The sequence below is a fragment of the Mesoplodon mirus genome, assembly GCF_964341445.2.
Source record: "Mesoplodon mirus genome assembly, chromosome: 2".
NCBI classification, from domain to species: Eukaryota; Metazoa; Chordata; class Mammalia; order Artiodactyla; family Ziphiidae; genus Mesoplodon; species Mesoplodon mirus.
The window spans coordinates 48,574,816-48,646,904 of NC_138977.1; the positions used below are offsets into that span (position 1 = coordinate 48,574,816).

The 72,089-nt window shown below is 37.3% G+C and overlaps 2 protein-coding genes across 4 annotated transcripts in view; both read right to left on the minus strand.

Annotated features, from left to right (window-relative positions):
* Positions 1 to 2,663: 2,663 nt before the first annotated feature.
* On the minus strand, positions 2,664 to 42,268 carry LOC309814086 (alpha-fetoprotein-like). 2 transcript variants are annotated; one of them, XM_082639454.1, is made up of 14 exons: positions 41,805 to 42,268; positions 40,645 to 40,696; positions 40,357 to 40,498; positions 38,821 to 39,032; positions 35,754 to 35,886; positions 32,645 to 32,742; positions 31,481 to 31,610; positions 25,796 to 26,007; positions 24,194 to 24,326; positions 22,450 to 22,547; positions 20,050 to 20,188; positions 17,407 to 17,633; positions 10,405 to 10,537; positions 2,664 to 3,613 (listed from the first exon to the last, which is right to left on the minus strand). In XM_082639454.1, the coding sequence occupies exons 1-14, from the start codon at positions 41,887 to 41,889 to the stop codon at positions 3,569 to 3,571; spliced, it is 1,839 nt and encodes a 612-aa protein (XP_082495580.1). In that variant the 5' UTR covers positions 41,890 to 42,268; the 3' UTR covers positions 2,664 to 3,568. The 2 variants fall into 2 exon arrangements, with proteins under 2 accessions (XP_082495580.1, XP_082495581.1); XM_082639455.1 differs by lacking the exon at positions 41,805 to 42,268 and adding an exon at positions 40,939 to 41,755.
* Positions 42,269 to 52,946: 10,678 nt separating this feature from the next.
* AFM (afamin) overlaps positions 52,947 to 72,089 on the minus strand; it is a gene marked incomplete at its 5' end in the record, with an annotated part of 20,849 nt that continues 1,706 nt past the window's right edge. Inside the window, 14 exons of one of the 2 annotated variants that reach the window (XM_082608237.1) lie at positions 52,947 to 53,355; positions 54,050 to 54,111; positions 55,544 to 55,676; positions 56,494 to 56,717; positions 57,463 to 57,595; positions 58,530 to 58,627; positions 60,731 to 60,842; positions 63,935 to 64,149; positions 66,483 to 66,612; positions 67,397 to 67,494; positions 68,097 to 68,229; positions 69,031 to 69,242; positions 71,084 to 71,216; positions 71,516 to 71,564. In XM_082608237.1, coding sequence (XP_082464363.1) covers positions 54,076 to 54,111; positions 55,544 to 55,676; positions 56,494 to 56,717; positions 57,463 to 57,595; positions 58,530 to 58,627; positions 60,731 to 60,842; positions 63,935 to 64,149; positions 66,483 to 66,612; positions 67,397 to 67,494; positions 68,097 to 68,229; positions 69,031 to 69,242; positions 71,084 to 71,216; positions 71,516 to 71,564 — 1,706 coding nt within the window. In that variant the 3' untranslated portion in view covers positions 52,947 to 53,355; positions 54,050 to 54,075. Of the gene's footprint in view, positions 53,356 to 54,049; positions 54,112 to 55,543; positions 55,677 to 56,493; positions 56,718 to 57,462; positions 57,596 to 58,529; positions 58,628 to 60,730; positions 60,864 to 63,934; positions 64,150 to 66,482; positions 66,613 to 67,396; positions 67,495 to 68,096; positions 68,230 to 69,030; positions 69,243 to 71,083; positions 71,217 to 71,515; positions 71,565 to 72,089 lie in introns of both variants that reach the window. The other variant, XM_082608236.1, reaches the window with a different exon arrangement.

Consider the following 72,089-nt stretch of genomic DNA (forward strand, 5'->3'; position numbering starts at 1 on the left):
ACAATGAGATGGGCACTTAAACTACTGGTAGAATTACAAATGAATATAACTTTCCTTGAAAGCAATTTAGTAATAAGTTCATCCTATAATTCTACTTGTAGGATCTTATATGAAAATAATCAGATATACAAAGACACTATGTAAAGATGATTATTATTTATTGTGATAAAAGGAAGTAAATAGCCTAATGTTCAAAAATAGGAAAAAAAGATTAAGGAAGGAAAGAAACATTTACCTATAGAATGTTATGCAGCTCTTAAACTGTTTTCTAATAAATTTTAATTATAAGAGTAAATTCTCCTTATGTATCTGGATAAGAATATAGATACAATATCCAAAAGTTTATTATCCATAAGATATATAGATATATGTTTATATATGTAAGTATATTATTATTTGTACATAAACACTACAAACCAAAAACATGTTAAATGTGGTTATGTCTGGTTTGTAGAATTATGTATGGGTGATTCTGTTTTTCATATTTTTCTACACTTATTAAATAATCTGTAATGAACATGTATTGCTTTTTCTATTTAGGAAATAGAAAATGTATGATTAAAAAGTTGCCAACAAAAAAGTAGCAAGTACATGCAAGCACAGAGTTCTACTAGATGCAAAAAAATTCAAATAAATTATTCAAGTGAGATGTTAACATCACTACCGTGGTAGTTTTAAAATATATGTATGAAGTCTTTGATACTCCTCCTCTCAAGATATGGAGCCTAATCTTCCTCACCTTGCCAATGGGCTGGACTTAGTAACTCACTTCTAAGGAACAGAGGAAAACAGAAGTGCCAGGGTGTGGCTTTGGAGACTAGGTCATAAAAGTCACTGTGATGTCCTCCTTGTTTGTTCTCTTGGATTGCTGGCTCTGGGGGGAGCCAACTGCCACATCCAGAGTAGCCCTAGGGAAAGGCCTATATAACAGGAACTGAGACCTTCTTCCAAAAGCCCAGAAGCCAGCAAGGAACTGAGGTACCCTATCCACAGCCCACAGCCGTGGGAGTGCATCATCGGCCAGCCGGAGTCAAGCCTTCAATGACTGCAGTCCTGGCAAAGAGCTTGACTACAACCTCATGAGAGACCTGAGCCAGAAATCCCAGCTAAACCACTCCTGGATTCCTGATCCTCAGAAAATGTGTGAGGTACGAAATGTTTGTTGTAGTATGCTGCTACGTTTTAGGATAATTTGTTACATCACAAGAGATAACTGATATAATTTCTGAGACAAAAATCTGTTCACTTCAGAGTCGTCTTTACATAATACAAGAATATAAGCTTTTGTCACAAAACCGTTCATCTTTGTTTTAGGTGGTCCAAATATTTCACTACCAGTTACATATTAGTTCAAATTCAGTTCTAGATAATGTTATATTTATTAATGGTAGAGGACCTGTCACATTCATCTTTGTATACTTTGTTATACTTAATATGGTGTCCTGTGTATTGGATGTGCTCAATAAAAATCAATTGAATAAAGGACTGAATGAATTAATGAATGAATAAAAGAATGAGTGAATAAATTGTCTAAAATATTTTTTACATCCCCTGTATATATATGCCTCCTTTTTCACAAATCTGATCTAGTAGCTAAAAACATATCAAAACTTTTCTATATGGTTTTCCCTAATATGGTGGTGTATTTTATCTCTTGGCAGTATGAAATATACAGTTAGACAGTGTTACTATGGAATTTTGTTTAGGGTTGTTCAGCTTGGCTTCAAGAACTGAAGAAATCCATTTGCAAGGCAGTTGATCAGGTGGAAATGATGGCAGATGTATCTATTATATTGAGATATCTACATGTGAAAGGAAAGGAATAGGATGCAATTCAAGAGGGCAAAACCCTCAACGGCATCCATTTTTCTCCTAAATAACAGCTAAACTATTAGACTGAGACATTTGAAATTGTCCATATTTGGCCTACAAAAGCAGCAATTTTATATTGTTGAAACTAACCACACTTAGCATTTGCCTTACATAGATCAACTCATTTAACATCCATTACACTCCTGTGAGGAAATTAATCTTTTAACCTGATTTTAAAGATGAAGAAAGTAAGCCATGGAGAGGTTAGGAGATTTGCTAAGCTCTTTAGTAGAAGACTGAGGTAGGATTTGAACTTATGGCTCCAGAACCCACACTCTTAACCACTGGAATATATGGCCTCACCCTAATTACACACCCTCAAATGGCATCTCTCTGTCTTCATTTGTGATATAGAAATAATAGTACCTACTTTATTATACGGTTGTAGGAGTTATAGGAATAATATATTTAAAGGCTGACACTTTGCACATAAGAAGTGTGTGATAAATATTAGCTGTTGTTATAACTAAACTATAATATGTCCTCACCCAACACTGTAGCCTAGGCTTTCACTAAGTCTTACTGCCCACAACTACTTTATTCTTGTCTCAAAACCCACCCATCTGAATCACTCACAATTCAGGCTCACACTCTCCACATCTATCTGTTAAAACATGCCTAAGTTTCTAGTCATTGGTCAGGGTCACTCCTTCCATGAACTTTCCTGGTCTCTGTGGCTATGTGTGATCTCAAACTCCTGGGTTCCACAATAGTTAGCTCTGCTCTTGTGACACTGGAAACATGAAATCTGCCCATTAATATAATTCCTTATGTGTTTATATCTTGTTTAAATTCATTAGTGATCTGGTCATATCATATTCATATTATTCCCTGCAACACCTAGCACAGTGTATTGAATACAATAGATACTTAAATGTTTATTGGATTTACTTTGCTAGTATATATGAACATGCTGAAATTACTGGAGTAAGGAAAAACTGAAATCAAGTAAAGAGCACTATAATGAGAATTAAACATTTTCTCTAACCAAAATCATTTATTTAGTAAGCACTAAAATATCACTGCTTATTTTTACTTCATTACACACACACACACACAATCTGCAAAACTAAGTCAAAATGATGAGTTCTTTATGTCATTTATGCCGGGATTTCCAGGGAAAAGACTACTATTACAAATCATCACTGAAAGCTCAAGTGAATATAAATATGTTAGGACCCCTTGGTGACAATGTCAACATCACATATCTCAGGTAAAGATGAAAGGGAATACAGTCATGTAAGTACCTTTATTGTAAAACACACTTCATTCAGTTCATCAATAATCATTTTCAGTAGTGGTACAGATAGAAACCACAAATGGCACTTGGGGTCTTTTTCACTCCAGAAACCCAGCAGCCAGGTCCCAATTCAATGTGGCAGCTCATTACATCCACCTGAGGTTTTGAAAGGCCCCTTGGTTTCATATTTCTGTTGCTGCTTTTGAGAAGTAGAAAGCTTATGGGGAGAGAGAAGGGATGGAAGTGGCTTGTAGGAGAGTTACAGTAAGTAGATTTCTCTGCTGAGTAGGAAAGGAGAGATTTAGTGTAGACTAGTTAATGTTCCTGAGTAACATTGCTAGTAGCTGAAAAATGATGTTGATTCTTCTTTTGAATATTAGACATGCATTTCATTATTCATGAAAAACAAAAAGCAGTTCTCAGCGAAGATTGTACATTGACATATGCTGGAATCATTTAGCCTCCCAAAAGAGACTGGCACTTTTTGATCAGTTTGGACCCCTAAAAAAAAGCAAATAAGCACATCTGTGAGAAAGAGAAAACAGCTAAGCAGCTCTGATCCCCAAACAGAAAACCTTTAAGACTTCCCTTTTGCATGCCTGAGATGGATTCTAATAAGCCTGCCTCTAAGGGTCTCAGAATTTCTAACAGGCCTAGTCCCTTAGCTTAAGGACTTAATTAACTGCAATGCCTCATCCACTTTCAGGATCCCAGATTTAGAATAAATAAAAATTTGCTTCCTCCTCATAAAAATACAGCACTCATTTGCTGCAGGGTAAGAATGAACAATCAACATTAGCTTCTCGCTGCATTTTAAAACAGCTCTAGGGTAATCCCATGCTAAATCACTACATATTCAGGTATAGAAATTCAAGAGGAACAAAACCACTAAAATTGATCAGATTATCTCTACTCCCTTCATATGTACTGGTGTAGGCCTTGAATATTAAGTCCGAAAGTTTTCCCCAATTTGTACCTGTATAGTCCTTATTCAAATAAAAATCATTTGTGGAAGCCCAAGTAGATAAAAGTGAAATTTTTAGCTTAGTGGAAATGGGACCCCTAGAACTCCACTGCTAAGGAATGAACACACACACATCTGAGGGATAGATGACTCACACTCCTAAAAGCCTCTAGGATCCTGTAGAAAATGGTTAGAAGTCTAATAATTTAGTTCTTCTTCCCACCTTCAAACAGTACCACACCTAAATTGTCTAGAAAGATTGAAATCTATTTAGGCTTGTTTTTAAAAATACCTCTGGAACTTACGTATCCTTACTTCCACGGTGACCCATGACTTTTTTTGTTTTGTTTTGTTTGAATGTTAATTTATTTCCTTTTTTTAATTCATGTTTTAAAATTAGTTAATTTACAATGTTGTATTAGATTCAGGTGTACAGCAAAATGATTCAAGTATATACATCTATTCTTTTTCAGATTCTTTTCCATTATAGGTTATTACAAGGCATTGAATATAGTTCCCTGTGCTATATGGTAGATCCTTGTTGTTTATCTATTTTATACACAATAGTGTGTATATGTTAATCTCATATGTTAATCTCAAATTCCTAATTTATCGCCCCCACCCCCTGCCATCCCCTCTGGTAACCATTAAGTTTGTTTTCTATGTCTGTGAGTCTATTTCTGTTTTGGAAATAAGTTCATTTATATCATATTTTAGATTCCACATAGAAGTTGTATCATATGGTATTTGTCTTTCTCTGTCTGACTTACTTCACTTAGTATGATTATCTCTAGGTCCATCCATGTTGCTGCAAATGGCATTACTTCACTCTTTTTTATGGCTGAGCAATATTCCATGGTGTATATATATCACATCTTCTTTGTCCATTCATCTGTCGATGGACATTTAGGTGGCTTCCATGTCTTGACTATTGTAAATAGTGCTGCTATGAATATTGGAGTGCATGTATCTTTTTGAATTAGAGTTTTTGTCTTTTCTGGATATATGCTCAGAAGCAGGATTGCTGGATCACATTAGTAGCTCTATTTTTAGTTTTTTAAGGAACCTCCATACAGTTCTCCATAGTGGCTGCACCAATTTACATTCCCACCAACAGTGTAGGAGGGTTCCCTTTTCTCCACACCCTCTCCAGCATTTATTATTTGTAGACCTTTTAATGACGGCCATTCTGACTGGTATGAGGTGATACCTCATTGTAGTTTTGATTTGAATTTCTCTAATGATTAGTGATATTGAGCATCTTTTCATGTGCCTGTTGGCCATCTGTATGTCCTCTTTGGAGAAATGTCTATTTAGGTCTTCTGCCCATTTTTTGATTGGGTTGTTTGGTTTTTTGGTATTAAGCTGTATGAGCTGTTTGTATGTTTTGGAAATTAATCCCTTGTCAGTAGCATTGTTTGCTAATATTTTCTTCCAGCCTGTACGTTGTCTGTATGGGAGACTGCTAACTTGTCATCCATCTGAAGACTTTGGAATAAACATTACTAGTCTATATCTCCAAATCCTGTGACATGCTTTTCAAACCATTTTACATTCTAGATACTGCTGGACATAACAACTTGCCAAGATCCTTTTAAAATGGGTCACCTCTTATCTCTTTTGAAATCCCAATTCAATAAGAGTAACAATATACTGGAAAGAATAAGGCCTACTGATGCTAAAAAGAAAAAAAAAAAACACCATCAATGTAAGAGCTATAATGAACTTCTGAAAAATAGTCATTGGTGTGATATTAATCAACATATCAAAATGAAATGCAGAGATAGAAGCTCAGAATAGTAACATTAGAGAAGTACTAGCAGTAAAAGACCAGAAAGTCATTGATTTCTGAGCTGCTTTGGTTCTTATCTCCTGCTCAGGAGATAAGATAAACTTCCTAAAGGTTCCTGAAGTAACTACTATCCTTTCAATATACTAATTTTACTTAGGTTAGCCAGAATTTGATTCTATTATTTACAACTAAAGAACCCCAACTAACATACCAGCTTAAAATATAACTGTATAAATATATGGGTGAAATAATATTTAAATATGCAAGGGCCCCTACAGTATATCACCCGGGTGCCCATTCTGAAAAAATACATAAATACATACACACCTAACTTAAGAATGTAGCCAAAAAAACCTTAAAAGAATCCAAGAAAAAAAAACACAAAGTGGGATGTTAGAAATAGTCAATTTTACCCAGAGTTACACTTAAAAAGAGACTCTTAGTGGACAGCCATAAATCAGTCCCAGAAATAACTAAATCCAAACTGAAAGATTAAGTCAGAGGACTTTTCAAATGTTGTCAAACTTTAAGTTTCAAATCTTATCAAACTTTAAGATGGTAGAATATTCTATTACAAAAACTATCACTGCTAAACCTGATATAATTTAGCAGTGTGATATATTTTAGTGGTGTGATGAAAGTAGATGCTTTATTTGTCAACATGGAAAAAGAATGGTAATTAGAAACTCTCAAAAAAGAAGGATGTACTAGGAAATCATAGTCCAAATATGTAAAACTAAATAAATGTGGCATATTTTCTGCAGTTGATAGTAAGAAAAAAGACTTCATTTAATCTTGACACTTTTTAAATGATCCAAGATAAGTCATTGAACTATTGGTCAATCCATTCATTGTACGGCTGTAAGTAATATTACAGTTAAACACACTATTGAACACTATTTAATGGCTTCCAGTTTTTGGATCAACCTATTGACAAAGCATATAAGCCTCACATTTACAAAGCAGGATGAATAAACCTAGACAGTGTGGAAGTAATGGTATAGCTTTAAAAAGGGAAGCTGGCAAGGAAATCAAAAGAAGTTTAGACATGTTAATTATGTTTTGGAAAATCACTAGATGCTGATTGAAGTCGAAGGACCAAGAAATAGAGCATAACCAATAAAAGAGCTAAAACTACAAAAATACTTTACCTAAAAAAAAAAAAATTGAGAGTCTACTGGTAGTATTGTCGAAGTTAGTGTAAGTATACTACTATATTCTTTAAGTGACAGTGGTATTTTAAAAAACTATTAAAGTAATAATGGTAATCACTAGGCATACTAAAAGTGAAAACTTAAATTGCTTACCTTTTGGGAATGGGAAATGTACCCTGCTCTTCTGTCTGAACTCTTTTCATGTTCATGTATTACTTATGTAATTTTCAAAACTTGTGTGATGTATCATAAGAAACTAAATTCAGTATCCCAGAGTGACCTGATCCATGTGGTTGCGATATCACATTGCTTAATCTGACCCTTGTTTTTTCTCCAGAAATGCATCTCAGGATTGCAGTAGCTTTGACAGTAGACCCATCAAGTTGTAAGCATAGGCCACTTAAACCAGCAAGTCTTTCCACATGAACTTGTGTTAAGTCACAACTAAAAGCAGAACTTGGCTTTTTTTATTGTTAAATTTCATGTATTATTTTCAAACCATCATTTCAACCTGCCCAAATTCCTGAGATTTCTTGTTAACTTTCTTCTATGTTATATTCTGTTGGGTGACAGATAAGTATCTCAGGCTACAATTATCATTCCCCACTGACCTGGAAGAGAGAATTTCTGAGTAGTTTTCTCCTTAAAACTGCTGAAGTCTACAATTCACATCATTATTTCATGAAATATGAAATTCCTTTCCTTTGGAAGATCCGAATTCACCTTGTATAGCTGAGTTTGTTATTTTATTCCTTCTTTTTGTTTCATTCTTATTCTTACCAACATTCCAACATTAATTTTGGTTCACTTTTTTCTCCTTAGAATTTTCCTGCATTCTGGTTTACTTCTCAAAATATGTCTTCCATCTTGCCTAAAAATGTTTTACCCTCCCACTAGCCACAGCTAGAAAGGCAGTCTTCAAAGCTGCCCACTTTCTCTTTTAACAGGCATAACAGATTCATATAATTGACTATTCTAATCTCAGAAAAGAAAACAAAGAAAATGCATGTAGGTCCCTGGAGCAGTTAGTCTAACTTGGAACATCTACAGACTGCTAATTGGCTAAGCCTCTTCACTTCTGGGATTTTGGTTCCATGGAGACTCCCAAAGCCACTAGGTATTATTCCTTTGCATTACAGTCAAACCTAGACCTCTTCCACAAACATAGAGGCACAAAGACTCACCGAAATTCTTGATGATAAGATTCCAAAATATTTCGATCATATATTCCTATATTTTTTTGCTCAGCCTATTCATATAAGGTTATTGCTTTTATATTCCAGTCTTACTTTGTATTTAATGTCCCCAAAATCTTTCACTTCCTTTCATAAATAGGTTATTTTTCTATTGTTTTATTATTTTTGTGACTGTCCTTGGTTCCAACTTCTCACTAAGTTAGATATATAAAAGTATTGGGAAGGGAGGGAGGAAACAATTTATGATTATCTATTTTCACCTTAGGAAAGTTGTTCTTAAAGTCGTCACCAAACCAGCAGCATGAGTAGCACCTGGGAATTTGTTAGAAATGCAAATAATCAGACCCCACCCTAGCTCTATTAAATCAGGAATGCTGGGAATGGAAAATATTGATTTTGTTTTAACAAGCCCTCTAAGTAACTCTGATGCACACGAATATTTCAGAATCACCTCCTTAAAATAATCATACGGAGATATACTTGGTCGAACTTTATAGCTGGTGCAGAATTACATATAATAAGCATTTCTATCTGAAGAAGTTCATCTAGCAAATTTTAATTAACATGATATATTTCTCAGATAGCCCCTATTTTCTCCTAAAAGAAAGTAGAGAGGGAAGGGGAGGGAAGGGGAAAAGTTTGGGCTTTTCAACGATTAAGTTGAAGAGCACTGTCAGACAAAAAGTGTGGGAAAAAAAGCACACAGATGTCTTCCTATCATGTTATTGATGAAATAGTTCAAGCAAGAAGCATTCACACTCAAGAGCAAGAACACTTCAAGAAAATTCCTTTGGGAATTTTTAGACACAGGCCCTTCTGCAAAAGTGTTTATCTGTGTGGATATGGGGTTGTTACTCAGGTAGAGATCTGTTTTCTGAACGTTTTACAAAAAAGTGAAAGGGCTTTAAAGTAAATAAATGGGCACTTGTGACTATTTTCATTTTGTGTATCAGCTGGTCTGGGAGTCAGCAAACATTTTTTGTGAACAGCCAGATAATATTTGGAGCTTTGCAGTTCATTCAGTCTGTCACAACTACTCAGTCTTACAACTACTCAACTCTGCTGTTGTAAAAAGCGGCCATAGACAACACATAAATAAATGGGCAAGGCTGTGTGCCAACACAATCTTGTTTACATAAACAGGGAGTGGAGCTGAGTTAGCCAGAGGGCTGTAGTTTGCCTACCTTTGACTAGACCATAGATATATGACTTTTAACATAATCACATGTACAGTTTAGGTAAAAAAGTAGAAAAGAGCCACTGAAGGTAATTGAGGCATTCATGAAAATTGTTACCTGTGAAAACGTTTCCCTGGGCCACTGCTAAACCTAGTCCTAACTAGGACTAACTAGCCGCAGCCTGTTTTGACTGTAAAGCCTGCTATATTATATTTTATTTTTTGAACCACACGCTTGCATTCTTCTACTCAGATACTATTACCTACTATATCCTAGTTTCTGCTTCTCAAGTCATGTCCCCAGGAGAACGGTCCATCCCAGGTCCCCTCCATGAATTTACATGAATTTTCTGTGCCACACAGGGATGGTAGGATTAGCATGATATTCTTAGAAATTTAAGTCATACAACGTTACCGTCTTATGAAAAGTCATTTGCTTGTTAACTGTATGCAATTAGATTAGTTACACAAAACAGTCTACTGGTACTCAGTTTGGTGTGTATGCACAAAGAGACACTTTTTTCTGGTCACTGTTCTTTTCTCTTTCTATTCTTCAGCCCCCTGTTCTAATGATCTGCCACTGAGAAAATGTAATCCTTTTCACCTAAACCGGTTTCCTAGTTAAGCCCCAAACTACATTTGGTGACTCTTCCTGATTATGCTCCCAGAAATTTCTAGAACGAAGCTACAGTTTGCTCTATATTTCCAAGGACACCATCTCTATAATGAGAAAGTCTTCAACTCATCCTTCTTCTTCCCACCCTCAGTCCTAAACATCTCAGTTCATTTGCTGTCATGACTTTGTATTTATCTTTATTCGTGTCTAACATGACTAGTTCCCTCAAATGAACATAAATATTAATATATCTTAAACCCAAATATAGTCAATTACACCCATCCACTTAAACTGTGATTTTCTGCTAATCCATTCATGATTGGCATGGAGAAAGGATTTTTTTTTAACTGTACCCTAAGAGTACTAAGACAATAGACAAGGAAACAGAGATACCTCTTCTTGGAGACACATTTCACTTTTCTCTGCTTGACAGCACATCTCCACCAGGTGAGCAAAATCCACAATAACTGATTGGAACTGCATCTCTGATGCATATGGTTCCTGCTTCACAAGGTTGCTGAGGAGTCTGAATAAGAAATGAGTGGCAAAAATACAATCACTCCCTGAGTTCTAGAAGGCCAGCTTGCAAATCTGCCTTACTTATTTAAAGCTGCACACCACCCATGCCTTTGCATAGCTCTCACTCTTAAGTTTACAGGCCCTGAAAATGCCCTGATGTCCTCATAGTTTTCACAGTATCCATCTCCATCTTTTATTCAACATATTTTTCTTCAAGCACATCTCATCAATATAACTATTATATTAAATTAAATTAAATTACCTTTATGTAATTATTACTAGGGTAAATATTATTTTCTATTTTTATTACATTGGGTGGTAAATAGGTTATACAATAAATTAGCTTTTCCTATAATATTTTGTTATGAGCAACATTTATTCTAAACAACTAACTTCCCAATAAATATTACAAGTATAACACACCTGGAAGTTGAGGCCCCCTTATATGTTATTAATAATAAAACCAATATACTAATTCGAAACTTCAGTAGTTTGACAATCATCTCAGATTTCCCTCACAGAATGAGCTTCCCCACAACTATATAAACATCGGTGTTTCAACCACTTCGAATATTTAAAATTATAACCTGTTTTCTGTCTCTCTATTTAATAAAGTAGTATCGGGCTTCCCTGGTGGCACAGTGGTTGAGAGTCCGCCTGCCGATGCAGGGGACACGGGTTCGTGCCCCGGTCCAGGAAGATCCCACATGCCGCAGAGCGGCTGGGCCCGTGAGCCATGGACGCTGAGCCTGCGCGTCTGGAGCCTGTGCTCTGCAACGGGAGAGGCCACAACAGTGAGAGGCCCGCGTACCGCAAAAAAAATATATAAATAAAAAAATAAAGTAGTATCCCAAATCTTCCAATGTTGTCTTTTTTTTTTTTTTCTTTACTGATCAAGAGAGATTTAATTACAAAGAAAACAAGCATGAAGGGTAGGGGAAATGTACATTAATCCATACTTTATTGCTTACACCAAAACCTTCATTTACTCTTCATTTTCAAATTCGCATTGATAATACCTAGTGGCCTTATTTGTACTTGAATAGGTATAAAAGAAAACATCTCAAAGCTTTAAGTAGCTACTTCTATGACACTCTAACCCAAGGGTCCGGCAAATATTTTAGCCTTTTTCAGCCAAGAGGCAAAATTGAGGATACTATATAAGTACTTATATCACAAGACAGAGAACTCCAGGCCCGCCCCAACCCTGGGGTGGGCTGCCCCAAGTGGCTGGCGGGCATAGTTTGTGCCAGTTGCCATCAGCTGGAAATGATGGTGAAGAGGGACCAGACGTGGGGAAGGGGGCGCGCGCCGCTTGTCTCACTCTGTACCCCAGTGACACGCCCTTTTCTTCTCCCCGCACCCCGCTCTCAGTGCGGGCAGCTGGCCCAAAGCAAGGTGACTCTCTGAGTCACTTGACTCCTGGACTGAGATGCCACCTACCCCTCTGCTGCCCGGTAGTCGTCAACAGTGAAGTCCCCACCATGCACGTGACACCAGCGCAGTCACTGGGCAGAGCGAGCTCGGTCTCAGGCGGGGAAGGCAGGAGCGAAGCCGGGAACGGAGGCGAAGCAGACGCGGCACTCTGCAGCTCCCAGGCTTAGCTTGTTCAGGCGGTGCCCGCAGGACCTACAGAAACAGCCCTGGCCAGATGGCCGTAGCGTGCTGACCCCATCTAAGCAATCAGATATTTAGCTTAACCTGGTAGCGCCCTGGACATGCCTCTGAACTTCCCATTTCAGCTCCACCCTCTCCCACTCTCCCCCAACCCCCAGTCTTGAGGATAGACAGAGCTGAAACAGCAGCATGACTGAAGATAAGGAAGCACAAGCCAATTTTCTTGTCGGAAACTACTACAGTGATGAGGTGGGTTTGAGAAGCATGTAATCACTGCATCCTCTGAGCACCAGCAAGACACAGTCAATAGAAGCTAGGAGATTTTAATTAACTCCATGTTTGCCCCTAGTCCTAAGACCTGGGAACTTAGAAAAAAATCAGAGAGGGGACAAAGACATATGTACGAAAATATTCATTGTCACAATTTATGATACTTAGAAACTGAAAACAATTTTCATGCCCAGAAACAGGGACTGGTTAAGTTCATTATTGTACCCACAAACTGGAATATTAAAAAGCCATTAAAATGCTGTTTTGAAGAATAATCAGTGACAAAACTGCATACATTATCATTATTAAAGCTACATTAAAAATGATGACAACAGCCAACATCTTTTGAGTATCTTGATATTTGTTCTGTTTCAGACAACACGCTGAAAATTTATAAATGTTACCTCGTGTAACGTTCTCTGTCACCTCCTTAATAAAGCTCTATGTCATCTCCACTTTGCATTTGTAACACTAGTTTCAACTCCTTGGGAATAATATAGATCTGGGCATATATAACAAGCCAGTGAGGTGAGCCTCCCTCCCAGAAGGCATGAGGATTGAGAACTACTTTCGAGAACTCGTCCTGAGACAAAAAGTCAGGCTCACAGACTTCCGCCCATTAAGAAAGGTCTGGTCAGTGGAAGACGGGAGTAATTCAGTGGTTCCCCAGCTGGGCCTCCATTACACTCATTTCTGAGTTATATGGAATCAGGATAACTCTTTGAAAGGGGGCTGTAGGAGTGCTTTCATTAAAGTCCTGCACACTGCCACAGCACCTGCTAAACGTGTACAATCCTGAGCTTTGGGGGAGGTATTATTTTTTCCTTACAACAAAACATAAAGCAACTTTGTCATCAACTGAAAGGGATCCAGTCTGCTGCTGAGCAGGAGACAGAAGTACCTGGAGGACATGACTGTTCCCAGTGGCACAGGAGTGGTGCCAAGGATCCAGGAACGCCTGGAGAATTCCTGCGGAGTGGGAGAAGCAAGGGGAGTTTCATAAGCTCTCCCCTGAGGATTCTGAGGATAATTGCTGGAACTGAAATTCTGTATAAGCAGGTAGTAGCAAGAATGTGCCAAACTTGCATTATTATGTATTCAAACCATAGACTGATGGATAGAGGGCAATTGTGGGAGTGTGCACTTGTGTACAGATATGGAATTATGTATCCCTACACTATACATATATTTATAATGGGTATCTCTGCAGTGTTGGAATAAAAGTATTATGTTTTTCTTCTCTTTTCTGTATTTTCTAAATTTCCTGCAAAGACTAGGTATTACTTTAATAATAAAGTAAATCAACATTTTACAAAGAAATAGAATAGTATAAGCATTCTTTCTTCTATCCAACCGTTCTGTACATATTTGATCTTTTTTTAAATTATGTTTTATTATAGTTGAGATATGTACATATTCAATTTTCCAATTAGACCTAAACTTGATCTCACTTGAAAGAAAACACTGTGCTTATTTTTGTCTCTGTATCATTCAAGTCTGTATGGTTATGTATGATGTATGGTCAAAACAGTTGATACTATCTTTGAATAATAATTATCAGTTTTTAACAAATTAATTATTCAAAGTGAGAAATACAGGCTACTTCCCATTGGAATTTTGGTGGTTTTTGTCTCAGAATATATTCCGCCACAGATAACAGTATTGTTCATGATGCTGACATTCACTACCCAACCCATAAAAGCATAGGACAGCTTCAGTCCCATGTTACAGAAACGAACCATCATGAGTACCTACACAGTGAGATTACCCCATTTCCCAGCCCCCATTGGGGCTTCTATGGTCTGGCCTAATAGATTCAGCATCCCAAGTGGCCAAAGCTGGTATAGGAGGGGCACTGGTTTTACTGTGAGTTCATGCAAAATCTGGACTTCTTTTTCCTTCCAATGTCATAAAAAGTGCGCAAACTTTGCAGTCAAACTTACTTTGGCTCAAGTTAGGTCCTCCACTCACTAGTCTGTGTGACGATGGGTAAGATACCTAACCTCTCCGACCCTGCTCTATAAAATGAGAATTTGAACACCTACATTGCAAGGTTTTTGTGAGGACCAAAAATAATACTATATTAAAGGGCTGAGTACAGTAACTGGCATACTGAGGCACTTAATAAATAGTGGCAAAGATAATATGAATAGTTATATTAATTATTTCATCAAATTATGGCAATGATAATGAATAATTGTAGTAATAGCACGACTTGCAACTTTCATTTCAAATTATTGGTTGCTTCCAACCACAGTCTCCCCTCTCCCTGACTCCCACAATAAATGGTACATTGTCACAGCTTCTCATCTACTTATTCATTTATTCACTCAGCAAATAATTGATGAGCAGTTTTATAATTTTCCTGAGGGTCTGAGCTGTAGATTTAACAATAATAGAGAAACCTAGCGGAGGAGGTAGGAAGGCTCTTTCATATGTACCCTTCTTCTCTTTCCTCACAAGCTCTGGGATTCCAGTTGTCTTCATGGTTTGGCCCCTCCCAACCCCTCTAGTCTCAACCCCAAAAGTTTCTCTCCCCTCTCTCACCTATGCCTCAGACACACCCAACTATTCTGCTCTCTCCTCTGTCCTGCTGGGTCATCTGGTTTCTGGATGCACGTCCCCAGAGGCACCAGTAGAGGGAACACTTGCATGACCGCTGAGCTTCCAGATCAGGTGGCAGCTGCTTACCTAAAGCACAGGGAGCTCAGCTCTGTGCTCAGTGATGACCTAGATGGGTGGGATGGGGGTGTGGAGGTGGGAGGGAGGTCCAAGAGGGAGGGGATATAGGTATACATACAGCTGATTCACTTCATTGTACAGCAGAAACTAACACAACACTGTAAAGCAATTATACTCCAATAAATAAACAAACAAGGAGAAACACTTTCGCTGTACTGGGATAGGTAAGGGGAAAAAAGGGTCCCATTATGAGAATGCAGGTCTGGGAATGAGATTTGGAGCAGAGGTATCAGCATGTCATGGTACCTTTCCCTGACACTCCAGATATGAAGGCTGCCTTTTCTACAACTGGGGACTCTGTGCCATTTGGAAGCTAGGCCCCCCTCCCTTACAACGACTTGCCACATACCTGTGATCTGCTTGCAGCGGGTTTATCTCTCCTGTCCACTTCCTCGCACCCACCCAGCCCATCCCCCGGATCTCTCTACCTATCAACCTAACTGCTGTTTTAAAACATTTCCCCTAATTCTATTCATTCCTTTAGTTTTAAATTTTTTAATTTACCTTTTAAAATATTAGATCCTACTTTTAATCCTCAACACCATCAAGTTGTTTCCAGCTTTTCATTTCAATGATATTAATCTTTTATTTTCATTACATTTATTCACCCTTTCTTTAAAGCACATTCTAGTCTTTATATACTATCTTAAGTCTTAACATTCCAACTCTGTATTTTTCTTAATTGGATTTTAAAATCTTTTCCTTTGAACTTCTATTCTCTTTATTTCCTCTGTCTTATTCCATGACCTCATTTCTGCCTTCTCTTTATAATCCTGCTGCATTTTGTCTTTCCCCTCCAGGAGCCCCTTCACTTTTTTTTTCTTTTTTGTGTGTATGTGGACTTATGCTATGATGATCAGTCAGAACTATATAAGGGTGAAAACCATGGGGAGAACCCCTACCACTTCCCAGGAAAGTGGAGAGCTTTGTCCAGCCCAGCCCTTGACTCCCAATATGTATCCTCTCAAAATATTCTAGAAATCTCTACATTAGCTGTCTCTGTGTTATTGCTTTCTCCATACAGAAAACACAGTGAATTCACTAGAACACGGATGCTTCCTAATATTTCACACTTTTCATCATCTAGCCCTTACATGAAGAGTTTCAAGTATTAAAAATTATCACCAGCATTATAACCCCTTGATTAGGGCACACTAACAGCTACATGTTGGTAGTTAAGTATATGTGCTTTGAGCCAGGTAGCTTGGGTACAAATTCCAGTTCAACAACTTATTTACCTGTTGCATGATCTCATACCATTTCTTCTTGCCTTCTTAGCCTCAGTTTCCTCACAATTAAAATGGGGTAATAATATTATCTACCTCCTAAATCTGCGGTAAGGATTTGGTGAGATGACATACATAAAGGGTGCCTATCTATGCCAGAGAATTTCCTCAAGAGAAAGCAAAGCCCGAACTCTAAAAATAAAGTATTATCTTCTCACATCAGCCTAGGCTAAAGAAAGAATGGCTAAGTGTTACAATGGTTTTTGGATGCTTACTGCAAAGTTTTACAGTCTAGTTTGTGATCAGCTCACCTTTTGTTCTAATGAGCTGGAGTTTCTTATGCTCCATCAAATTAAAATCAAGTCTCAGGTCAACATGACTGCTAATTTGACCCAGATGCAAGACTGATGATTGCACTTCTAAAAAAGCTCAAATCCAGTGTGTTTCTGTGTTTTATAACCGGGCATCTGTAACTACTACAGAACTTGGAATATGATAAATCACCTATAATCACTTGTTGAATTAATGAAAAAGTGAATAAATGAATGGTGAAAGGAATCCCTGGGAACTGAATCACCTTGGGAACTGAAGAAAAGACCTCAAGGGACAGTTGGCTTATGAATTTTAAGTACTGTGATAAAACAGAATAAGTGACAACCTTGCTCTTGCTCACCACGGGAATGTGTTTATTCCCAAGGCAACAAAAACTTTGCCTCACTTGGCAAGATGATATTGTTGGACAAATAATATTTAGACTCTCCAAGAGCAAGGCTTAGAGTAAATAAATTAATTAGAAGTAAGCTATCAACCATTTCTAATGATCGTGGGGGAGAAGGAACTATGAGGACCAGGACCTGCTTTCTCCTGAGGACAGGATCAGGGGCACTTGAGGAGGGTGGGAAGAGTGGGTGGGCACTAAAGGGGAACTGCCCCACTGCCAGGAGGTGGAGGGCTTTTGATGCACTGTGTTGATTCAGGGTAACCAGAATATATATATATACATATAAACAAAGATCCTTACTTTTGCTTTTCAGTTTGTAATTCCTCCTCCTGAGCTCTGCACAAGTCCACATTAAGGTTGACGACTTGGTCACAGGATAAATGTGGAGAAATGTAAGTTCCATCTATTTGCAGATCATCAAAGCAAGGCTTCCTGAAGGCATACGAATCATCACAACAGTGACCCACGCCAGCATTGATAGGCTCTGCTTCGTGTCTTCTGCATAAAGCTCCAAGAGTTAGCTTTGCCTTCCCCAGAAAAGAATTAAAATAAGAGCCATAAGGTTTGTGGTCATTAATATTATTTTTTTATCCATAGAAAAGTATTCTCAAATTCTAGTTTCTGCTAATTTGGCCTGGATTTCACGGTCTGGGAAAGAGCAAGAGTGTCAGGTGAAGCCTGGTTCTCATCCTTGTCCTCCCTCTTCCTGTCATCCTCAAAGGTCAGTTCCCTTGGACCCGACCTCCCAATTCCTCCCCAGTGTGCAGTTTATAGACCAGTGTTGACTTGAGGCAGGAGTTTCTTATGCTTCATCAAATTAAAATCGTCTCAGGTCAACATGACTGCTAATTTGACCCAGATGCAAGACTGATGATTGCACTTCTAGAAAAGCTCAAATACAATGTGTTTCTGTGTTTTATAACTGGACATCTGTAACTACCACAGAACTTGGTATATGATAAATCACCTATAAACACTTGTTGAATTAATGAAAAAGTGAATAAATGAATGGTGAAAGGAATCCCTGGATTTTATTTCAGTTGTCTCCTTCCATTTTCTTGTCTCCTTCTAGAACAGTCACCTTGCCTTGCTCCCAGGGTGTGTCTGATACTTATCCTGATGTGTCTGCAAGGCTGCCTGTATTCCACTCTGAGTATAATGACCACACAAATTCCCTGTCACTTATGTATGTGGGGATGAAGTGAGTGAAACCAGTGAGCATCAACATTTATGAATTTATTGAAGTAACCAAAGAGATCACTTAAAAACAAGGTTTTAGGAATAGAAATCAAGAGTTCCCCAAGGAAGGCATGATTAGATAATAAAAATTTATAATAAAATAATCGGAAAACAGAGCTGGATAATAAAAAATTTTAAATCTGTAACCAAAAAAACTATATTTTATCAGAAAAAAAGACTAACTTAGTATAGAGGAGATGCTCTACCAAGAATATAGGACAAAGAAAGCTGTAAACAAACAAGAATTCAGTAGCGTTAAAATATACCACTTGAGAGAGACCTAGAGATGAGCATCCAGGTCCTGGAGTAATGTTCTCCATTGCTAGGAGGGAATAATTCATATTCCTGGAAGAACTATCCCTCAAGACCATCCCTGCCCTTCCTCTGATTCCATTTGCATGAATACCCATATCCTGATTCAATTTCCCAAGTAATGTGATTCAGGGAAAAGTGTAGCCTAGTTATTAGACCCAATTATTCTTGACATTGGGAAGACATTTCTCACTGTAAATGAATACCTGGTATTCTGTCTAATGAAGGTAACACTTGTAAATTTGATGTAAGATAACAGAAAATATAAATATTTGGTCGTTGACCCTGGTTCCTGACACAAAGCTCCTGGTATGCTTATAAATTGCTAAGTGATAAGGGCATTGGGAGAAGCTTTTGTTCTAATGAGATGACTCTGAGTGAGCTCCTGGATGGCTCCTGGATGGGGGTTGGTCTCCAGAAAGACCAAGACATGATTAGAAGCTTGGAATTTTTAGCCCCACCCCCATGCTCTAGAGAGGGGAAAGAGGCTGGAAATACAGTTAATAATTGGTCACGTCTATGTGAGGAAGCCTCCATAAAATCCCAATAGTATGGGGTTCAGTGAGCTTTCAGGTGAGTGAACACATCCATGTACTGAGAGGGTGAGACACCCCAACTCCACAGGAAGCTCCTGCACTTGGGACCCTCCCAGGCCTCACCCTATGTACCTCCTATCTGGCTGTTCTTCTGCATCTTTTACATATCCTTCAATAAACTGGTAACTGTGTTTTCCTGAGTTCTGTGAACTGCTCTAGAAAATTAATTGAACCCAACGAGGGGGTCGTGGAAACCTCCGATTTATAGCTAATCAGTCAGAAGCACAGATGACAACTTGGACTTGTGATTGGCATCTGAAGTGAGGTGGGAGGAGTCTTGTGGAACTGAGCCCTCACCCGTAAGATCTGATGTTATCTCCAAGCAGATAGTATTAGAATTGAGTTAAAATTGTAGGATTCCCAGTGCTTGCTTTGGGGAAAAAAAAAACCCACGCATCTGGTGTCAGAAGTGTTGTATGGTAATCGTGTGAGAGTAAAGGAGAAACACAAGAGGAAACTGGGTGGTTTTTTCCTACACTCTTGATTAGTATGAGTTAGTCTAAAATCAGCAAAATCACTGTTGTTGACTTGAAAATCCAGGGAATAGACCTTGGGATATGATCCAGGCAAAGGTCTGGTGAATCTGACATCCCCAGTTTTTGCAAAGTGATAGTCTTATCCCTGCTGCTAATCAGACAATTGGCATGAACTGACCAGAAATAAATTATCTTAAGGACAGAATTATTAGGTTCCATTGACAATTCATAGACGTGTCCACCAACATGAGACTGGTTGCTGGGGCTTGGAGTTCAGAACTTTTAACAACAGACAAACATGCAGTCAAGGATGTGCTTACCGAGTTCTCCATGCAGAAAAACTGTTGCTCATCATTCAGTGGGCAACATTTGGTGGCAGCAGCTGCCATGTTCTTCGTGAATATAACCAACTCCTGAGCAGACAGTTGTGGGGCTTTCTTAGTATAAAGGACTATGAGCCTGAAAGAATAATTTCCTTTTATTCCTGGCGATGACTATGTGCCCAAAATGAAGAATTCTACAAAGTTTTCCTCAATATCTGACATTGTCTCTGATGGGGGATGAGCAAGTCATTAGATTGGGTTTAAGTCTGTCCCTTTAGTTCTTGACCCAGTGGCTCAATGGCTTACTCAGTATACCTGGAATTCCCTTTCCACTTCACACATTGCTCCACTCTGATCCATCTTCTTTCTACTTATGAAGGATACTGTGATAGCTAATTTGGATGGCTGCAAAATCAGACTCATAGTAAACAGCTTCTGAAATAAATATATGCACAGGCCATTAAAGCATGTATTGGTTGTCTACAATGTGTACGAATAGAAGCTACAGCAACCAACGATCAGTAAACATGTCCTACTCTCATGGTCTCACACCCCTAGTGGGGGAGATAGAGGAGTACACTCAGTGTCATGAGAGGAATAGAGAGTGCTATAGGTGCACACAGAACAACATCTAATCCCATCCCAGGGAGGTCAGGTAGGCTTCCTAGAGGAAATGACATGTGAGCTGAGATCTGACAATAACTAAAAATGAGCCAGGTGAAGGGGAGTGAAAGTAAGAAGGGAGCACTTAGAAAGTCACTGATTGTGATTTTTTTCTTAATTAGGGGGGATTGGGAATTGGAGAGAGGAGAAGGAAGAAAGCTTAACTATAGAATCAGATTTACATTGTTTTTAAGATAATTATGGTTGCTATATAAAGAATGGATTGGAGGTGGGCAAGAGGCGAAGTGAGGGAAGAAAAGTCCATGCCAGTAATTCAAGTGATGGCCTGAACTAGGAGAGTGGTAGTGGGAACTGAGGGATATGGAGAGAGATTTTAATGAGAAAGACTCTGCAGAACTGAATTTGAGGACAACAAAATGTCAGAATCATTTATTGCATTTATATTATAATGGAGTTAGGGGAAGAATTTAGCTATAGCATCCAATGAAATAGTCAACCTAATCCAGTGCTTCTTAAAGTGTGACCCCTGGATTGGCAGCATCCCCTGGGTACTTGTTAGAAGTTCTCATGCCCCACCCCAGATTTACTGAATCAGAAACTCTAGGGGTGGACTGTGTTTAACAAGTCCTCCAAGTAATTTTGATGCACTCTAAAGTTTGAGAGCCACCAGTCTAATCCTTAAGCTAGACGTTAGCAATTAAACACAACAGTAAAAAATAATAATAAGCCGAATATTCTAAAACAAGAATAATTTTTTTTGATCCATTATTCTGGACATTTAATTTAAGCTCAATATTATGGGACACTGTATCAAACTGAACTTTTCCCCAATACTCTCCTTCTTCTTTTTTTTTTTTTTTTTTTTTTTTTGAGTAGAGTTCCCTGTGCTATACAGCAGGTTCTTATTAGTTACCTATTTTATATCTGTTTCAATTTTAAGATCATTTTATCAAAACACAAACACACACACACACACTAAACTGTTTGGATTTTTATTGAAATAACATCCACAAACATGTAGTGCCCTCCACCTGGTTTTCTGCATTCAGTTGTATTTTTTTTTTTGAATTTTTGAATTGTATTTTACTTACTTTTTTATACAGCAGGTTCTTATTAGTTATCCATTTTATACATATTAGTGTATATATGTGTGATGAATTGGGAGATTGGGATTGACATATATACTCTGTTTCTTAATAAACTATTACAGTAAGATCTTAAAGATAACTGAAAATTGGCTTTTCTTTTTTTGGTTATCTTAATCTTTGAAATACAATGGAATTTACCAGGCTCTCTGCACACAAAGAGTTACGTGTGCTCCCTCTGACTAAGGTACCTATTTATCTCTCTCTTGATGGTGAAAATACTGTATTTGCTATATTGACCTGACTTGAAACTGACAAAGCAAACCTAGATTAGATCTCTGTTGCAGCCTTGACTCCAGATTGCATGCAAAGCCCCAAACTAAATGTCCAGGTGAAGGGTAGAGGGCTCCTATGGGATTGCGGAAGGGCAGTCAGGGTCAGCTGGCTCCCTGACCTCTGGGCATTGATTGGAATCTGGAAACTGGCCTAAAAAGCAATGTAAAAGCACCCAAGGTTATGTGGACAACTGTCTTATCAAGACAAAGATAGCTAGGTTAATTCTGAACTGAGTTTTTCCTTGGCCTCTGAGATTTTAAGGTTGAAGATAGACTCTTAGCAACTCTCAGCAGCAGGAGTCAACAAAAACTCATGAATAACCATAAATCTGGACAATATCTTGGAAGCATACCTGTCATGGAAGTTACTATCTCCTAATTTCTCATGTAAATCACACTGATTTTTCACATGCTCATGGCTTTCATGAACCACTCTTTGAAACATCTCTTCCTGAAAAATAAAGATAATCAGTGTTTATCTATCGTTGCAACAATATATCTTGAGGTAAGATTGCAAAACCATCTTCTGTAATAGTTTAATGTGACTGTTTTACTAAACCCAGGGTTTTATTTACTTAGTGAGTTTGGAAATGTTGAAAAAAACGCATTTTGCTGAAACAGGAATGGCCATGTACTTTGTGGAGAAAAAAGTGGGACAGCAAGATTGATATTTAGTTTCCTGTGGTATGAACTCATTTATGGGCTTAAATGGCATATTTTATAAGCATAAAGCTAATCATTCATCAAGCCAAAAAGAGGTCCTTAAAAGTAATTTATAGATCTAAGTTTAATTGATCAGAATGTGGGTGTGTATGCGTGCATATTGGTTATTTTTAATAATCCAGTATTTTTATGTAAACAGTACAGATATAGAGATATGGATGTAGGTATAGAAATATAGATACATATTAAGAAGTCATGGTTTAATAAAAACAAGTACCAAACTTGAACATAGTAAAGCACTCCACAAATACACGTTGAAGGGAATCACATGGAATTCACAGAGCTAAATGAAAGTTCAAAGAATTCTTGAACAGTGCAAATAAAATTCCAGTGGGAAGATATGAGTGACCTTGCAGACTTAGCTCTTTGGTAGGAGCACTGGTTATCTTCTTAAGTAATCAGACCCGGTCCACCTGATCCTAATAAACAGTATTTGTTATAGTAAAAATTTTACCTGATTGGTAAACTGTTTGCCTGGATTTAACACTTAGCCTTGTCCTTACTGCCTGTGTGACATTGGACAAGTCACCTGAACCTTCTGAAACTCAAAACTCTCATCTACAAAATGTAGCTAGTACTTATGCCATTACCTATCTTACCAAGCTGTTGTGAGGATAAAATAGGACACTTGTTGTAAAGCTACTTTGTAAACTCCAAACATCCATGCTCCTATAAGGGGCTATTATCATAATGATGATTGTGGAGTCTACAGGTGATGTTATGAAAGGGTGCTAACCTACAAAAGACTAAGTCGCCTTCATTTAGCCTTCTCTCCGGGAACAGGAAGATGCTAGGTGTACCTGCTTGAGCTCAAACAGGACAAGAAATGCCTTCGTCCTCCATCCCCACCTCTCTATAAATATGTAAGCCACCAATTAGCATAACAAAAGCCGGAACCACCTGGCTCCTGGTAAACTGTGGATAACAGATCATCTGGTCAGAGATTTGTAAGGCAACTGGCTTTTTCCAGGTCAACTACACAACAGGAGCTGCTGACTGTGAACAGTATGATTTCTGGCCTGAGATAGGGACAGTTTCCAGGCCTGCTTGGTGGAAACCGTCAACCTTCCCCCACCCTAATAGGCTATGCTTTCATGCTACCTGCTACCATGCCAAGCAAACTTTAAAGAGAAGATTGCACAGAGTTGTTTTCATAAAACACAGAATCTATGAGGCAGTGACTCACACAAAACGTTGCTGCTGTATAATGATGTGGCCTTTGGTTTAGACAGAAATCAAAGTTTTGGGGTAGTGCTTGCAATTAGAAAGGACATGCATCATCATCTTACAAAAGTACAGCACTATTAACAGCATTGGACTTTTCCCTATATTTATAATCACTTATGAGAAACAGGTTTAAAAAAAGGAATTTACCCCATGACTATAGCATTCCAGAGGATTTTCTAATTTACAGCACTTTCCCAGTAAGTTTTGATATACTGTATCCACTCTTAAAATCACTGGAACTGCCAACTCTGGATGTCTTCTTGAATATTCATAAAGAAACCTGTAAGCACATGAAGCACATTAGAAAGTAAACACTGAATTTCTGAAGCCATAGTTTTCTTTCAAAAGCCAACTATGACCATGACATTTATTCAATATTTTAACTGACTTTAGGTATTTGCAAATCTTGGGAGGCTGGCAGGAAAGTTTTATTGGCTATATTTTGAGATAAGGAAACCAAATCAATAAAATTACGTGATTTTTCCAAAGTTACACAGTAGTGAGTGGCAGATTCAAACTTGAACCTAAAACATCCCGATAAGATTTAGTTCCTGGCTCAAGGTCTCCCCTTACTTTTACTAGAAATTCATTTCAAGTGTTTGGGTGAGAACATTTTCTTGATGACTTTGAGGCTAGATTTTATAAATATTACAATTTTTTTTGTAAGACTGTGCTGACTAGGTATTAAATAAGCACCTTCCCCTATTTTCCACATAGGCCTTCAAGCATGAGTTGTCCATAATCTGCACATTCTTCTGGGTTACAAGAAAGAGAAATTTGGACTCTAGAATATTTTCAAAGGAATCATAGAATTGCAGAAGGGACATCTGAAGTGATCTTATCCAACTGCCTCAGTTTATAGTTGGAACCCAAAAGTGTGGGGAAATCAAGTGGCTTGAACTGCATTTCAAAGTTGATGCATGACCAAGCTAGACTGGAACTCAGGTCTCACAACTCAGAGTCTAACGTAATTTCCACTGGGAAGTTGTGCCTATCGACTTTTTCAATACTAAATGCAAGTTTAGGGATAAGTGAGTTCAGGTAGTGACATTTACTTTATAAGCCAATGTCAAATGTAATTTCAGAAATATAGCTAAAGTCAATCTACAGAAAACTTTGAGGAAAATTCAAATTCTTATGTTTTGTTAGAATTTAGCTGCTCCAAGTAATACTTCACAAGGTGACTTTGGAACTATTTCGATCATTCAGTAATACTGTCTTAATATTATAATATATTGAAATCAGTTTGCTTTATGCCCAAAATAGTTTGCACTTCTGAATGGACACCAGAGATGTTAGAACTCCATCTCTTTAATCTTGTAATGCCACACTATGGCTTTGATAGTAGGCATTAAATTAATTAGAAGAGCTGGCCAGGCATACCAATCTGAAACCCTTACTTAGGGATGACTCTAAGTCCCTCAGAGCAAAGCTTGCACACACGTGACACTCACTGTGTTTTCTAAAACTCCTATATTAGTTGTCAACATTTAAAAATCAAGAGACTTCCAACTTCTCTCAAAATGCAGTTGATCCAACGACCCAAAGCCTACATTCCCATATGGTAACAAATAGCTAGAGCCAAATAGTAGCTGAAACCTTGGACTCCACAAGGCATCTCCTCTCAGCCATTTAACCATTCACTCACATCATTGGCTCGCCTCTGTCAACATTCAAGTTTGCAATCTCTCCCAAAGAATCCATAAATACAATATACCATTACTAAGATTTTATAAAAAGCCATATTACTCTTGTAGGAAGTCATCTTGTTTGTCAGTGAATTGTTTGCATACAAACTGGTCTTCTGTAAACCTGCTAAGTGGCAGGGATGAGAGATCAGGTTTGTCATTTTCTGAGTTGATAATGCATTCCCCTCGGAATGGTTCTGGCAGTTCACAGCATGAAGTGATCTTGCTGGATAGTGTAGCCTGTTTAGAGCAGGTATAGTTCATAAGCTGGCTCTATAAACATAAAAGAGCAGTTATTTTTGATGACTTCATTCTGAACTTATTTCTTTTTATTGTTATTAGTAGAAAACCAGAGAAAAACTTGGCATCTTATATTGCTTTTTCCATGGCAAACTGAGAGACCAAAAAAAGTCATTTATAGTGACTCATTCTAATAAGAAACCTTCTCTATTTGACTTTGCTCAAGTGTCACAAGTTCTTCTAACATCTCTTAAAGAACTTAAAGGGAGACAGACTGTATTATTGTTTTCAAGTTTAGCCCAACAAAATACAAATGAAGAGTTTTATTACTTGCAACTGTTGTTATCGTTCTGGGATCCCAGTTTAGAAAACATTTTGTCTCTGTCATTTTCTACATACATTACTGTAATATTACTATAAAACTTACATATTTACTTATATATACACATACAAAAATAAGTACATGTGTGTATGAACAAGCTAGTCTCTATACTTAAGGAACTCACAATCTAGTTGGAGAGTCAAATAATTAAACAACAATAATAATGCATTATAAACTAAATTGTTAGAGAAATGCATGTATTATATTTTGGAAGGAAAAAGAGAGATTGGCAATCCAGACTGGATAAAGGTCAGATTGAAGATCTTGAATGATTTGAATCTTGAAGGACAAATAGTTAGAAACAAATGGAGAGGAAAAGCATACTAGAATTATCCATCTTTATATATAAAGAGTCCTAGAGGTGAAGAACATGGCATACTTGGGAAATGGTATATAGGACATTTTGAGCTCATTGGGAAAATTTAGTTGAGATTAAGATTAAGGGATCAGGAGAGAAGAAGAATGTACTGAAGTTCTAGATCTGAGAGTGGTAAATTGAAGCTGCATTGTGAGGTCAGGTTGAGACCAATAAGGGAGAGTGTGTACACTAGTTAAGTGGCGAGCCTGCTCTCAGTGGCTTAATAGGATCCAGTCTGTTTCTTTCTCAATAAAGTCCTATTGAGAAGGGGAGGTGTATTGCCTCTGGGCAGTAGTTCTGAGAACCAGGCTGACAGAGGCCCTGTCATCTTCAACCTGTAGATTCTAACATTGACCTCAGATTGGGTGTTTTGGACAGGAGATTTTATAGGCCAGGCCTAGAAATGACATAAATCACTTCTGACTAGGCTCCACCTAGTTGTGAGACTGGAGTAAATGTCATTTTCCAAGAACTCTGTCTTGGAAAAGAACAGTAAATTAAATAGTCCCTTTTCAAAACTAATTACTTAAAGGAGAAAACATATATACATGCGGGGAAAGGAGGTATAACTACATAATTGATGTTTTTAGTTATCAAATAATAATATTGTCCTGTAGAACTGTATATTTCTAAATGAGAAAGTGCTAATGAAGGAGATTTTTTTAAAGTAAAATGTATATTTTAAAACCTGACAAAAATAAGTACAGTTGATTCTCATTATTCACAGTAGTTATAAATACTGAATTCGTGAATATTGAATCATCTACCCTAGAGGAAATACAGACCAAGTCTTCTGCAAGTCTCTGGCCACATTTTCATCAACAGATCAAGACATAACCTTATTTTGTGTATGTTTCTGTTTAAAAACACCTTATTTAATATAGAGTAGCCCCCCCTTACCCACAGGGGTTACATTCCAAGACCCCCAGTCAATGCCTGAAACTGCAGATAGTACCAAATATTATATATACTATGTTTGTTCCTGTACATACATACCTATGATAAAGTTTAATTTATAAATTAGGGACAGTAAGAGGTTAACAAAAATAATTTATAATAAAATAGAACAATTATAACAATATACTGTAATAAAAGTTATGTGAATCTGGTCTCTCAAAATACCTTATTGTACAATTTTAATGCCTTTTCCACCTTAACTAAGCACTTATCACGCACTGTGGTGAAAACTTTCACAGTTTGAGGTGTGACAGCAAAACTAACATGAATTTCTTTTTCCTTCTTCACAATTTCACAGATAAAAGGTTTGTTCTTACCATTGATCTTAGCAACCTCAGCATATGATTTTTTTTTTTCTTATTCCTATTAAGTTGAGAACTTTCACCTTTCCACTTCAAGGGTACACTTTATGGCTTCTCTTTGGCAGATCCAAATTGCCAGCATCACTACTCTTGTGCACTGGGGCCATTGTTAAGTAAAGTAAGGGTGACTTGAACACAAGCACTGTGATCCCAGGACAGCCAATCTGATAATCTATATGGCTGCTAAGTGGCTAATCCCCGAGAAAAGGGATGATTCACGGCCCTGATGAGATGGAACAAGATGGCACAAGATTTCATCATGCTACTCAGAACGGTGCACAATTTAAAACTTGTGAATTGTTTATTTCTGGATTTTTCTGTTTAATATTTTCAGAGGAAAGTTGACTGTCATTAACTGAAACCTCAGGAAGCAAAGGGGGCAATAAGGGGGACTACTGCATATGGGTGATTTATTCACATTGAACTCATAGCCACCAGCACTATTCCTCATGCATGAACAAAGCTTATCTAAATTACATATTCTAAAATAGAGCTACCATACAACCCAGCAATCCCACTACTGGGCATATACCCTGAGATAGCCATAATTCAAAAAGAGTCATGTACCACAATGTTCATTGCAGCTCTATTTACAATAGCCAGGACATGGAAGCAACCTAAGTGTCCATCAACAGATGAATGGATAAAGAAGATGTGGTACATATATACAATGGAATATTACTCAGCCAGAAAAAGAAACTAAACTGACTTATTTTTAGTGAGGTGGATGGACCTAGAGATTGTCATACAGAGTGAAGTAAGTCAGAAAGAGAAAAATAAATACCGTATGCTAACACATACATATGGAATCTAAAAAAAAAAAAAAAAAAAGGTTCTGAAGAACCTAGGGGCAGGGCAGGAATAAAGATGCAGACATAGGGAATGGACTTGAGGACACGGGGAGGGGGAAGGGGTGAGCTGGGATGAGGTGAGAGAGTGGCATGGACTTATATATACTACCAAATGTAAAATAGATAGCTAGTGGGAAGCAGCCGCATAGCACAGGGAGATCAGCTCAGTGTTTTGTGACCACCTAGAAGGGTGGGATAGGGAGGGTGGGAGGCAGACACAAGAGGGAGGAGATATGGGGATATATGTTTATGTATAGCTGATTCACTTTGTTATAAAGCAGAAACTAACACGCCATTGTAAAGCAATTATACTCTAATAAAATAAAATACATATTCTTTCCACAAGGCACATCACAGCTTCTAGGAACACTAGACAACACTTCAGAACTATTCTCAGGCCATTTTAAACAGCTAACTCATCAACAAAAAGCACAGAAATGCAGAAAATGTGGCACTAAATAGACTGTAAAAAGAACACCTATTTACAGTATGAGAGCTACAACAAGAAGGCAGAGAGCATCAACTTGTTCTATTATAGCTGGAGCCATGCACATCTGGCAACTCAGATTTCCACTGCTCTGAGCATGCATAAATCTGGGAATGACCACAAAGTGCTGTGAGTATTGATTTGGGGGTCACAAATAAATTTTGGCATGTAGGTGAATTCTCAAGTACAGAATTCATGAATAATAAAGATTGACTTAAACAATGTTTAAATAAATCCATAACAAAAGAAATGGAGAAGCTGTCACATCAGTTTGTATCTCCATCCCTCCTCCAGTTTCACAGACAAACCTGAAAACAGGTACGTTACAGTGCTATTTAAGTTATTTCAGAGAATTCGAAAGGAAAAAAATTCTAATTCATCTTTTAGAAGTTATCATAACTGGATACTAAAACATGATAAAATATGTGCCAAAAAAGAAAGTTCTAGATCCATTTCACATCAAAAGATAAATGCAAAAATGTGACATATATATATATATATGTAGAGAGAGAGAGACACCATACATATAGTAAAATGATATTGACTTGAGCAATGTAAAAATGGGTAAATATTAAGAAATCTTCTAATATACTTCTTCAATGGATAAGTCAAACAATAAAAATCAAATGATCACCCTAAGAAGACAAAAGAATATTTACTAATGTTCAGAATTCATCCTATTTAAAACAAAACAAGACAACCTCTAAAACAGAGTGAAACATCTCAACACATAAAAGTATTTTGTCAAGCTAATAACTCTAAACCTGTTTCCTTTATAGTCTAGAATAAAACAGGAATGCCAGAACTATCTAAAGTTACCTTATATTGCTTATGAATACTACCTAATACAATTAAATAACTGGAGATTGTTCTAGCATTCCTGTCATAGTATAGACCATAACAGGAGCTGTTCTAGAGTTACCAGTTTGGCATTGGTATTTTTTATGTGTTAAAGGATTTTAGAGATTTTTCTTTTGTTTTGTTTTAATACCTATGGATAGGTCCCAAAGTTCCCTGTAATTTTCACCTAATCTTCATGCAAATAGGATTCTGAGAGTCTGTCCTAAAGAGCCAGCATGACTTCAAAGTGTATAGAATAGTATTGCTTCCAGTATGCGTTGAGATTCTTGCCATACAGGAAGTAATCCAAGAAGCAACTTTATATTGTCTATCTCCAGGATGGAATTGGCAGTAGCAGCCACCATCTTTCGGTAAAGCTGAATGTGGCACTGACCAAACAATGGCCAACTGCGATGGCTGCCAAGGGAAAGCTATGGTCCGACCCCAACTCTCCGTTCCAGCTAAGTAGACATTTGAGGACTTAGAATCTTAGGGGTTCTACTGAGTGTTCGATTCAATGATTTTTCTATTTTAATTGATATTGTTACCCACATTCCTTAATCTGTTGTGTAATGGGACAAAAATTGTTGGGGGTAAGGATTCCTGCCCATAAGAGTCATAGATTTCTCACTGAAATCATGATTGTAGTCTTCCTTTGTTTCTGTTTTATTTTTTATCATGATGAAAATTATTCAGTTTTCAAACTTGTAGAATGAATAGAAACATGTTTGTAACTTGTGATTTACTAAAACGTTATCAGGATTTTAACAGCTACAATTTTTTCCTTCTCTGGGATTTTGAGACTTTACATTTGGACGTGTGGCAGGTGAGTTCTATGCTGTCCATGCCCCGGCCCTTGCCCTTCGATGCCACATCTTTGCTTTTGGTGGTTTCTTCTTTCCTCCAGGCTGATAAGGCCTGAGGGTATAGTTTGCAATTCTAAGACTTTCTAGAGATTCAAAGATTAATGAAATACAATCCCAATTTGGAAGAAAATTAGTAGCCAGCTCTAAAACTTTAAGAATAAAAGAATAAAGTAGATAGAATGAGGAAGGAAGGAAGGAAGAAAAGAAGGAAGGAAGCAAGGAAGGGAGGAAAAGAAAGAAAAAAAATTGTTTCATGAGAAGAGAAGAGAGAGGAGGGGAGACACCATTCTGTTGGTAATATTGAGAAATGATAATTACTTTTTTAGATTCATTTATACCACCCTCACCTTTATTTTAAAAGTACAAGTATTTTAAAGAGTTTTAAGAAAAGAGAAAGTCTTACTCTGCCAAGCACACACGCTACTGCATTTCCTTCACAACAGATCTGATGCAGATTTTTAATATCCATGGCCAGTTTGGCAATTTCAGAAAAGTTAGCTTTAGGTTGTTTTTTAGTCAACAGAACCAATTCCCTGAAAAAAAAAATGTACATTTTAAACAGTTTTTTGAATTCAATTCTTTCTAAAATTAGTTGTAGTTCATTGAGTAACCAAAAGAATAGAAACACAGTTGCAAATGTAGGATGAAGACAGTTGTATATTATAAATGTCTTCTATTTCTACAGTGATAGAACCCAGAGCCATACAAAGATGTAAATCACAAAACGAAAATTATTCAATTCATAATCGTGTAAATACAGTCATTTTCATCATTCAAATTATTGCTTAAAGTAGTTGAGTTGCTTAGATAGGTAATTTGGGAATTTATCTGACCTGACTTTCCAAATAAAATTCTTTATCAGAAAGATAATAATTGTAAGAGGTTTGGTTCTCCCTTGTCCCTCTCTGTTGACTGAAAAACATCCCTGACATTTTTCTAGAAATATGAAAAATGGGCTTGCCTTATAAGGAAAACTGAGCTTCCAGGCAGCCCAATGTTATCCTAAATTGGGGAAGAAGGTGATATAAGGGAAGATGCATATCTTCAGGGGTAAACTTGGGACAGAAACACAATCTGGTCCCAAGATAGAGGCACACTGAGTAGCATCAAATTCCCCTCCCACTCCACACTCCTCTATCCCCACCCCAAAAAACACCACTCACTTTTTCTGTCCTACATGACATTAGAGCAAAAATATTTCTTATCTTCCAAGAGAAAAATACCTTTTGTACTCCAGCCTTTACCATGCAGAGCTACTAAGTGTGAGCATCTGAATGTACAGAATCTTTTGTGCACTGGAGAAGACCCTAAAGGATTTGAGCTGTTGGAAGAAGTTGATAAAGGAGATATCAACCCCACAGGAGATAGTGGGTAGAGAGGAGGACTGTGCAGTTTCAGGCACAGCCCAGTGTGCCCTATTGAACAGGCAAGTAGCACACGTGAAGAAAAAGGAAACAGATTTGCACTGAGACATTAGCAAACGAAAGATAAATGATTTTTCAAATGAGTTTAATCAAAGAGGGTGATCCAAAGCAACAAAGTCCACAAATCTAAATAGGTTACTTACACTGCTTTTGCTACTTTGTGGTTGAATTTAATCCCAATCTCACATAAGTGGTGATGCCTGGAAGACATTTCTCTAACGTATTTTCTGATGGGTTCTAGCTGTAATTAGAAAACCGACTCATCAAAGAACAGAAGAAGTTCATCTCATGGTTAGTAAAGAAGAGAGAAAAATAAAAATCATGTATCTCCTCAAAATTAGAAAGTTTTTATTGTCTTATCTATGAGGCCAAATGTTAAAGCATAATTTGGTGAAGGTTCTGTTTTTTTGTTTTTTGTTTTTTATAAAATAGCATCTCCCTTCCCCAGAGATTGTTCATCCCAGAACTTAGACATTTGGCATATAAATGAGAAGAAGAAAGTGAACAAACAAAAATCCAGAGAGCCACTAGAATAACTTTTGATAATGTCTTACAGTTGTATTTTGGTTTTATTCAAGTTACTAGCCCTGTCATCTTGAACATGTCTCCAAATGCTTATCTATGATATATGCTCCAGTTTTGCAATATATATTAATGGAGCCCCCCCCAGAAAATGTTCGTATTCTTTAACCCAGAATTTTGACTTTTGACTTCTAATAAAAAGCACATGTATTTAAGTCTCTAACCAAAACTATATATTCAATTTGATCACAACAATGTACAAAATAAAACCTGTGAATGAAAAAAATGAATAAAAGGAAATATACCAAAATTGGTATCTCTGTGTGGTGGGAGAATAACAACATTTTAAATTTCAGAAGAGCTCTATACATTCACTTAAAACATTATATTGACCATATATTATTTTAACTTGGGGTAACAGCACCTTACAATGCTTTTTTTTAAGAACAAGTTAGATAATGTATACAGAGGCAATATTCAAACCACAAATCTGGCACAACGATAATAAATTATACTTTATGATTAATTATAAATATAATTATTATTTTTATTCTTATTTTGTTGTATTATACTCATTTGAAATCAAATACAAACAAGCTTATCCACTTCTTCACAAGAGAGTATGTGAAGGCTTAACTCATAAACCATATTCTCTGATCATAGATACAACTTTTTACATGATTGGCTATGCAGTTTTCTCTGGGCAAGGAGTAAGAACTTCTAGGAACAGACATTCTGGAGGCAGCAAGACTGTAAAAAACACAAAGTGAGGGAGAGGTGAAAAGAACTCTTAGCTAACTTAAAAGCATCTGCTTATGCTTAGTATGTGGATGGACCTAGAGATTGTCATACTGAGTGAAATAAGTCAGACAAAGAAAGACAAATATCATATGATATTGCTAATATGTGGAATCTAAAAAAAAAAGTACAAATGAACTTATTTATAAAACAGACATAGAGTCGCAGATGTAGAAAATAAACTTATGGTTACCAGGGGGAAATTGGGGTCGGGGGAGGGTAGGGATAAATAGGGAGATTGGGATTGACATATACACACTACTATATAAAAAATCGATAACTGAGAAGAACCTACTGTATAGCAGAAGGAACTCAATACTCTGCAATGACCTATATGGGAAAAGAATCTAAACAAGGGTGGATATATGTATATGTATAACTGATTCACTTTTCTGTGCAGCAGAAACTAACACAACATTGTAAATCAACTATATTCAAATAAAATTTTTTAAAAAAATTATAGGGGCATGTTATACATTAAGGAAAAATTTCCTCCGAAAGGGTTAAGATTAAGAAAACTTTGAAACAAGTTACCTAAAAAAAACTAACCTTCATGAAAAAGTTCATTCTTCCAAAATGCCAGGTAATGAGACTTAAGTCTACACAATCACTTGTTTTTGTTGTTTTTAATAATATGAAACCAACAGGAGAAAAAATGACTGTCCTGCTTAGGAATTCAGAATTGGCTTCTGAAGGAATTGGAGATGACTAGGGAAAGAAATATATATAAGTAGCTTTAATGATAATAGCTACGATTATTGAGTACTTGGCATATGTCAGACTCTTTATATACATTATTTAATTTCTTACACAAGGTAGATATTGAGGAGCTCAATAGGAGAAATAGCTTTAGAGGAATAGAGAAATAGGGGTTGAGAGGAATATGGGAGAAATTCTCACTGAGGAGATCAAAGAAAACAGCAAGGAAGAAGCGGCACTGCCCTTAGACTTGAGGAATTCATCAAAACGATTATCAAACTACTATTCATTTCAACATGACCTTGGGAAAATCCATCTGGTGTGCCTTCTAAGGATGGTTATTTTGTGTTGATATTTAGAACCTTTAATGAACATACATAAAAAGTACTTTTATCATGGAACTAGTCACCGATTTATGTCTATTCAATGAAGGAGAAAAAGCCACACGGTTCAAATTAAGTGTGAGGCTAACTGTATTTTCCAAAGATGGCTATAATAACAACTTCTATCCCATATTCTTCTTACAATGAGCCTTCGTTACAGTATATTTACTTTCCCCTTCAAACTGGTGAGATTTTATGATATTTCAACCAATAGAGTAGAGTAGAATTAACTTTTGAATCCTGGTCATAAAAGGCCATGCAATTTCTGCTTCATCCACTAGAAAACTCATTCTTGAGACTTTGGCCATATGTCAGCAGTCCAGCTGCCCTGAGGCTGCCATTCTGTGAAGCAGCCCAAACCAGCCAAGGCAGAGAGACCACATTGAAAGGCCCTGAGATAATATGAGGAGAAAGAGATGTTGGACCAACCCCCAGGTACTACAGACCTTCAGAGCCCCAGCCATTGACTGCAACCCCATGAAAAATCAGTAGCCAGAAAAGCCCAGATGAGCCCTTCCTGAATTCCTGACCCACTGAAACCATAAGAGTAATAAACTAATTGTTATTCTTCTGAGCCACTAAATTTTGGGGTGTTTTGTTATACAGAAATAATAACTGGAATATTAAATATTTATTATGAAGTTATATTTATGCTAGATCATGCTTCTCAAAATTTAAGGACTATATGAATTGCCTGAGTATCTTGTTAAAATGAAGTCTTTCGCAAGTCTGGAGAAAATCTTCAGACTGTATTTCTAACAAGCTGCCAGGTGATGCATATGCTGCTGGTCCATAGCCCACACTTAGCATAGCAAGTCCCTAAGTAAGAGCTGACATATGAATAGTTTACCTTTATCTGGAAGCATTCAGTCTTATTTTCTTCTCGGCAACAAGACTGAACAGCTGTTTCATAGCAAGCAGACATGGTCAGAATAGTGGGTCCATACAAGAATGGATGTTTCCTAGAAGTTTCATAAATGTACCTGTAATTTGACAAATACAAAGCTATATAATTTGGAATTCAAGAACATATGCTGACACTGTTTCTTAAAAACTTAGGATTCATTTAGTTTTGTTGACCTGAAACTTCTAGAATTTCATGGTGACAGAAATAGGATAGCACTGTACTTAAATGCATCAAAAGTTCACTACAGAGAGATCACTGTGAGGTTAGACAGTGCCCATGAAGTCACCAACTGTACTTTCTGGACCAGTAGGTAAAGAAAATCAGTAATTAAAACTTTTCATTTTTATATAAGTAGTAGGAGATAGAAAGTTCAATAGTCTAAACTGATTGTAAATGGAGGATTGTACAACTGGTGAAGGGGAATTAAATTTAGAAGCTATTGGTGGGTGAAGAGGAATCTCTGAAATCATCCATAAGATCTTTCTAGACTAGAAAAGTTAATGCCATTGTCCTCCAAGACATGTCACACAATATTTTGGTTTCTTACTAAATCCCAGTCTTAATTTGCTTCTCAAATTTATTCTTCACACTCATTATACAGCCTGGGTACCAGGTCTGCCTTTCACTTATAATCATACCTCCTCACACTATTCCACAATGCGTACTCATATTATTTACTCCCCACCTCCCCATACACACAAATACCCCAAAAAAGTTGACATTGCAGACAAAAACTGGCTCAATGCTCACACAAATCCACTTTCTCTTCTTGTGTTCACAGGAAGACTACTTTTCCAGCCTCTCTTGCAGTTAGGTGGGAATATATAACTGAGTTCTAATCAATGAAATATGAATAAACATGCCATACACCACTCCTAGGTTTGGGCATTAATTACTTTGCACAGTTCCCTAGTCTCTCTCTTTCTTTTTTGCAGTAACCTTGGAAACACATGCTCCAGATTGTATAGCTCCAAGATGGAAGGATCTTGCACTCCTGAGTTACCCCTTGGAAGAGAGGTGTCAGGAGCTGAGCTGAGCTGGAGAAGCCTGACCTGCCAAGTTCCAGAGTAGCCAATGAGGACGAAAAGGCCAAAATGAAAGTATAGTTAAGGCTTTAATCATTTATTTGGATAGTATAAGCAAAAGGCTAAGCTAGAGAAAATGCTGACCCCCGCCCAACCTCCACCCTCACCCCCCTTATTCTTGGAAGTTCAGTCAATAGATTTGTTTCATTTCAGCAAAGTTTCTCAAGCCCAACTTGTAAAACAAGAAAAGCAGAATTGACATTATCAAGATACAACTGCCACCCAAGATAAGGCAAAATTCTTGGTTGATAGGAAATTTCATTGGAGCCATTCAATATCTCTGCTCTCTGTTCTAAACTAAGAGTTCATTTTTGTGCTGCAGTAACTTAGTTCCCATAGAGGATTTTCAGTATGAACTAATCTAATTTCAAATCACCAAAGGCAAAGTTGAACTTAGTATAAGGAAAAAGCTTTCTAATCATTAGAGCCATTTAAAGATAGAATGTCCCTATTGCATGGTAACGAAGGGTACACTTATCTTACAATGATCAAAACTGTTATTGAAAATTCCTTAGATAATCCAAAGATACAGTAACTACAGTTTGGTGTATCTGTATTCTATGCTATCTTTTGATAAGACTGAAATAGCAGACTTTCCCTCTAGCTTTGATATAAGTTACTGTTTCTTTGGTTGAGAACTAAACAAAGTTGTTGACATAATTATGAAGCAAGTAGTTAGAAAATTATTTTCCCCTGAATATTTATGGTTGTATGCACATAAGTTAAATTAACATATAAGATAACTCCTTGATACTGACTTAATTGTAAATGTTCAAGAAGAGATTAGATTCACTGCCTGAGTATTGGTTAGATTTCATAATCTCTGAATGCTCAAACCTGATTTTATAAATCTCACCTAGAGTGGCTAGCACTTCACTTAATATGTAGCCAAGCTCATATTACAGTTTCCCATTTGGTTGCCCCTAATGTCAGACCAGTTGGAACTGGCCCAATCCCTTGTCCCTTAGTCCTTTCTCCCTAAGTGACTGGGGCCATTTAATTCCTTCCTGAAGGCTCAGTAACTTCTGGGGCAATTCTGCCCATGTATAAGTGAATTAAAAGTGTTTACATTGTTCAACATCAAGTCACCCTGTCTGCTCATTCATTTCTGGTTTAGAGTTTCATGTCTAAAGTCTGAAATCAAACCACCACCATGCATTTTGCATTAGATCCAGCAATCAGATCTTTCCCTTATTCCCAGTGTCTGAGTCTGTCTTGACCAGATGGCCAGAACTGCATTCCTTGAGAACTGAAGCTTTGTACTTGTCATTTCTACCTCTCTCTGGTTTTGGTTTCCTGCCTCTAACTTGCTCATACCTCACTCTCAAAAGATAGACTTCTGTGCTAACTAGGAAACCAAAATATGAGCTCACCTACCCATGGGCTATCATGCTATCCACTCCAGGTGGAAATTACAGAATCAGAGTTCTTGAGTAGATAACTCATCTTTGTCCGATCCACAATTATTACTTATTCCTAGGTTCCCAATGACAGACTCTATCTCCATGCCTATCAGGTACCCCTCCTGCTATCCCTTGATGAGCCACCCAAATACCAGCCCATTGCCTGAGCTATTACCTGCTCTCTATTCCCAATACTCTGTTTATTGTGCTTTGCCTACTAGACTGTATTTTTCAACATCATTTGCTACTGGTCTGACCAATTTAACCTTTGAGGAGATGGGTCTTTTACAGATCCTAGTACTTTTTAATGTTTCATGGCACAGACATTTTCATGCCCTCTTGGGTTTACTAAGACCATGTTGTCATTGTGAGGGAAAAAAATTAATTGTAGCTCAAATTTTCACTTTAATTTTATATAATCAAGCATTGTGTACTCAGAGGCTTTTATATTAAAACAAAAGATCTGTCTTCAAAATTGGAAAATACTCTTTTTCAAAGACCTGGCAAGGAAAAGTGACTTACCTCTCTTTCACTGGCGCTTGATTCTCTTTGTTCATCTCACAGATCTGCTCAGGATTTGAAATTTGAAATATATCACTGTAACCTGCAACATCCTTTTTGTATGATAGGAAGCACTTGTGTCTTGTTGAGTTATTTGTATTGCAACAGTCAGAAAATACATGTCTGTCAGCCAACCCTTGGTTATTGCAAATATGTTCTAGGAAGGTAGTCATCTGTAGGAGGAAATAAAAACTTAAGGGAAGGCACTTGTGGTCTACATTTTTAACCACAGGAAAGTTAAGGAATTATATAGAAAAGGCAACTGAGTGCATAATGTTATACTCTGTATCCAATAGTCCCTGGACATAGCTCTTTTCAGTGAAAGCCTTTTAAAAGGTTCTTAAGTCTAAATTCCCACATGCTGGACATTGGCCAAATAGAATTTATCATTTTCTCCCTACTTATGTAAGTGCTTCATTTTCATACTGTTGAAGGTATTAAAATAAAGGTAAGCCAAAATGTCCAGGACCTAAAGAAATCAAGGTATTTTTAATAAGAATTCCCCACCAAGAAACAGCTGTTAGTTTGCTTTCCTTGCTTCCTGATTGTTTTTAGTTGGTTTCCATGGGAACTTATTTTAAAAGTTAAACTCTGAAGCAATGTGTATTCAGTGTCAAATATTCAAATAGAAATGTAATGATTCAGTTTTCAAGTATCTTTGAATGGCAGTAAATATGTGGGATGCTGTAAACCTCAAATGACGTATTCTTCCAGATTTGTGGGATAAGGGCAGAAAAAGGTCATCTTTGGAAATGGAAATAAGAAGAAATCGATATAAAATAAGTGAGGCTAGCCACTGGCAAAGGAACTTCATTTAAAGTGTGTCTCTAATTAGACTAATGATTTTTCTATGACTACTTAGAGTCTGGTAAAAAATAGGTAGGTTTTAGCCCAAGAAGATGGAGTGAAAAAAATCTATAAATAAAAAAGAAAATTATTTATTTGTATTTAAATTGTTGATATGAGAATAATTGATCCAAAAATATGTAGATTATAAGAATATGTTAGTTTTTATCAAGAAGTTTTCTAATCACAAGATAGACATATTTTACGAGATGATAGTAATTTTCAAGATTTTCTACTAAGTGGGAAAAAAGCCTATAATAATATTCACTTTTTTCTTCTTTTTTATATTCCCTTAGAAACTTTTAAAATGAGTACATTAATTTCCCAGAAACCTTTATATGAGGATGTCAGACAATAATATTCTAGTGACAGAGACAGAGCAACCGACTTAAATTAAGAAATTGGCATTCTAGGGTATAATTCATTCTCTTGAGCATTTGGTTCTCAGAGTCTGATTTCCCAGATATGAAATGATAAAATGTAAGTTTATAAACCTACAAAGATTATATCTTGAGTGTGACACATGTACATATTGTTGCCTTAAAATCCCTTGCCTAATTATTCAATCATCACACTTCATAACAACATCTTTTGTTTGCAATTTAGTTTTTAAAACAACAGAGAGAAAAAGGCAGAACATGATTCACCTACCAATTGGTGACAACATTCTGAAGGTGATTCATGTGGCTTGAGACTCTTGCACTTCTCTGCAAGATCTAGCAATTCTTTAACTATGGTTTGTACTTTTTCATAAGTCAATTTCTGAAGAAACTGTGCAATCATAATACTAGTGCTGAAACAGAACACTTGTGTGAATGCTGAAGATAGAATCAAACTCTTTTCCTCCATCAATCTTGTTATATCACTGCCCTACTCCCCCCCAAAATAATTAATATGATTTTACATTTCAAACAAAAGAATACTGATAATAAAACTCACACAGCTCTTAAGTTCTCCTCTAGATAATTCTGGCTATTAGTGTGCTGCATGGCTGAAAAAAAATGAGATTTTATTTACAGAAGAGGAAATCTTGCAGACTGAAATCCCCCCTGACAATTCAAATCTATATTTATTCATTCATAAATTTCCAGATTTATTTTTATTTATATCATAAACCAGAACAAATTATAAGAATATATCTTTTATTTAAACCGTATTCTGTGAATGATTTCTTTCTAGTCAAACACATCATGTAGTTTAACTGTCATTGGCTTACAAATAAGTTGCACATACCTGTATTGATACTTCTGAATTAATTAAACTTCACTCTTTGGTTATCTCTTATTAGAAGTTACTAGCACACCCAAAGAACACTAAGAAAATCAAAGCCTGGCATTAGGAACAAAAGTATAAACATTAACACTTTGCCAGGCTTAATTTGGCAAAGAGAGTAACTCATACATCTTGGATTCGCTCATCATCTTCATCTTCATCATCTCCACTCACCACATACACATACACATGCTCTCTATTGAAAACAGTGTCTTCCTTCTAATATCAATAGCTTCAAAAGAGCTTAGCAGCTATCTGTTTAATAAAGAAACCATTATTATTTACATATTAACAAGTAAAGGCTTTGGAGACAGTTATTCTGAGTTCAGCTTCTAGCTCTGATACTCAATATGGCCTTGAGGAAATAACTTAAGCACTCAGAGTTTCTGTTTCTCTATCAAATGTAAATAACTTCTACTACATTGGGTAGTTAAATGAAAGCCTATGTGTGAAGCATTGAGCACAGTGCCTGGCACATAGTAGGTACTGAATAATGTAGCTCATGGGATTATTCTTGCTACTATAAACAATATTGCTGTATCTAAAATCATTTATCCAATTTTAAATACAAGTTTGAAATATGTCATTCTCTGACCTAGAGTGGAAGTAAGGTGGAAAATGGAAAATGAGATCTTCCTGTGTGTGTTGCTTCAATATATCAATTCTCTTTCTGTATCTATTCCACAGGTTAATTTCTAGCAATCTTCAATGACTCTACTGACAGTGATGAGCACAGAGAAAGATAAGCCTTTCCATGTATATGTTAATAGTCATTATGTTTCATCTCCTGGCACATGGGTGTATAGATTGTAAATAGGATTCCCTACCTGCATCTAGTAAACTTCTCTGAAGAGTCTGACATTTAATGTAGCTGAAGAAAACAAGCAAAGATATGGGTCTAACAGTCTTCATTATTTCAGATGAATCTTTATAGAGTACGTTCTATCATTTGAGAGAATTGAAGAATCCTTTTATATTCTTTCCAAGTAATTGCTATTAATAATTAACGTTTTTCTGGTGAATGTTTTTCCACCTTGGCCACTATGACCCTCAAAAAATTACAGAAATTCATGACAATGAAGAAATATTTTTCATAGATAGCATTCATTAACGAATACTGGATTTTAAAATGAGTCATGTCGGGGAGGAGCTTCAAGATGGCAGAAGAGTGAGACGCGGAGATCACCTTCCTCCCCACAGATACATTAGAAATACATCTACATGTGGAACAACTCCTACAGAACACCTACTGAACGCTGGCAGAAGACCTCAGACCTCCCAAAAGGCAAGAAACTCCCCACGTACCTGGGTAGGGCAAAAGAAAAAAGAATAAACAGAGACAAAAGGATAGGGATGGGACCTGCACCAGTGGGAGGGAGCTGTGAAGGAGGAAAGGTTTCCACACACTAGAAGCCCCTTCGTGGGCGGAGCCTGCGGGTGGCGGAGGGAGGAAGCTTCGGAGCCCCAGAGGAGAGCACAGCCACAGGGGTGCGGAGGGCAAAGCGGAGAGATTCCCGCACAGAGGATCGGTGCTGACCGGCACTCACCAGCCCGAGAGGCTTGTCTGCTCACCCGCCGGGGCAGGCGGGGGTGGGAGCTGAGGCTCGGGCTTCGGTCGGAGCGCAGGGAGAGGACTGGGGTTGGCGGCGTGAACACAGCCTGAAGGGGTTAGTGCGCCACAGCTGGCCGGGAGGGAGTCCGGGAAAAAGTCTGGAGCTGCCGAAGAGGCAAGAGACTTTTTCTTGCCTCTTTGTTTCCTGGTGCGTGAGGAGAGGAGATTAACAGCGCTGCTTAAAGGAGCTCCAGAGACGGGCGCGAGCCGCGGCTATCAGCGCGGACCCCAGAGACGGGCATGAGACGCTAAGGCTGCTGCTGCCACCACAAAGAAGCCTGTGTGAGAGCACGGGTCACTCTACACACCTCCCTTCCAGGGAGCCTGTGCAGCCCGCCACTGCCAGGGTCCCGCGATCCAGGGACAACTTCCCCGGGAGAACGCACGGCGCGCCTCAGGCTGTTGCAACGTCACGCCGGCCTCTGCCGATGCAGGCTTGCCCCGAACTCTGTACCCCTCCCTCCCCCAACCGGCCTGAGTGAGCCAGAGTCTCCGAAGCGGCTGCTCCTTTAACCCCGTCCTGTCTGAGCAAAGAACAGATGCCCTCAGGCGACCTACAGGCAGAGGCGGAGCCAAATCCAAAGCTGAACCCCGGGAGCTGTGCGAACAAGGAAGAGAAAGGGAAATTTCTCTCAGCAGCCTCAGGAGCAGTGGATTAAATCTCCACAATCAACTTGATGTACCCTGCGTCTGTGGAATACCTGAATAGACAACAAATCATCCCAAATTGAGGAGGTAGACTTTGGGAGCAACAAAATATATATATATATATTTCCCCCTTTTTCACTTTGTGAGCGTGCATGTGTATGCTTCTGTGCTTCATTCTGTCTGTATAGCTTTGCTTTTACCATTTGTCCTAGGGTTCTGTCTGTCCATTTTTTAAATTTTTTTATTACTTTGGAAAAACTTTTTTTTACAAAACGAAATTTTTTCTTAATATAATTATATTTTATTTTACTAACTTTATTTTATTTTATTTTGTCTTCTTTCTTTCTTTCCTCTTTTTTTTTCTCCCTTTTATTCTGAGCCGTGTGGATGACAGGCTCTTGATGCTCCAGCCAGGCATCAGGGCTGTGCCTCTGAGGTGGAAGAGCCAAGTTCAGGACACTGGACCACAAGAGACCTGCCAGCTCCACGTAATATCAAACAGTGAAAATCTCCCAGAGATCTCCCTCTCAACACCAAGACCCAGCTCCACTCAACGACCAGCAAGCTACAGTGCTGGACACCCTATGTCAAACAACTAGCAAGACAGGAACACAACACCATCCATTAACACAGAGGCTGCCTAAAATCATAATACAGCCACAGACACCCCAAAACACACCACCAGACGTAGACCTGCCCACCAGAAAGACAAGATCCAGCCTCATCCACCAGAACAAAGGCACTAGTCCGCTCCACCAGAAAGCCTACGCAACCCACTGAACCAACCTTAGCCATTGGGGACAGACACCAAAAACAATGGGAACTACAAACCTGCAGCCTGTGAAAAGGAGACCCCAGACACAGTAAGTTAAGCAAAATGAGAAGACAGAGAAACACACAGCAGATGAAGGAGCAAAGCAAAAAACCCACCAGGCCTAACAAATGAAGAGGAAATAGGCAGTCTCCCTGGAAAAGAATTCAGAATAATGATGGTAAAGATGATCCAAAATCTTGGATATAGAATGGAGAAAATACAACAAACGTTTAACAAGGACCTAGAAGAACTAAAGAGCAAACAAACAGTGATGAACAACACAATAAATGAAATTAAAAACTCTCTAGAAGGGATCAATAGTAGAATAACAGAGGCAGAAGAACAGATAAGTGACCTGGAAGGAAAAATAATGGAAGAAACTACTGCAGAGCAGAATAAAGAAAAAAGAATGAAAAGAATTGAGGACAGTCTTAGAGACTTCTGGGACAACATTAAGCGCACCAAAATTCGACTTATAAGGGTCCCAGAAGAAGAAGAGAAAAAGAAAGGGACGGAGAAAATATTTGAAGAGATTATATTTGAAAACTTCCTAAACACGGGAAAGGAAATAGTCAATCAAGTCCAGGAAGAGCAGAGCATCCCATACAGGATAAATCCAAGGAGAAACAGGCCAAGACACATATTAACCAAACTGTCAAAAATTAAATACAAACAAAAAATATTAAAAGCAGCAAGGGGAAAACAACAAATAACACACAAGAGAATCCCCCTAAGGTTAACAGCTGGTCTTTCAGCAGAAACTCTGCAAGCCAGAAGGGACTGTCAGGACATATTTAAAGTGATGAAGGAGAAAAACCTACAACCAAGATTACTCTACCCAGCAAGGATCTCATTCAGATTTGAAGGAGAAATTAAAACCTTTACAGACAAGCAAAACCTAAGAGAATTCAGCACCATCAAACCAGCTTTACAACAAATGCTAAAGGAACTTCTCTAGACAGGAAACTCAAAAGAAGGAAAGACCTACAATAACAAACCCAAAACAATTAAGAAAATGGTAATAGGAAAATACATATCAATAATTACCTTAAATGTAAATGGATTAAATGCTCCCACCAAAAGACATAGATTGGCTGAATGGATACAAAAACAAGATCCATGTATATGCTGTCTACAAGAGACCCACTTCAGACCTAGGGACACATACAGACTGAAAGTGAGGGGATGGAAAAAGTTATTCCATGCAAATGGAAATCGAAAGAAAGCTGGAGTAGCAATTCTCATATCAGACAAAATGGACTTTAAAACAAAGACTATTACAAGAGGCAAGGAAGGACACTACATGATGATCAAGGGATCAATCCTAGAAGAAGATATAACAATTGTAAATATTTATGCACCCAACATAGGAGCACCTCAATACCTAAGGCAAATACTAACAGCCATAAGAGGGGAAATCGACAGTAACACAATCATAGTAGGGGACTATAACACTCACTTTCACCAATGAACAGATCATCCAAAATGAAAATAAATGAGGAAACACAAGCTTTAAATGATACATTAAATAAGATGGACTTAATTGATATTTATAGGATATTCCATCCATAAAACAGAATATACATTCTTCTCAGGTGCTCATGGAACATTCTCCAGGATAGATCATATCTTAGGTCACAAATCAAGCCTTGGTAAATTTAAGAAAATTGAAATGGTATCAAGTATCTTTTCCAACCACAGTGCTATGAGACTAGATATCAATTACAGGAAAAGATCTGTAAAAAATACAAACACATGGAGGCTAAACAACACACTACTTAATAACCAAGAGATAACTGAAGAAATCAAAGAGGAAATCAAAAAATACCTAGAAACAAATGCCAATGAAAACATGACAAGCCAAAACCTATGGGATTCAGCAAAAGCAGTTCTAAGAGGGAAGTTTATAGCAATACAATCCTACCTTAAGAAACAAGAAACAGCTCAAATAAACAACCTAACCTTACATCTAAAGCAATTAGAGAAAGAAGAACAAAAACTCCCCAAGGTTAGCAGAAGGAAAGAAATCCTAAAGATCAGATCAGAAATAAATGAAAAAGAAATGAAGCAAACGATAGCAAAGATCAATAAAACTAAAAGCTACTTCTTTGAGAAGATAAAGTTGACAAATCATTAGCCAGAGTTATTAAGAAAAAAAGGGAGAGGACTCAAATCAATACAATTAGAAATGAAAAAGGAGAAGTAACAACTGACACTGAAGAAATACAAAGGATCATGAGAGATTACTACAAGCAACTCTATGCCAATAAAATGGACAAGCTGGAAGAAATGGACAAATTCTTAGAAATGCACAACATTGCAATACTGAACCAGGAAGAAATAGAAAATATGAACGGACCAATCACAAACACTGAAATTGAAACTGTGATTAAAAATCTTCCAACAAACAAAAGCCGAGGACCAGATGACTTCACAGGCGAATTCTATCAAACATTTAGAAGAGAGATAACACCTGTCCTTCTCAAACTCTTCCAAAATATAGCAGAGGGAGGAACGCTCCCAAACTCATTCTACAAGGCCACCATCACCCCAATACCAAAACCAGACAAAGATGTCACAAAGAAAGAAAACTACAGGCCAATATCACTGATGAACATAGATGCAAAAATCCTCAACAAAATACTAGCAAACAGAATCCAACAGCACATTAAAAGGATCATACACCATGATCAATTGGGTTTTATCCCAGGAATGCAAGGATTCTTCAATGTATGCAAATCAATCAACGTGATGCACCATATTAACAAGTTGAAGGAGAAAAACCATTTGATCATCTCAATAGATGCAGGGAAATCTTTTGACAAAATTCAACACCCATTTCTTATAAAAACCCTGCAGAAAGTAGGCATAAAGGGAACTTTCCTCAACATAATAAAGGCCATATATGACAAACCCACAGCCAACATCATCCTCAATGCTAAAAAACTGAAACCTTTTCCACTAAGTCAGGAGCAAGACAAGGTTGCCCACTCTCACCACTATTATTCAACATAGTTTTGGAAGTTTTACCCACAGCAATCAGAGAAGAAAAAGAAATAAAAGGAATCCAAATCAGAAAAGAAGAAATAAAGCTGTCACTGTTTGCACATGACATGATACTATACATAGAAAATCCTAAAGATACTACCAGAAAACTACTAGAGCTAATCAATGAATTTCTTAAAGTAGCAGGATACAAAATTAATGCACAGAAATCTCTGGCATTCCTATACACTAATGATGAAAAATCTGAAAGTGAAATTAAGAAAACACTCCCATTTACCACTGCAACAAAAAGAGTAAAATATCTAGGAATAAACTTACTTAAGGAGACAAAAGACCTGTATGCAGAAAATTATGATACTGATGAAAGAAAATAGATGGAGAGATAAACCGTGTTCTTGGGTTGGAAGAATCAGTATTGGGAAAATGACTCTACTACCCAAAGCAATCTACAGATTCAATGCAATCCCTATCAAACTATCACTGGCATTTTTCACAGAACTAGAAAAAAATTTTCACAATTTGTATGGAAACACAAAAGACCCTGAATAGCCAAAGCAATCTTGAGAAACAAAAACGGAGCTTGAGGAATCAGGCTCCCTGACTTCAGACTATACTACAAAGCTACAGTAATCAAGACAGTATGGTACTGGCACAAAAACAGAAATATAGATCAATGGAACAGGATAGAAAGCCCAGAGATAAATCCACGCACATATGGCCACCTTATCTTTGATAAAGGAGGCAAGAATATACAGTGGAAAAAAGACAGCCTCTTCAATAAGTGGTGCTGGGAAAACTGGACAAGTACATGTAAAAGAATGAAATTAGAGCACTCCCTAACACCATACACAAAAATAAATTCAAGGGCTTCGCTGGTGGCGCAGTGGTTGAGAGTCCGCCTGCCAATGCAGGGGACACCGGTTCGTACCCCGGTCCGGGAAGATCCCACATGCCACGGAGCGGCTGGGCCGGTGAGCCATGGCCGCTGAGCCTGCGCGTCCAGAGCCTATGCTCCGCAACAGGAGAGGCCACAACAGTGAGAGGCCCGTGTACTGCAAAAAATAAAAAATAAAATAAAATAAAAATAAACTCAAAATGGATTAAAGACCTAAATGTAAGGCCAGACACTGTCAAATTCTTAGGGGAAAACAGAGGCAGAACACTCTATGGCATAAATCACAGCAAGATCCTTTTTGACCAACCTCTTAGAGAAATGGAAATAAAAACAAAAATAAACAAATGGGATCTAATGAAACTTAAAAGCTTTCGCACAGCAAAGGAAACCATAAACAAGACGAAAAGACAACCCTCAGAATCGGACAAAATATTTGCAAATGAAGCAACTGACAAAGGATTATTCTCCAAAATTTACAAGCAGTTCATGCAACTGAATATCAAAAAACAAACAACCCAATCCAAAAATGGACAGAAGACCTAAATAAACATTTCTCCAAAGAAGATATACAGACTGCCAACAAACACATGAAAGAATGCTCAACATCATTAATCATTAGAGAAATGCAAATCAAAACTACAATGAGATATCATCTCACACCAGTCAAAATGGCCATCATCAAAAAATCTATAAATAAGGAATGCTGGAGAGGGTGTGGAGAAAAGGGAACTCTCTTGCACTGTTGGTGGGAATGTAAATTGATACAGCTACTATGAAGAACAGTATGGTGGTCCCTTAAAAAACAAAAAATAGAACTACCATATGACCCAGCAATCCCACTACTGGGCATATACCCTGAGAAAACCATAATTCAAAAAGAATCATGTACCAAAATGTTCATTGCAGCTCTATTTACATAGCCAGGACATGGAATCAACCTAAGTGTCCATCAACAGATGAATGGATAAAGAAGATGTGGCACATATATACAATGGAATATTACTCAGCCATAAAAAGAAACGAAATTGAGTTATTTGTAGTGAGGTAGATGGGCCTATAGTAGTCTGTCCTACAGAGAGAAGTAAGTCAGAAAGAGAAAAACAAATACTGTATGCTAACACATATATATGGAATCTAAAAAAAAAAATTTTTTTTAATGGTCATGAAGAACCTAGGGGCAAGACAGGAATAAAGGCGCAGACCTACTAGAAAATGGACTTGAGGATGGGGGAGGGGGAAGGGTAAGCTGTGACCAAGTGTGAGAGTGACATGGACATATATACACTACCAAACATTAAATAGATAGCTAGTGGGAAGCAGCTGCATAGCACAGGGAGATCAGCTCGGTGCTTTGTGACCACCTAGAGGGGTGGGGTAGGGAGGGTGGGAGGGAGGGAGATGCAAGAGGGAAGAGATATGGGGACATATGTATGTGTATAACTGATTCACTTTGTTATAAAGCAGAAACTAACACACCACTGTAAAGCAATTATACTCCAATAAAGATATTAAAAATTAAATAAATAAATAAAATAAAATAAAATGAGTCATGTCAATCTACCTGTTTTTTCAAGATTACACCACATAGACCTTGGAATAAAGTAATCAATAAACACTTTTGGTAAATATCTCATTTCCTAGAAATGTTTGTTGACATGTGCAAAGTTCAAAAATGCCAGGAGATCAGGTAAACAGGTACTCTCCCAGATTCAAATAAATGGTGAAGGCCTGGGTTCCAGTGCTGGGCACATTTTTAGGTCACTGGAGAGAGTGGGGAGCATAGATCTTGGGAGCAAACCCAAGGGAATGTGACCTAATTTACTGAGTGCTTGCTGTGAGTGTGGCACTTTGTATGATTATATTTAGATAACCATATTCTTATTTCTTGAATAATAAATTAAGACTCGGGGTCATATAATTTGCTTATGGACTCACAGGTAGAACTTCAGGTCTGTCTGATGTCAGAGCCCACACCACCCAAGAGCTAGTATTAACAGCTGAGGTCCCAACATCCCTTAGCTATTTTCTGTTTTGCCAATCATCCAGTTCTTGGGTCTAGGGCAGGACACAGGTGATTACTAGTTAAATAAAATGTTTAAGCTAGGGACAAAGTGAGAGAGTGGCATGGACATATATACACTACCAAGTGTAAAATAGATAGCTAGTGGGAAGCAGCCGCATAGCACAGGGAGATCAGCTCGGTGCTTTGTGAGCACCTAGAGGGGTGGGATAGGGAGGGTGAGAGGGAGAGGCAAGAGGGAAGAGATATGGGGATATATGTGTACGTATAGCTGTTTTACTTTGTTATACAGCAGAAACTAACACACAATTGTAAAGTAATTATACTCCAAAAAAGATGTTAAAAGAAAAAGTTTAAGCTAAATGTAAAGACTAGAAGTTTTGGAAATGGAAGATCACTGGTTAATACTTTAACCATTCCTGTCCTCAGTTTCCTCATTTATAGATGGAGGGTTTTGACCGGATAATCTTTACAGCTGGCAGTCCATTGATTGATTCTTCTACCCACATATTCTCATTTCTGGTTTCCTAGGCGAAGAAATATCACAAGTGAGACATATATTTGCCTGCAAAACAACAACAACAACAAATCTGTTATTTAGATTTGGGACACACTGGCTTATGGTAAAGAATATGGATGGCCCTGTGTGGTAGATTTTCGGAGTCCTCTAAACAGTCCTAATGCTCAGCATCTCTTTCTGTCTTGCATCTTTAGAGCTGTTCCCTTGAGATCTTACTCTAAGCCTCCTGGGACTATCAGAAATGGACCTATTGCTCTAGGGATAGCAAATCCTTCAGAAGAGTGCTGCCAGACTTTCACCCATTGCAGACATTACTAATTGATCACTGTACTCTTTCTCTCTGAACCTAGACTAGCCTTAGAATCATTCACAGCACAATGCCTCATTATAGCCACTATTAATTAATTGTAACTGTCACTTAAAGAAAAAAAAACTGTTTTATGTGTGCTAAACTAATTCCTCTTTTTAAAAATTTTGGAAAAATTAATTTCTCATGGTAATCCTTCTTTCACAGTAAGAGATTCTTGAAGACATAAAAAGAATTAAGTTCTTTATTAGTAATTAGTAACAGAATTTTAGACCAGAAGAAAAACAAGCTGTGGGGATTATTTAAGCAAAGGCAAGGGAATGGGTTTTGTGATAGAATTCAAAAGACAGCACAGAATTTGTTCTCTAAGAGAGGAAGATCTCCATGCTGACCTTTAAGATCAAAAATTGAAGGTGTCCAAGTACAAAACACAATGATGATTTTTAATAAATATTATTTTTACAGCAAACCTAATTCTAGTCCAAGTCATAGAAACAGAGTTAGAAAGAGCAAGGCTGGATCCCTGGATCCCGCCAAAAACCTGGGTGGTGATGGCTCATGCACGTTCAGCCTTGGCCCTCATTATAGCACCCGAGGCTGATCACATTTCCAAAAATCTCTAGTACTAGCAAAGTCTTCCTGCATCGAGTGAGTCTAGGTATGTTCTATTCATTGGTACGGATTCTGTCTGAGCAATATAGAGTAAGTGTGACTTGCCCTTGTTCCAAATCCTCTATTCTCCAGGAAAAACACGACTTCTGTATAAAATATTCCTCTCCTTCCTTTTTTCACATCACACTGGTTACCCGCCTTCTATCAGTGTGTTCTCTGGCACATCAGTGGAGAGAGTTGAACGACAATTTCCTCTGTGATAATAGAGTCTTGTGATGGCAGAGTTTCCTGGGTCTCTGGTTTCATATCTGCTGCCCTTAACATAGCACTAGACACATAGCAGAATCCACTGCTAGGTACAAAATTGAATTAGCAAACTATTCTCTGTTTCACTTCTGTTTGATGAACTTATTATTCATTATTTAAGTAAAATTTTCTTCCTTATTATCCTTGTTAATAAAAAAGAGTGCTTGGAAAAATGGTAAAAGGACAGAATAGCTTCATGAATTAAACACCTGTTATCTGCTGGCCATTGTATTGGATACTTTATATAGTAATTTAATACATTTCTCTAAAGCCTTTGTGACATGGGGATTATTCTTTCACCCTACACCAAGAAATGGGAGTCTTAGATCATAGGGTTCTTGTGTCTGAGGCCATACAGCAAGTTACTGGCAGAAGGAATATAATCCCCACGCTCCCCGCCCACCTGCATCTTCAGCTTAGATTGAGTGCGGGTGCTATGTGCTCCCACAGCAGCGGCTCTTTCCATCCTGCACCTATGACACTGTATGCGATTGCTTAGTATCCTTCTCCCCTGCCCAGCAGGACTTAAGAACCATGTCTAATTGCCTCATATTTGCATCCACAATGTCTGACACACAGTAGGATCTAATAAATATTTGTTGATAAATGAATAAGAATCCTAAACACTATGCTCTAAATGTTAAACCAAAAGAACTCTGAATATTTTCATGTATTATCTCTTTGATGGTCATAATCTTTCATTTCAGACACTGAAATACTAAAAACCTTGAAAGTTCAGAGAACAGCCAGGATCATCAAGCCATGATCCCATGACCAACCTTCATTTCCTGGCCTCCCAGTTCCTACCACTCCCTCTCCTTAGACGTCACTGCCAAGCTTACAGCTCCAGCATAATAGCAATTTTGGTGTGGAGTGGGGATGTGGGGAGAAAAGAATCACTGTCACAGATGCCTTGGGCACTTTTCCCCTTCTCCAAATAACAGATTTTATAAGACACCCACAACACGGCCATACACAGGCAGTGTGTACAGTGGCTAAGAATATTCTTCTGAAATTAGAGGGCTCAAATTCAAACCTTGGTTCTGGCAATTACTAGCCATATGACATTGAACAGATTTGTTTATATCCCCAAGCCTCAGGTTCCCTATCTGTAAAATGGGAATAAAAAAGGTTTAGTTCATAGAGTTGTTGCAGTTAAATGAGGTAATGCATTAGAAGTATCTACGACAATGTTTTTACATTGAAAACATTCAATCCCAGCTAGTAATAACAGTAGTAGTAGTAATAGTAGGCGGTAGTAGTAGAGGTCATGGTGCATGCCCACAACTCCCCATTTTCTTCCCAGTAACATCAAGAACAGAATCCGTGAGGATTCTGCCCTCACAATTGCTATTTCAGAGTCCTGTCTTCCATAAAGCAGTAGATTTAGCCAATGAGCCAAAGATCCTGATGGAATGAATGACTCTTGATTGTTTAATTTTGTTAACAAGTTGACACATGACAATTAGTCTTTGAGAAATAACTTTATATTGTTGTTGTTTATTGCTTGCTGCAATAACATGATCTCAGATAATGATTACAGAAGAATCTTTTTACTGTGTTCTTCTCAGAAAATGAAATTCACCACAGGACAGATAGGAAGCAGGTATGTTGGTCTTCCTCTTTTTTCTCTGAAACCTGGAAAGAAAAATAGTATCTTGTGCAGCAAAAGCATATGAAATGTTATAACTTGAGTGATGGAAAGTCATGTATATCAAAAAAAACTGTTAGTGGTAACTATGTTTTGCTTTTCATAGATCCAAACCTACTCCCTGTGGAGGTCCAGGTCTCTCTTCCTGGACACTGAACATCCTTGCTATATCTACTCAACATTTTGTTCCTAAAGTTTGTGAATTCATCTTACACAAACTGCAGGGAAGAAGAGATCCTTTATACACATTTTTGAAATCCCTAACATATCACTTTTCTTTTATGTAAATACTGAAGCAAGAGACACTTAGAACAGCTTTACTGAGGCCTGTCTGCCCATCCCAACCCCCTGCTCTCCCTGTCAACATTCATAGATTTGGTTGCCTTTCCTTCCTGGTCCAGACATCTGACTGTAGTAGCAGAAGTGTAGAAGAGTGGATACCTTTAGGTATTAAGAAAACTGCTGGGACAGTAAGAGTGTGCTAGCACAAATGCAGCTGTGCCATCCCATAAGGAGTGAATGATACTCAGAGAAACATTACAGGACCAGTACTGGGGTCTGTTAGGTGTAAGGCATGGGGGATGAGCCAGAAATTGACATTGAAGCATGAGAAGGGAAAAGCCAAAACGACCAAATAAGTTACCAATACATTTAGCCTTTGATTGAGATACAAGTTATTACCTTTGGTGAATTTTACTTGATGTTTTTCAAGCAACCTGACTTTTGGCTGACAATTTCGGACCCTGAGAGAGAAAAAAAAAGAAATAAAAACACATAGGAAGACTTTTGAGAAACCTCCATACTGTTTTCCACTGTGGCTGCACCAATTTACATTCCCGCCAACAGTGTATGAGGGTTTCCAAAAACTGAAAATAGAACTACCATACAACCCAGTGATGCTATTCCTGGATATGTGTCCAAAAAAAACCCCACTAATTTGAAAAGATACATGCACCCCAATGTTCATTCATATCAGCATTATTTACAATTGCCAAGATATGGAAGCAACCTAAGTGTCCATCAACAGATGAATGGATAAAGAAGATGTGGCCTGTATATACAATAAAATACTACTCAGAGATTTAAAAAAAGAATGAAATTTTGCCATTTGCAACAATAAGAATGGACTTGGAAGGCATTATGCTTAGTGAAATAAGTCAGACAAAGACAAATACTGTATGATATACGCATATGTGAAATCTAAAAAAACAACAAACTGGTGAATATAACAGAAAAGAAGCAGACTCGCAGATATAGAGAACAAACTAGTGGTTACCTGTGGGGAGAGGGAAGGGGGGAGGGGTAATATAGGGGTAGGGGATTAAGAAGTACAAACTATTAAGTATAAAATAATCTATAAGGATATATTATACAACATGGGGAATATCATCAGTATTCTATAATAACTATAAATGGAGCATAACCTTTAAAAATTGTGACTTACTATATTACAGACCTGTAACATATAATATTGTGCAGCAGTTCTACTCCAATAAAAAAAATGGAAAGAAGAATTTAAGACATTATTATTTGAATTTAGAGAAGCATATTGTAAAGTTTTGTAAAGAAAAGTTAAACCACTCCAGTGTTGTACAGGAGACAATGAACAATTTCTTCTGGTGATCTTGGAAACAGACACCCCAGCCTTTTACAAACTGCCAGGGAATTCATCTCTTCTTTTATGTGGTCTCAATGCATACACTCACCTGGATAAATGCTAAATGTTACTAATACCCTCTAATGAAATCAAGCATGTTTTTCAAAAAACTAGTAGTTTGTGCCAAAAATAATTCCCAGATTAAGAACTCACTCAGAAAAACAGAGGGCTCTCAACCAGAATGAAAGCTCTGTGTGTGTGTGTTGTGTGTGTGTGTGCCTGTGAGTCCTCATTTAAAGAAGATGAACCGCGGTTCAGATTAAGTGACATGACCAAGACTGCTAGCATAGAACCTATGATTTCCTGACACCTTTTCTTACAGCATGTCGTCACCAAGGAGATGGTGCCAAAACCCTGTCAGAGAGACGTCTGCATATTTAATTGTGTAGCGATTGTGCTCTTGGGCCTCAGCCTGGGAGACATTGCAGGGAGGAAGCGGGGTCCTAAGGGGAGTTCTGGTTTCTTTTGTTTGACCAGGAATACCAGTTGGATTTCAGGGGGAAAAGAGCTAGAAGTACCTCTTCCTTGAAGCAGGCTTCAGGCCCCTGGGCCTGGCAGCACTTCTTCACCACATTCGTGAAATCCACCAGCAATGACCGCAGCTCCACCCCTGTAAGTTCAGGCTTCAGTTTCACTAAGTTGACAAGAAACCTGTGACCCAGTGATGTCAAACAGAATTAAGTTAACGATTTCTTTCTGCAGCCCTCTTCTCCAAAAAGCTAGTTATAGAATCATATGTCTTAGGAATCTCCATTTGGGTGAATGTAAAAAGTAAAAATATTCCACTTTTGAAAGGATGTCCTGAAACTTTCCTGTTAAACACATGGGATGGATTCCGTTATAACAATCTTTGGAGAGTTACATAATCATGGACAAAATTGTATAAAATATGGGAACATGTAGTAAGTCTTCAACATGCACAATATTGTAGAATATGTGACTACGTTTGATGTCTCTAGAAAATTCATGTCCAAAACAACACCTATTCTCCCTTCCTCAATAACTGAATTCTGTTTCCACTCCACTTGATACAGACACTGCTTAATCCAAAAAAAAAAAAAAAAAAAAAGATCTGATTCCTTGGCATTTATAGCATCGCCTGAGAAAACAAAAGCAAAATTCCTGTTCCTTTTGGGCCTCTCTTATCTTCAAACATTAAGAGAGATTCTCAGAGCAAACATCTATGACATTCTCTCAAGAAAATCTGATTCATTATGACCCTTCTAGGAACTTTTTTATGGCTACTGTTACCCACCTTTTCAAATCACAGTCTTTTGGACACTCCAAGGCTCTAGCAAAGGAAAAGACTAGCTAGGCTTTAACCTACAATTGGGAAGACTGGACAGTTTGACAGAAAGAACAGGATTATAACACCAAAAATCACATATCCATTACAATAAACCTTCTCATTAATATATGCTATGTCTTCTGGCTGTAGAAAAAGGTGAACAGTAGAGAATGTCTGTACCTGTCTTTCTTTCTCTGGAGCTCCTCATTATGAGCCTGACACAAGTCTATGTGAAAGGTAAATAAACCTTGAGAGGTAGATGGAGGCACATATGTCTTATCGGCTTCCAAGTCCTCAAAGCAGGACCTTCTGAAGGCAAAGCTTGTTTTACAACATTGGTCCACAGTAGGGTTGATACTTCGATTTTCATTTATTTCACATAACTCTCCAAGAACTAAGTCCACCTATACCAATGAAAGTTGCAATGGAGTTTTGAAATACAGCTAGATGAATTGTTAGTTTGTGCTAGTATCACTGTCAACTTAGAAAAACCCATGCATTTGTAACATGCAACAACGTGCAAAGAAAAGTAGAGGCTGGGGTCCTAAATGGCATTATAACAAAAATGCAAGCCATAGCAATTTAAATGTCTAGAGATTAATTCTTGTTAACATATATACAAATTTGTGATTTTGAGCAGAGAGCTGCAAACAGCCAACTGAAAATAGCATCAGGACACTGTAGCCCTTAGATTTAGTCCCCTTCTGGGATGTCCCCCACGTACTGTCCACCCAGACCTAAAAAGGTGCACCCAACCCGAACTGGGCTGGAAATAGCAATTCTCTTACTGACCTGGTGGGACAAGAGAGAGAATTTATCCCGTTACTTAAGCTTATGAAGTTTTCTCTATCATTCTGAAATAATTCTATGATTCCAAGTGGTTTGCTCTAACAAATTGCTTCTAATATAAATAAGAAGTAATAAAGATGATTTGGAGAACCCCAAGCAAATATTTAAGACTTCTCTTTTGCTTCTCAGGATTTTGACACAGTAAGCCAAAAATAAAACTTGACCTTCCTTGCTTAACAATCTTGAAAACAATGAAGAGAGGAAGACGGATAATCACTATAAATCAATGGGTGCAAAAACATCCTTTTTTTTTTTTTTTTTTTTCTTTTAGGAATAGTCAGGCACATGGGCCAGGCTCACCAAATTATCAACGCAGGCAAACTCTTCACTCAGTGTACAGCAGGTGGTCAAAGCTGTCACCATTTCCTTGCCAAGAAAGGTCAGTTCTTCAGTGGAGAGCTGGGGGACTAGCTTTGTGAGATTGATGAGGTAGCTGAAAGAACATTTGTCTGTTTGTTCTGAACAAAAGCAGGTACCCATTTTCCCCTGTCTAGCCCCCTGAAGTCCCAACCCTGACAGGCTAGGGACAACCAACATAAGGGCAACATGAACCTCAGCTCTCTCATAAAGTGGTAGAGAATAGTCTCTTCACTCCCTGTTTTCCTGCACGTGCCTCCTAGATCACTGTATTTCGGTTTCCTTCTAACTTCAAGATAATTCAGAAACTCTCAGATTTGCCCATCCTTCTTCGCCTGTGAGTATAGGACCTCCTTGGTAGAAAATATCTTAGCTAGTATGTAAAATCCTGCCTGAAATCCCTTGAGCAGTTAATAAATATTTCAAAGGGAAAATTTAATAGATACATGTTGGAAAAGGATAATCTGAGATGGAGGAAACAAAGATATTTAATGGGCTGAGTTCTCAGATAACAGCCCAATTGCAGAAATAGTGAAAATATATTTTTTAAATTGTGTTTTGTTGTGACTTGAAGATGTTTGGTTTCAACATGCAATACATTAGCATGGTAATTAATTAAGAAAATTCAGAACAAACTTCATATTATTCATGAATGCTCACAAGAATACTTAAAAATGAATATTAAAGTGTTAAGTAAATCCAGAATTATTTTTTTTACTCAATAAGAATTATTTCCTTAAATAATTCTTCCTTGGGAAATTATAACAACCTGAAGTTTTCTCCATCCCACCCCACACCCCTGAAATGGGGTAAAATCCATTTCTAGCCTCATTTCTGGTAATGGCTTAATATGACAGCTCAATGTGCCATCTTGACTTTTGTGTTTTTATTCTTTCCCAGAGTTTATGAACTTGTCATAACTAAAAGACTGAACTAAGATTTTGACACTTTGTGGCACTCTTTATTTTATCCTGGTCACCATTGTTAACCTACTTGTGCAAACAACTTACTGGTATTTCAAGTCATCCTTCCCCAAAATCTGAAAATGTGCACATTCTCGCTGTACTATCTTGAGGCTTTTCTCAGTTGTCTCATTGAATTTTTTTTCCTGAAAATACGAACAATCATGTTTATGAACATTTTATCTAAAATTTAATCATAAGCTTCAAGTCAACTTGTCTAATTGCTTTTTTAATTTATATAGCATTTTCAAACTCTAATTATCATACACTACTCATTAAATTGAGGGTAGTTTTTATATATGTAAGAATTTGAATTTTTTAAGTTATAGTTATAGATAAGGCTTTTGCTAAATTTGAAAGCTCAAAATTTTCATTATCATTACCTTATAGAGCTTTCCAGTCTGCAAAGTGAAATTCAAATCTGATGTTGACAATGATCATATTTTTTTTTAGAAAAAGGTGACAAGCTGTTTATTTTTTTATGTATATATATATTTATTTAGTTATTTATTTTTGGCTGCATCACGGCATGTGGGATCTTAGTCCCCCGATCAGGGATCGAACCTGTGTTCCCTGCAGTGGAAACCCGAGTCCTAACCACTGGACCGCCGGGGAATTCCCAGACAATGATCATATTGATTCTCACTTTGAAGTGGCCAGAGAAGTTATCTGGCCCTATGAAGTCAAGTGGCTTGCCTAGAATCACCCAGTGAGTAAGTATTGCTACAGAACATTTTTAATCACGTGTATCTTTTTTATATCTTCTTTTTCATCACTTAGAATTGGAACTTAAAACCTCCAATAACTGTCTTCAAATATTTGACAAACTCTGTCTCACGTGGCATAAAATTGGATATCTACTAAGTGACCACTAGAGAGAAAACTACACATCAGTGGATGAATGCTGTGGGACGAATTGTGTCTCCATATAATAAAGAGAATTTTCTAGCACTATGATTCATTTAAGGATCAGGAACAGACCTCCTTGTTTGGGACAGCGGTAGAGCTGGATAAAACTTAAGTCTTCTTACTTCTTGCTCAAATATGAATGGGTGTAAACTGGCATTTTTGGCAAGTGGAGGTAATTTTTTAAGTAAAGCCAAAAGCAACACTTATCAAATGAATGAGAAACAAATCAAAAGTGACAAATAATTAATTTCTATAATACACAAAAAGTGCATATGAACTGATATTTTAAAATGCTAATTTCAACAGGAAAATGGGTAAAAGACGTGAACAAATTGTTCACAGGAAATTTATAACTACAGTAGCTAAAATCATATGGGAAAAATTTAACTTCATTAAAAAATTAATTAAAATTTTAAAACATGCTCACTATTTAGCAAAGTTAATTTCTATGTGCAATGTTGGTGAAGGTGGAAGTAAAATGAGCATTTTCAAGCACTGTTATAGGATTGTATGCTGGTAATAACTTTCTAGATAGTAACCTGGCCATTTGTATCAAATATTTTTTATTTTAAAGTCTATATAATTTGACCTAATAATTTTCCTTCTGATAATCTGTCTAAAAAAATAACCATAAATATTAATAAAGATGAATGGAATGAGATACTTAGGGTCACTTATAAATAAAATTTTTTAAAAGCTAAATAAATGTCCAAAATGTCAAACATACAGTATGAGAGCATTTAAATCAATTATTATGATGGAATACCATCATGTAAAATAAATACATTTTTTAAAGTCTGTTTAATAACATAAAATGTTTTTTATGCCAATAAATAAAAACAGATCCAAAAATTTCTTAAGAAAGTATTATTCCAATCTTATTTTTAAACACACATATAAATATATCATATATGCCTAGAAAAGATGAAAAAATGTTAATTATAGCTATTTCTTGGTGACAGAATCAGAAAATTTTTCTTTTTTTCTTTGTAAATTTTGATACTTTCCTAATCATCTTTAATAATCATTTATTATTTTTACTATAACAAAAAATTGAATTGGCCCAAGAAACTACAGAGTACATAAATAAAAATATAAATGTTTAACGGGAAGAATTTTTTGCATCAACACACAGGATTTGTAGTTCAAAACATTATGAGTAACCCAAACCGATGATGTTGGTCTTCCCCATGATCAACTTACACTGAATTTAAGGTAGACTCAGATTTGTCAATCACATTTTCTACCCTCTGAACCAGAGTGAAACTTTGATAGTTTTTAAATGTTTGTTGTTTTATTTTGTTTATTTAATTCTCTGAGCCTACTAGGATGGAACTTACCGCATGTCTGTAACAGTCTGGAGGGTTTTTCGTGTTGCAGCATTCTCTCAGGAGATCCTCATACACTCCAGCAATTCTTAACAACTCTGGTGTGGACAGTTCTGGATGTCTCCTTGAGTATTGATAAAGAAACCTGTGATGTGTAAAATATTTTGTATATTAGAACTTTGAGAAAGAGCAAAACACCAAATCCTGCTATCTTTTACTCTAGAGAGATCTTCTAACACTGAGTCTGTCTTCAAATGCTAAGTTCCTCCTCTGGTTTGGTCAGGGAATGATTTAAGAGGACATTTTGACAACAGGAGATCATTTTACAAAGGTTCTCTTCCATATTATGTTTTAGACTAACGATCCTTTTACTTGGAGGGATAGAATGATTAAAGGTATTTAGCATTCATTGTTAGAATGATTTAACCCATCAAGCATCAGAAATAGTAGATCATGCCACCAATACTTTAGAAAATACATATCGAGCATAATTCTGTTGGAAAATGCATTCAGACCTCCATCTTGAGGTGGTGGGAATATGGATTTCTCCCCACTCCCGGTGCCAACTTGGGGAGAGATTGTGGAGCAGCCTTTGCTCATTCCTTCATCCTGTCACTTGTCAAATATGGGAATAATCACTCCTGCCACCCTAAGTCATTGGTGAAGGTTTCCATGGCCTCGGTGAAGTATATGTGGGTGTGATTTGGGGAGAAAGGAAGAAAGGGAGAGAGAAGAGGCTAACACTTATTAAGCCCTTAGTAGGTGCGAGGCACTGGATCAAGCTTTGTGCATAGGAGACCAAGATAGGCTTCCTACCCTTTATAAAACACTTTCTCATTTAACTTCACTTAACCCTCAAGATAAGTACTATTTTATAGCTGAGGAAACTCAGTCTCAGACCAGTTAAGCACCTGGCTGTTAATGGAAGTATAAAATTTGAACCTAGGTCCCATAGGATGCCTACTTCATTCTTGTTTAAACCAAGCTGACTCTCTGCTCAAAAGAGAGGTGTTTTCTTCAACTACCTCGACTGTGCTGTTTACCATATTCTTCATAAAAGTACCTTCTCTATTCATTCAAATTAAGTAAAAATGATCTATGTTTTGAGAGAGCAATACCTCACAAGGGTTCTCCAAGTCCAAGGGACATTTTTTAAATCTCTTTTTGTTTTGCAACCTTTTCCTCTTGCTTAATCTTGGTTTTTCTGACATCATCTCTCCTGCTTCCCCACCTGCCTTCTCAATCCCATTTGTGGGATACATTCCCATATCCTAAAGCAGTGGTGTTTAACCTTCAGAGAATCAAGTGTTCCCCTTAATATCTCATGTAAGCCGTGGACCTTTCTCCAGGAATAAAGTTACACCTAAAAACACACCACCAAAATATTGCAAAAAAAACCTCTGGGAGCCGACCCTAGCCTGACAGATCCACTGAGGTCTTGCATCAAATGTTTGCATCCAGAAAAACTGCACCTGAAACATTTCTGGCTCAGCATGTTCATTGCTGCTGTATCATTTCTCCCCAGGCTTCAAACCTTATTTTAGTTGTCATAGTGATGTTGATGGAGATGATGAGGACGAGGATGAAAATTGCTTCCATTTAGCAAGCATATGCCAGATACAAGTGAAACACATTGCATCTATCATTTAGATTAATTTGACTTAGCATCCATGACTCATGAGAAGCAATAGAGCACAGTGGTTATAAGAGCAGGAGTTTGAAGCCACACTGGTTACATTTGAATCCTGGCTCCACCACATATTAGTTGTGTGATTTTGTAGCAAGTTACTTAACCTCTGTGCCTCAGTTTCCTGGCCTGTAAAATGAGGATAATAAAAGTGTTCTAACCTCAGAAGGTCATTCTGAAAATTAAATTGGTTAATAGATAAGAAGCACTGAAAATTTGGTAAGTATTCAATAACTTGTATCTTCAATCCAGACCTCCTTCCAGAATTCCAGGTTCATATATTAAATTATCTCATGACATTCCCAATTAATTACCTCACAGGCACCTCAAAGTCAAGGTGGTCAGATTCAAACATATTCTCTTTCCCACAAAACATTCCCCCATACTTCCCATCTCATTGAGTCTGAAAACTACTTACCAACCACCTAAGCCCCAAACTGGGATTCATTCCAGATGAAGTTTCTAAAAAACAAAAGTGATTTTGTCCTTCCTTATTCTTCAGTGAAAACCCTTCAGTGGCATCTCGTTACTTAGCATGCCTGTATGATCTGACCCATCTACCTCTCACTACCCTCCTTTCTCACTGCAGAAACCCTATTCACAACCACATATACACCAAGAAGTTTTACACTTCTATCCGTGCTCTACTCCTTCTGTCCAGATTACTAAAATTTCTTCCAGTACCTCCTTCCCATCAAGACTTTCCAGGATCCCCAGGGACTTCCTCCCCTGTCTCCACATTACCTATCATCTAGTGCTATCAGAAATTAAAGAGCATTTCTTGCACTCATTTATTTATGAGGTTATCTCTTCTCACATCACACTTCTTATTGATAAAAGCTTACTGGGGATAAGAACCCTGTCTAACCTAGTAAAGTCCCTGGATTATATTTTATTACCAAAATATTTGGAATGAACAAATATTCTTATATGAATTTTATATATGATTACCTAAAATACAGAGAGGTTAACTTTTGTCCCACTGGCTCAACCAGGACTCACATCTAGTCCTATTGGCTCCAAGTCAACTAGTCTTCCCCTGAACAGCTGGGCAGCTCTGTAGGGGGAGGGATGGTAGGGTAGGGCAGAGCATGGAAGGTAAACCTGCAACTTCTCAGGTCAGACCTCCTGGGATCTAATCCCTACTCTGCCATATTTTAGCTGTGAAACTTGAACAAGTTACTTCACTTCTCTGTACCTCAGTTTGCTCATCTGAAAATTGGGAGAAATCACACTTATTTTACATGACTGTATGAGAATTAAAATAAATAATCCATATAAAGTACTTAGCCCATTGTCTGGCACATATCAAGTACTCAATAAATGTTAGCCATCACATCATAACACAGTTGCATTTTCTTAAAATCATGTAAAAAGACTATAATCGATAGCCATGACTCTTAAAATTAGGTGAGACCCAATACTTATGTGATTTAAATGATCCCTATTCCTTCCACCCAAGTTAGCCAAAATAGGTCAAATCCAAAGTTTCTGTTTTCCTGATAAATGTCAATATAGAGTTATGTTACTCAGCCATGAAGTTCTCTTGGTCAGCATCTCGTTCCTCACACACATTTTCGCTTTCAGTAAACTTTGCTTCTCTTAGGGGTAAGTTGTTTGGTCTATCATCTTTATTTGAGTAAATTATGCACTCGCCGCGCTCTGGTATTTTCTTTTCACAGCACTCTTTGATTTTGCTGGAGATGGAATCTTGTTTTGAACAAATATGGCTCATAACCTTGCTCTGTATCAAATAAGAATGGGAAATGACTTTATTTTCACAATATCTTCAGGGCTGGATTTTCCTTCAAAAATCAATGCAAAATCAACCATGTGCATAACATCTGGACTTGTTTCATCAGCCAATTTGATAGATAATTAAATTTTGTATTGATTTAATACAATGAAATTTCATATTAAGGCAAGCTTTATTTCTCAGGATTTTAGATGATATAATTATGAAAAATAGACTCATAAGTTTACATTCATTGTTAAGTATTAATCTTTTAAATACTTTACCCCTACTCCACTGGTGTATCAGCATTTTAAATTCTAAATGCTGTTTCTTTCCCATGAGAGTTCATCTGTACTTTAATGAGGGCCACCAAAGACATGTTACTGTAATATCTATAATCCTAGATTTCTTCTCTTATGGCCTGAAACCACATCGCCAGGTATATAGTAGAAACTCAAGAAATATTTGATAAGTGAATGAAAGAATGGTAAACAAATGAACCACTACAGCAACTACCAGATGAAGGCTTCACAAACATAAGGAGATATTCTGCTCATTGTTGTCATTTTCCTATAGACATTATTAATTTGAAGCTGTTCAAATTATCAAATAATGTACAAAATAGTAAACCCTACTCTCTCCCCTCTCCCTACTCTCCTTACCCAATTCTGACCTCCATATAAAGTTATGGGAATAAGGGAGAAGGTGAAGTTATCTTGGTTACACATTAGTTGGATAATTTTTTAAAAGCTAGTCTAGCCTAGCCTCTAGTCCTCTCTCCAGACGCTCAGGAATTAGACTGTACATTCCTCCTACTCTCTGTCCTAGCATCCCATGAACTACATTGAGTTCTGTCAAAGCACCAGGCTATTCCAGCCTCTCTGACTTTGCTCAAGCTGTTCCCCAGCCTGGAATCTTCTTCTGGGGAACACTGAGGATAAAGAATGAGATGAAGCTCTAGGCTGAGGTGAGAAATGGAAAGGAGGCTGGCACCATGTTTCCAGCAAACCGCCTAGAACAAGGGAGCCCGTCTTTGCAAACATATATACATTTCCCCTAAGGCTATCATTGTTCTAGGCAACGCATCTCTTATTGTCTGAGAATTAATTTCTATTTTGAATAAATTACAATTCTATTCCTCTTATTTCTACATAAAACCATCAAAGAAAAGGATATTAAGAATATAATATGATCCCTTAGTCTCAGCTCCAAACTTCAGGGGAAAATCTTCAATTATATCCTTTCAGTACATTAAATTTAATATTATAAAACCAACATCTCCATAAACAAACAAACAAAAGTAAATAGCAAGTGAGATTGCTTTTCATTGAAATACAGTTAAGGACAAAATAATTCTTGGTGATATCTACTGTCCACTACTTGAAATAAAATGTACATATCTTCATATTCTAAAATTCAAGTTGTCTAACATGATGTTTCCTTGTGAATTTAAAACAGTAAGACTAATTAAAAGTCACTAAGAAAAGCCTAATTTCAACTAAGAAGTTGGAATATTTTTAATGAAATTGTGTTACCTTCGTATGCATGAACAACTTCAACTAGGTCAACAATATATTTACCAGTATATGTCATTAGAGAATCACTTTAAAGACTAGAGTAAGAGTTATTTTAAATTAACATATTTACTTATCTGGAAAGACTGTTCCTAAGTAGCCTGAAGAAACTCAGAGAAAGCAGCTCTTAAAAACATAAAGATGAATCATTTTCTGAGCCTTACTGTTAATTTCTAATATAGCTAAAGAGTATTTGCAATATTAAAGAAAACTTTAGTCTGGCCTAAATTAATGTCCACAAATTCTAAATTCCTGGAGTTTATGTCATGTGCATTTAGTCATATAAAATAGAATCTGCTGAGTAATCTAAAAACAATCCCATGTATAAAAAGCTCCAAAGATTTTTTGGTCTTATTTGTTAACATTTTATTTTTTATTTTATTTATTTTATGTTATTATTTAACAATTTATTTTTTGTTGAAGTATAGGTGATTTACAATGTTGTATTAGTTTCAGGTGTACAGCAAAGTGATTCAGTTATATATATAACTGAATATATATGTATATAAAAGAATATATATATATTCTTTTTTCAGATTCTTTTCCATTATAGGCTATTACAAGATATTGAATATAGTTCCCTGTGCTATACAGGAGGTCCTTGTTGTTTATCTAGTCTATATATAGTAGTGTTACCTGTTAATCCCAACCAATTTATCAACATTCTGATTTTATTGTGGTGAGTAGCCACACATTAAGGCAACTTCAAAATAAAAAATAGCCACCCCCCAAAATCACCATTTTTACTTGGTTTTATAGAATATTTACCCTGCCATGGATGCACTGCACAACATCCCCTTCACAGCATCCATCATATTTGGAAGAAACATCTTCTAGGAGGGAGATAAGTTCCTTAAATTCAATCTTGGGGAATTTTTGACTAAGTACAGCAATGTTTCTGGAAATAGAATTGATAAACCACTAAAACAACTTGAACAGCAAGTAAGGCAAGAGGGAGCTCTTTGCTAATACAGTACAAATAGCTGCAGTAAGCATGTGGTACCCTTGTTTTTTTCACTGATGGTTTTACCAATGTTTATACATTGCATGGCCCACATGATCATTTTGAAAATCCTAGGTTGATATTTTGAGTCCTAGATCAGGACTGGGAAAAAAAGGGCCTGAGAGATGTGCCCTCTTCCATAACTGTTATAGCAAAACACTTCTTTTAAGGACCACCATTTCTTGTTGTGAGCCCATGGCTGGCATAAGGTATTCATCACAGAATCCTTTCCTGCTGATCTATTTGAAATCTCAGAATTTTTCACAAAACATTGCATTAGCATCATTGCTAGTTGGTTAGGGTAAGCATGTAAAATAAAATTTATCCCTAGAGGGTAGTCTCCTAGTCATTAAAGTCAAAGATGGATGGATAAGTCATGTCTAAAGCACGTGAAGGTTTTAAAACTCAGGTTCAGAACTCCTAGACCCACTCAGATTCCCAACTAACCAAAAACTAACTCAGAAGTAGTCCTTTTTCTCTCTGGGGTCTCCCCATCTTGCAGGTCTTCTCTCATCCGGACCTAATGTCCTGGTCTGAGTAATCCACCCAGACTGAGGCCCACCTCAAAACCCTTGAGGAACTAGGAAGAGTATAAATAAAAATTCATCAATGATTTAAGAAAAACGGGACTTAGACAAGAAAATACAAGTAGAAACAAAATACTCATTATAAAACTCACATAGATTTTAAGATTTGCGGTCCAAATTTCATAAGTGCCCCACAGACATTTTTTTGATAAGAAGATAATGCTTTTAAATATTGTATGAAAGTTTCTGCCTGAAGGATAAAGAGAAACTCTGTTGAAGCAAGAGCAAAATCCCACTATTCTCTTATTTCTTAACCACATGTCAACCAAACAATTCCAAACTTTGCTCAGAAACAGAAAATTATGGGGTTTTTAATCTCAGGAAATGTACATATCAAAATATAAATTTGTGGCTTATTATAAAGGTAGGGCTAGTCTTCCCAATGACTGAATTATACTTGATGGGAAGATGAGTGGTGAAGAGTGCTGTGAGCTTGTCCATCTCTATCAGGGTGATTCAGTTTTATGGGTAGTCAAAAGAGGACTTGTCCAAGATAGAAGATAAAATGTCATTTTTACCCTGGTTATTTACTCACTAGCATTTCCTTCCAATTCACAAGAAAGACAAAGCCAGAAGAGAGACCGCAGAAATGGGCAATTGTCTTTCAAGGGTCTCAAGTAATAAGAAATTTAGATCAGTAGCAGGTGGCCAATGGGTTGAAAAACCAGTGAAAGTGGCAGGAGAATGGTTTTTAAATGGTAAACAACTCTTTTGCTATAATTTAATTTTAAGTAAAGATCTACAGTTTGGAATGAATCCTTGTCCTTTTAAGAAAACAAATGTAATACCCACCTTTGTTCGAAAGCAGTTAGCTTTCTCTTGTTCTTCACAACATGTTTTAGTCATCTCCTCAAAACGAGCGGCAGCAGTAAGAAGTGTAGGGGCAAAAACAAAGGGGTTCCTCCTGGAAACTTCGTAGATATAACTATAAAAGAAAAACGGAAGGAAGGAGGGAAAGGAAAAACCAGGAGGGTAATGAAGGAATGGTAGACAAGGGAAGGAAAAGAGAAGATTTAAAAGGACAAGAAGAACAAGTTGTGAAAGTAAAGGTGAGAGGAAGAAGGATTTCCCATTACTGAAATCTTCAATGGAAGGCAGCGTTATCAAGTCTCCAATAAAAGTTGTATCACTGAAGTTGCCAACTCCCAAAGAAGAATGATGATTTCCATTCTAATCATGAACACAGGGCTCTGGCTATTCTTTTTCTTCCCCTATCATGCCAGATGGTCAACATCTCTTCTTTTCAGGTTCAAAGAACAGCTACCTATACACACTCCATCCAAGATTCGGAGATCATAATCAATTATGTTCAAACAAGCTTTGTGGTTTAAGCTTTCCAGAAAAAGTCTCTGCTTCTACAACTACTACACTACTGAAAACAGATTTTTGCTAAACATCCATTGATGTAATGTTTACCCTTAGTAAAAGCTATAACTCTCCATTGAGAGACTATATTATTTCCTCCAGTAGAACTTTGGTGCCATGCACACCCTTCAGTTCTGGGGATCATCCCATTAGAAAATACACATCACAATGAAAGGATCTTGAAATCAGGTTTCATATCTTGTTCATCTCCTCAGCAATGACCACAGAATCTGACACACAAATACATGTTGAATGAACTAAATGATCAAGAAACCCAGCTATGTTCCTTTGGAAGAGATATTGGATTTAGCCTAAGAATAATTCTTCAATTAAATTATTTTTCTACTAAAATTAAACTTACTTGTTTAGAAAAGATTCTCTGTCATTTTTATAAGTCTGGCATTTCTCTTCAGGATCCAGAGTAGGGAGAGGAGGCAAAAATCCTACATCAGCTTTCTTATTATGGAGAAAACAATGTTTTCTTTCAAAGTCAGCCTTATGGCAGCAGTGTGAAAAATTATGCTTTTGTGGCAGTCCCTCCATAGTACATATATTTTCCAATAAAACATCATTCTGGACAACAGAAAAGTAAAAGACATTTTTTATTCATTGTGATATTTTTCAACCATCTGAGATGACACAATGGAGACAATGAGTGGTGAGTGTCACCCTTTGCGAAAGAGATTCCCAAATTTTCCCAATATTACCAGCAGAGCATCTTTACCCACACCCTTGACAACCACCCCACACTTTGGGAAGTTTTCTCTATCCTATCCTGAGGCTCTTCAACCTCTTCCTATTTCTCTACTGCCTACATTTCTCTTACATAATGGCTTTTTTCCTTCTCTTCCAAGGTGACATGGTCAGAGTGTAATGTGTTGGTGAAGTATTTAGTGGTAATATTTAGTAATAGTTTTCTAGAGATGCAGATGGTGACTCTATTGGGAGGAGGCCAAGAAAAGGGGGTGTGACAGCAGAGTACATATTGAGAGAGGCAGGTAAGGAAGGTACCTCTACTTCCATGCACTTTGCCAGGCTATTGCCTGTCTTCCTGCCTGTATACTTACGGCGTGGACTGCAAGCTCATAACCAAGTCCTCCTGCGCATCATTACACAGAATTGCATCTCCTAGGAAAGTGCCTTACCCTAAATACTAAAGTCAGGCAAAATAAAAATGAGGGGCCCAGGGACTTCCCTGGTGGCACAGTGGTTAAGAATCTGCCTGCCAATACAGGGGACACAGGTTCCATCCCTTATCTGGGAAGATCCCACATGCCACGGAGCAACTAAGTCCGTGTGCCACAACTACTGAAGCCCACGTGCCTAGAGCCCATGCTCTGCAACAAGAGAAGCCACCGCAATGAGAAGCCTGAGCACCGCAATGAAGAGTAGCCCCCACTCACAGCAACTAGAGAAAGGCCAAGGGCAGCAACGAAGACCCAACACAGCCTAATTAATTAATTAATTAATTAATTTTTAAAATTAAAATTAAAAAAAAAATGAGGGGCCCAGATTTCTCCTTCCTGACACCGAGAGATGATGCTTTTAGAAATCTAAGATCTGCACTCACCTCCCTCACCATGATTTCTGCTATGAGCAGTTCCTATATTAATTGCTTCTCTGGGTTATAGATAAAATTAAAGTACATATTTTGAACAGAGACTCTCATCCTGCCCCAAAACCACATTTGAGTGGCGATTTAGTAGAGATGGCAGAAAATAGCCTGTACATTTCAGCTTTTTTAGTGTCCTTCTGGAGACATAAGCTTTTGGCCACTATGTTGGTACATGGAACTAACTCTTCCTTATTCCCAAGTTGGCTTCAAGGTCCAAATTCATTCAGGCGGAGGAAGAATTCGTTATTGGAATTTTGTAATGAGACTAGCCAGATACTCATTGTTGTGGGTTGAAAAATGTCCCCAAAAAAGTTATGTTCAATTCCTAATCCCCATACCTGTGTATGGGACCTTATTTGGAAATAGGGTCTCAGCAGATGGAACTAAGTTATTGAGAGGGTCTTATCCAATGCGACTGCTGTCCTTATAAGGTGAGGAGAAGAGACTCAGAGAGAAGATGGCTATGTGATGACAGAGGCAGAGATTGGAGCGAGGTAATTATAAGTCAAAGAATGCCGAGGATTGCTGGTTACCACAAGAAGTTAAGAGAAAAGCATTCAACAGATTCTTCCCTAGAGCCTCTGCAGGGAGCGCACCCTACAACACCTTTATTTTAGGCATCTGGCCTCCAGAATTGTAAGAGAATAAATTTCTGTTGTTTTTTTAAAAAAAGTTTTTTTAACTAAAAAATAAAAATGAGGGCCATATAGCATCTCTCTTTTTATATTTCCAAGGCAAAAATTCTCTCAGTGTTGACAAATAAGCTTGTTTGTTTAGGAAATGCAAACAATTTACTTACAGCTAATTTTGAACACTCTGGGAGTGTCATGTCAGCCAAGCATTTATCTCTGTATTCTGTCATGGCTTTTACCAACATTTCTACTTCTTCAAAGGATGCCTCCTGAATATATTGAGCAAATGCAATGGTGGTGCTGCAACAGTCCACACAGAGTACACAATGATGACCTGCAGAATTTCGATTTATGTCCAACCAAAAACTCATAGGAACACCCACTTGCAAACTAACCTCAGGAAATTATCAAAGTGTGAAGGCTATAAGTTTTACAACTTCTTGACAATAAAATTGCCTCATCTGAATTTTATGATTAACACTGTATTTATTTTTTGATATGGTTTATATTTATTTACATTACTTTTGAGAAGCATTAATATTACCAGATAAGCTTATAGTAAACACCATCATCATCAAAATGAGTTTAGAGAAACTCACATATATCCAATATTATCCTCTATAAATTTCTGGGTGATATTGACATCATCTGAAAAGCAAAGATATTTAGGTTATTATATATCCTGGTATTTTAACATTTTCCCAGTAAATAACTATATGTGATAAATTTATAAAGTATAAAGTAGATAACTGATGGTAGAAAATAATTTTGGCATATTTAACATGAAGAAGAGACATCATATGAACCAAATATTAGATCTTAATCACAGTTGATTACGTGCTCAAAAAATATTCATTAAGTTGAATTGACTTGAATTAATCTCACACTGACCAGACTTTAGATTTACTATTGATGGCTCCCCAGCCACAAATGTCAAATACAAGCACCATTTCCCCGCTAAGTGTCATGTATGACTAGAAAAGTAGTATGTGGGTTCATTGTTAAGTGATATAATGCTACAACTCTGCCCAACAAGAAATACCAGAGCTTGCTGGTAGTAGTACAGATTGTAGTGCTAGTCAGACACAGGTATTTAAGTGATCTCTGAACTAGTCTAAAATCACTGATTCCCTCCCAGTGAGCATATACTTCTCAGAGCACATTTATATTTGT

Excerpts from the sequence above, each read along its gene's own strand:
- LOC309814086 (XM_082639454.1), bottom strand. The coding sequence starts at position 41,889 with ATGAAGACTGTTAGACCCATATCTTTGCTTGTTTTCTTCAGCTACATT. Across the intron at positions 40,499-40,644 it reads GAGGAGAACTTAAGAGCTGT|CACTAGTATTATGATTGCAC; the intron begins GTGAGTTTTATT and ends GTTCTGTTTCAG. Across the intron at positions 39,033-40,356 it reads CAGAATGTTGTCACCAATTG|ATGACTACCTTCCTAGAACA; the intron begins GTAGGTGAATCA and ends TTCCTCCTACAG.